This window comes from Capricornis sumatraensis, chromosome 9, assembly GCF_032405125.1.
Source record: "Capricornis sumatraensis isolate serow.1 chromosome 9, serow.2, whole genome shotgun sequence".
Taxonomy (NCBI): domain Eukaryota; kingdom Metazoa; phylum Chordata; class Mammalia; order Artiodactyla; family Bovidae; genus Capricornis; species Capricornis sumatraensis.
In genome coordinates this window covers 46,924,614-46,981,785 of record NC_091077.1, presented here as the reverse complement: position 1 = coordinate 46,981,785, position 57,172 = coordinate 46,924,614, and the positions used below count along the sequence as shown (strand labels likewise).

Genomic DNA, 57,172 nt, shown 5'->3' with positions numbered 1-57,172 from the left:
AATACCAAGATGAAAAAGAAACAATTAACAATATAAAATTATAAGTGACATAATTTAAGGGATCCAAAGCTCAATATTACAAATTTATTTAGCAAGTCAAAATATGCCTTCAAGGAAGGCTGAGGAACTTATCTAGAAACTGATTATCTGGAGAAGGCACCCCACTCCAGTACTCTAGCCTGGAAAATCCCAAGGACAGAGGAGCCTGGTAGGCTGCAGTCTATGGGGTAGCAAAGAGTTGGACACGACTGAGCAACTTCACTTTCACGCATTGGAAAAGGAAACAGCAACCCACTCCAGTGTTCTTGCCTGGAGAATCCCAGGGACAGGGGAGCCTGGTGGGCTGCCGTCAATGGGGTTGCACAGAGTTGGCCGCGACTAAAGCAACATAGCAGCAGCAGCAGCTATCAACTATCTAACCCACCATACAGTGTCTGTGCTCTATTTACGATTTCTGTCTTTTCAAATCTCTCATAGTTTCTCAAATGCTTCTGCTATAATCCATTAAGACAGTTTGTAAACAATACAAGATTTCACCTAACACATTTCAGCAATGCATCTTAAAATTTACATGTGCATAGGCAGAAAGAAGCTAATCTTATAGATTAAAAAAAAAAAGTTAAGAATCTTTGGTTCAGTAGTCAATTACCAGAGAGGCATGACATCAGGAAACCATATTCTTCCCAGGTATCTGGAGACTTCAGTGTGAATTTCATCTAGGCTACAAACATCATCAGGTATCAAAACGTCCTCCATGATGGAGAGGTGGGTTAGCTTTCTCCCACACAGCCTTACAAACTCAATGAATGCAGTGCAGCTAACTTCACATTCACTGAGGCCCAAGGCTGTTAAGTTTTTACAGTGTTCAGCAATACAAATAAGTTCATTATCAATGACCTGAATACCATTAGCACATACAACCAACTCTACTAGTCGGGGACAGTTAAGACCTAGCCGTCCTAGGATCTCTTTGCTTACTGATCGACCAAAATAAAGATGAGTAACAGGGGTTTCTTCTTTGAAGAAGGTCTCCATTTCCTCTTCATATAAAAAGAAGTACATAACAACATTCACTCCAGGGGAGTGTTTAATAAGTGCATCCCAACTTTGTCTTTTAATAGAATGAAATTCAATTTGTCCCGGATTTTCACTCACAACATCTATTCGAAGATGCTCAAGGTTAACATGAGTCTCATTTGAAAGCGCCAGGAGAAGTTCGTCACTTAGCATGTAATAATTCAATGCCAGTTCTCTCAGACCTTGACAATGGTCAGCTACACAAAGGATTCCTGCAGGAAATGGGGAAAAATTTTTAAACACAAAGAGTATGGATACTAACACAACATTTTGTGAATTTAAATTTGTATCAGTTATTCATTATTTCCTAGAATAGACATCTAATGATTTCTGAGGAGATGGATGCTGAGATATATATATATATATATATATATATAATTTGCATGCAAATCTGTATTTGTGTGTGTGTGTGTGTATATATATATATAAATAATTGTGTGCATATGTGTACTTAGTGGTGTCTGACTCTTTTGCAACCCCATGGTCTGCAGACCTCCAGGCTGTGTCTATGGAAATTTCCATACAAGAATTCTGGAGTGGATTGCCATTTCCTTCTCCAGAGGATCTTCCCCATTCAGGGACTGAACTTGCATCTCTTCCGTCTCCTGCATTGGCAGGCAGATTCTTTACCACTGCACCACCCGAAAAGCCCCATATAATTATACATACAATAAAAATATATATATAAGTAAGATACTCTTAGGAGAAGCAATTTAAACTATATTTAGCTTACATCAATACACTGAGTTCTTTTGAAAGAAAGATTGATGAATTACATCTCATAAGCATGTAGTGTTCAACAGGAAATTGTATTACTACTATTACTATAATAAAAACAGCATATGAGCTTAAAAATAAAACCTACCATCAGACGAAACATGAGGACAGCTACTCATTTTTAGGCGTCTTAGAGTATCACTATTATTGGCCACAAGAATGCTCAAAGAAGGATCATCCACTGGCGTGTCTTCAATTTTGATTGACGACAATGATTTTGAGTTAACAAAAAGAACTGTAAGTGCTGACACAAAATGAGACTAGCATGGCAATAAGAAAAAATTACAAAAACATTATTTTAAAATCTACAGCTGCAAGAATTTCATCAAAACTGTTTATTAATATATCAATATATGCTTATAATAGCATAATAAAAGTGATCAACATATTACTGCTTTTCATAGTGCCATTAGCCAGGAGAAATAGCAAAGCATAGTTTTATTACTTTTATCATTGTTAAATGGAATAGTGAGAAAGGAAGAAGTTTCAAAGATTTCATAAACACATCTTCCAATTATTTTCAATCTTAAGGATTTATTTTTCAACATTAAAAGGATATAATCTTATGTATTTCCTAGAATAGAGGTTGGCAAGTCATGGTCCACTGGTCAAGTCCAGTCCACTTTATCATATGGCTCATGAGTTAAGTATGAAAGGTGTTAGTCACTCATTCATGTCTGACTCTTTGGGACCCCATGGACTATAGCCCACCAGGTTCCTCTGATCATGGAATTCTCCAGGCAAGAATACCAGAGTGGGTCACCATTCCCTTCTCCAGGGGATCTTCCGGACCCAGGGATCAAACCCAGGTCTCCCACACTGCAGGCAGATTCTTGATCATCTAAGCCACTGCATGGTTTTTATATTTTCAAATAGTTCAAAGAAAATTTTTTAAGAGGAGTACTTTGTGATATGTAAAAATTAAGTGAAGCTCTTTCAGTGTCAATAATTAAAGTTTGACCATAGAAGAGCAACATGGGACTCATTTATGTACTGCTCTGCTTTCACACTACAATGTGAGAAGTGAGCATAATGATAGGACCCACAAAACCTAAAATTTACTATCTGGACTGAGTCAACACCCTAGTCTAGGATAAATAAACTCTTATCTGTTTTATTCATTCCTGTATTTCTGGCACCTAAAATAGTATCTGGCACATAGTAAAAGTCAATATTTACTGTTGATGAATAAATGATGTCATATTCTTCAAAGACTTTTTTGTTCTAGCAAATTATCTAAACAAAGATACATTTTGAAAACTCTGTTTTGAAGACTGACCAACAAAAGTTTAGTTACAGTTTGACTTCATAATGGGTGGAGTTTCAGAACTTTTAGATCCAGTATTTTTTGACACAGATAGAAAGTCTAGAAAACAAATCTATGCACATTTTTTCCTTTTCAAAATCAACTTGGATTCTATCAAAGGCTCTACTGTCCCTATCAGAATGACCAAACTGGTTACACATCGTAATTCCTTTATAAGAAAACAATGGTTTATACAACTGTAAACTGAGTTACACACATTCTTCAATGGTGGACAGCTAAACCTCTTTACTAAACTTTGCTGTTGTTGCCCAGTCGTGCGTTGACTCTTTGTGACCCCATGTACTGCAGCACACCAGGCCTCCCTGTCCTTCACCATCTCCCAAACTTTGCCCAAGTTTGTGCCCACTGCATCAGTGATGCCATTCAGCCATCTCATTCTCTCTCCTCTTCTTCCTTCTACCCTCAATCCTTCCCAGCATCAGGAACTCCAATGAGTCAGCTGTTCACATCAGCTCAGTTCAGTCGCTCAGTCATGTCCAACTCTTTCCAACCCTATGGACTCTAGCACACCAGACTTCCCTGTCCATCACCAACTCCCAGAGCTTGCTCAAACTCATGTCTGTCAAGTCAGTGATGCCATCCAACCATCTCACCCTCTGTCATCCCCTTCTCTTCCTGCCTTCAATCTTTCCCAGCATCAGGGTCTTTTCCAAGGAGTCAGTTCTTTGCAGCAGGTGGCCAAAATATTGGAGTTTCAGCTTCAGCATGAGTCCTTCCAATGAATATTCAGGACTGATTTCCCTTAGGATTGACTGGTTCCATCTCCTTGCAGTCCAAGGGACTCTCAAGTCTTCTCCAACACCACAGTTCAAAAGCATCAATTCTTTGGAACTCAGCTTTCTTTATAGTCCAACTCTCACACCTATACATGACTACTGGAAAAACCATAGCTTTGACTAGGAGGACATTTGTTGGCAAAGTAATGTCTCTGTTTTTTAATATGCTGTCTAGGTTGATCACAGATTTCCTTCCAAGGAGCAAGCATCTTTTAATTTCACAGCTGGAGTCACCATCTGTAGTGATTTTGGAACCCAAGAAAATAAAGTCTGTCACTGTTTCCACTGTTTTCCCATCTATTTGCCATGAAGTGATGGGACCGGATGCCATGATCTTAATATTTTGAATGTTAAGTTTTAGGCCAGCTTTTTCACTCTCCTCTTTCATCAAAAGGCTCTTTAGTTCCTCTTCATTTTCTGCCATAAGGGTGGTATCATCTGCATATCTGAGGTTATTGATATTTCTCCTGGCAATCTTGATTCCAGCTTGCACTTCATCCAAGCTGGCATTTCTCATGATGTACTCTGCATAAGTTAAATAAGCAAGGTGACAATACACAGCCTTGACATACTCCTTCCCCAATCTGGAACCAGTTTGTTGTTTCATGAACCAGTTCCAGTTCTAACTGCTGCTTCTTGACCTGCAAAACAGATTTCTCCGGAGGCAAGTAAAGTGGTCTAGTATTCCTATCTCTTGAAGAGTTTTCCAGTTTGTTGTGATCTATTGGCATAATCCATAAAGCAGATGTTTTCCTGGAATTCTCTTGCTTTTTCTCCAAAATACTGGAGCTTCAGCTTCAGCATCAGTCCTTCCAATGAATATTCAGGACTGATTTTCCTTAAGATTGACTGGTTTTATCTCATTGTCCAAGGGAGTTTTAGGAATCTTCTCTAGCACCACAGTTTGAAGGCATCATATCTTCGGTGCTCTCCCTTCTTCACGGTCCAGCTCTCACAACCATACATGACCACTGGGAAGACTACTATACAGACCTGTCGGCAGAGTAATGTCTCTGCTTTTCAACACACTGTCTAGGTCTGTCACAGCTTTCCTGCCAAGAAGCAAACATCTTCTGATTTCATGGCTGCAGTCACCATCCACAGTGATTTTAGAGCCCAAAAAGAGGAAATCTGACACGACTCCCACCTTTTCCCCTTCTCTTTGCCATGAAGTAATGGGGCCAGATGCCATGATCTTAGTTTTTTAGTATTTAGTTTTAAGCCAGCTCCTTCACTCTCCTCCTTCACCCTCATATCTAACATTGTTGATGTTTCTCCCTTCTATCTTGATTCCAACTTGTAACTCATCCAGACCAGCATTTCTCATGATATGCTCAGCGTATAGGTTAAACAAACAGGGTGACAGCAGACAATGCTATTGTATTCCTTTCTCAATCCTGAACCAATCAGCTGTTCTATACAGGATTCTAACTGTTGCTTCTTGACTTGCATACAGGTTTCTCAGGAGACAGGTAAGATAGTCTGGTAGTCCCATCTCTTTTAAGAGCTTTCCATAATTTACTATGATCCACATAGTCAAAGGCTTTGGAGTAATAGATGAAACAGAGGTAGGTGTTTTTCTGGAATTCCATGGCTTCTCTATGATCCACTGAATATTGGCAATTTGATCTCTGGTTCCTCTTCCTTTTCTAAACCCAGCTTGGACATCTGGAAGTTCCTGGTTCTCAAAACGCTGAAGCCTAGCTTGCAAGATCTTAGCATGACCTTACTAGCATGGGAGATGAGTGCAATTATCCGATGTTCGGCAAATTCTTTAGTACTACCCTTCTTGGGAATTGGGATGAGGATTGATCTTTTCCAGTCCTGTGGCCACTGCTGGGTCTTCCAGATTTGCTGACATATTGAATGCAACACCTTGATGGCATCGTCCTTTAAGGTTTTGAATAGTTCTAATAATCTTTAAGGTGTCAAAAATTATTAGATGAAAAGAAACAGTTCACTCTTTTTCCTTAAGAAATGTAAGGTTTATTTCACTTTTAATCAACTTCCATAGGACTCTTTCAGTCCTGAAGGACACATTTAAGCATTAGAGTACATATTTCATTACAGTAACAATGTATTAGTGCTTTTTTTTTAAATGCTGACCATTTTCAAAGTCTTTATTCACTTTATTACAATACTGCTTCTGTTCTTATGGTTTTGAGTTTTTGGCCACAAGGCACATGGGATCTCAGCTCCCCAGTCAGGGATTGAATCCACACCCGCTGCACTGGAAGGCAAAGTCTTAACCACTGAACCATAATGGAAGTCTCTAGGTTAGTATTTCTCAGGCAGATCAAAATTCCGTATCCATGTATCACCTTCCCTCAGTCTGCAAATGAAAGAACTGAGGCACAGGGACATCCACAACTTTGCCAGAAGCCACAGAGCTCATTTTGTGTGGAGGCGGGGCTTCGAATGAAGCCTCTGGTGACTGCCTCAGCTAACCCAGAAGCTGGCCCTGGAAGCTGATGTGCAGCAGAGAGACAGCCCAGAATCTAAGAATTTCAGGCTAATCTGCTTCCCTATCTCATAAACAAGGAGGTAACTATTTAGAAGTAGTAAGTTTTCATCTGATTACTTGAATCCCCAAGTGACCCATTTTTTTTTTAGCATACCTCTTAAAAAGATTAACAGGCTAGCAGAAATGCATTCTAAAAGAGAGCCATGACCCAGTTAATGAGAAAGGAGATGCTGCTATTCCTCCATCCTCTCCCATAGGACGGTTTCCATTAGTCAGTTTTACTGACGAGCAGAGTTCAGTGCTTATTATACATGAGGCACTATTCTAATTCTGGGTTTATTATGGAAAATAAGAAGAAGAGAATCCCTGCCCTCAAGAAGCTGATGTCTTCTGTTTGAGGAGAAGAGTACACATTAAATAAATAAGGTGACTTCCAGTTCTGATAAAGGATGTAAAGAAAATAAAACACTGCAGAGAGTAACTAGAGGAGGGGGTGTTGTTTTAGCAAAATGGGTCAAGGAGGACCTCTCCGAGGACATGGCATTCAAGTCAAAGCCTGAATGAAGAGAAGGCAGTCATTAATTTCTGTGGCAGAGACCACTGGTTGCTTCATAAGAACCATCATCCTTTCTTCTTTGGTAATCTGGTTCTAATTTTTAGCTGGGCATACTGCCACCCAGCTAAAAGACTTTCCTTGCTTCCCAGAGATGTGCTGTGGCCACAGAGATAAGCTGCCCAGTAAGACAGACAGAAGCCCTGTGTGGTACTTATGGCTAGTCTTGTACACCTTGAAAGGGCAAGGGCACACTCTTCCCTCATTTATTCCCTCCAGCGGTCTAGAACAAGGACGTGACAGCTGCAGCACAGAAAGCCATCTTGGGAAATGAAAATGGAGAAAACACTGTGGAGAGAAAGGAAGTGCTTCGGCGGAATGTGGGTTCCACAGTCCTAGTGAACAGCCAGTCCACAGCTAGGGACTGCGGCACCTATGGATTTCCTTAGTGTAAGAGAAATAAACCTCAGTCATGTTTTCAAGCCACTGTTACTTTGGAATTTCTACTGCAAGGATGCCAACATTATCCTAATCAGTACAGTACATTTAGTTAAATATTACACTGTTCCACCTCCACTGGAGCAACTATAGAATTACAGGAAAGATATCCACTATTTGCCCTACACACTCTACATTCAATGTCGCTATGTAAACTGGCACTTGGAAATTCTAAATATAACACCTAGATTTTATATTAATGACATCTGCTATGAAACAATTATTACAAAATAGATCTAAAGAATGAAACCACGCATTAGATATCTCATCAAAAATACCTGATGTGTATCTAAGTGCTAGTCAACAAAAACCTGCTTTAAGTAATTATTTGAATGCAAGTTAAGGTTGTGATCTGTTTTTAGGAAGAGAATTATGTTTCACTGAATGCATGCTCAGTCGCTTAGTCGTGTCTGATTCTGCAGCTCCAGGGACTATATCCAGGCTCCTCTGTCCATGGAATTTTTCAGGCAAGAATACTAGAGTGGGTTGCCATTTCTTTTTCCAGGGAATCTTCCCAACCCAGGGACCAAACACATCTCTGTGTCTCCTACACTGGCAGGGAGATTCTTTACCACTAGCACCACCTGGAAAGCCCTATGTTTGTCTAGTTCAGTTGTAGTCGATCTCACAAAAAAAATCATCTTTACCTTTGACATAGTCATAAAACTTGGCTTGGCTGTTGAAATCAAGCCCAAAGTCTGGATAGAACAATTTACCAGCTGAGAAAGTATACCACAGGCAGCTTCTGCTGACTCAGTACTACTATCAACCTACAAAGACAATTTAAAAATCTTAATTTCAAGAATGTAACATTAGAAGGTTATTGGCAATATACTTATTTAACAGAATTCAATATTCAACTACAAAACTGTTCTTATCCCTTCAACCTATAAAATAAATGAGTATTTTTTCTCTACTACACACTATATTCGACAAAAAAGGAAAAGCAGAGATGATGACAAATGAACTTTCTAAGCACTTTATACTTTTGAATCTTGTAAGATTGACTGAATTTTAATAATGGCATCTACATGAAGGAAGCTGAAGTTTATTCAGTTGTAGCTCAAGTACTACATCTTAATCTATGCAAGTAACAACAAAGAAACAGGAAATTGTTTGGGATAAGAATTCTGAAAAATTCATTGACTGTTTCAATATAATGATCTAACACAAATCCTAACAAAACTTCAGTCACTGCTTTTATGTACTGCTTATTTTTCTTACCTTAAAGCTGACATACTGGAGATGGGCAGCATGCTTTCTAATGATCTGCTGAATGAGATCAGGATGAGTGGAGTTAAAATATGAAGTAGCTGACTGGTTCAGCTCAAACTCAAACTTTCTCCAAAGGTCAGGTATGTGGAAAACTTCATTCCATCTCCTACAGACAGAAGATGCCCGGGCTCGATCTATTAAAGGAAGGTACTGGAAAACACATAACACTACGTGGTGGGGCAAACTCCCCCAGTCCAGACGAGCAGCAAGCATGTGAGCCTGGCTGAGAGGAGAACAGCACCCAAGCCTTGGCTGTTTCACTGCAGGTGAGGACCGGATAACTTTATTCATGAAAGATAAACAGTTCCTCTTCATTCTGTAAAAAGTAAACAATGGTAAGTGGTAATTTCCCCCACATTTCCATTCTATATTTTGCTTTAACTGTATGGAATAACAACATCAGAAAATGAGAAACAGCTTAAGACATTTCTGACAGGAATCTTTCACTTTCACGCATTGATAGGCATTACTTAGCACTAGACATACAGACATAAGCAGGAGGGAAAAGTCAAAGTGTTAGTCGCTCAGTCATGTTCGACTTGCTATGACCCCGTGGACTGTAGCCCACCAGGCTCCTCTGTCCACGGGATTCCTCAAGCAAGAATACTGGATTGGATAGTCATTCCCCTCTCCAGGTAGTCTTCCTGACCCTGGTTTCCCACACTGCCGGCAGATTCTTTACCACCTGAGCCACCGGCGAAGCCCCAGATAGGAAGGCGCTTGCTCTCAGAGAGCTATGGTGAGACAGCAAAACACAGTGATGATGCCATCGCTGAACCTGGGACCAGCTGACGGAAGCTTAAGGAAGTGGCATGTTCTGGAGTTTGCATCTGGGAGGGGGTAGTCGGGGTGAGTTTCCAGGAAGAAAGGTCCAAGGGAGCAGTGCACGTGCCAGGCTTATTCCTAGGCAATTACTGTATTCTCACTATCACACTGCAAGTGTGCTGAGAACCCCGGCAGGGTGGGGATCGTTGGGAGATAGAAAACCTAATGAAAAGCATGGATCTGGGTTAAGTCCCAACTCTGTTATTTACCAACCATGTGATTCTGTCTGAGCAAATTAACATAAGCCTCAGCTTCCTCACCTGAAAAGCAGGGAGAAATGCATTACCATTCTCATAAGGTTGTTAGGAGGATTAAAGTAACTCAAGTGCCAGCCCACAGTAAGGGCTCAATAAATGTTGCACTCGCTGTTAAATCATCTAATGCATTTTCCTGAACAAATTTCATTATGTTGCTTAAGCTGGAGCACAGTTTCAGCAAAAAGCCAAATGGCCTGTGACAGTTTTCAGATGACACCCAGGACATGGGAGCTCTAGAGAAGCGGGATATGACAGGGACAGAAGCCGCAGCAGCGTACTGGCTCCTCATTAGCTGATGTAAACATAGTAAAGGAATGAGCATTCTTTCCCAACAGAAAGAAAGGATCACTCCTATTAGCTTGAGACAAAACTAAGTGCAGACAAAATTCAGGTCTAGATATACCCAAGCATATAGGGTTATCTTGTACATATATTTTACATAAGAATTCAAAGTATTTTAAGTATACAATTTAAAATAGTAATAAAGGTAGGTCTGAATTTTATTTAACTTTGGTTGACTCTTTAACCCTCTTCTCATCCTTGAACGCTAGGAATGCATATGTGGAAGATTTGGTATCATAACTGAAACATACCTTCAAATCTAATGAAATATTTATTTAATATGTAAATATCCCTATCTCATGAGTCACTGTCTGATGGGAAATATTTCTTAACCACAACATAGAGATGGATCCCAGAAATAGGAATGACCTATAAAATCCCTGAGCAAAATGAAAGGTCATCTTTAGGGTTTGGGAAAGGGAAGGAGGGGTAGGAAAAAATTGTGTCTCAAGCACCAGGCAAAAGAGCCAGTGCACATCTTAATCTGACTAAACCAGTTCACGTACATAACTGAGCAATACACTGCACAATGTGAACAACTGCTGACATCAATAATTCAGAGCATGTACTATTTTAAAGGGTTAATTCCCTAAAATGAAATACAATGGTCCAAGGAAAGCAAAGGAACGGGTGTTAGATACTCACCTCTGAAGCGGAGCACATTTATTGACATTTTGCTTGTAACTGTTCTATTAGGAAGCCTACAGAGTGGAAAGCTAAAATTTTACTAAGGAGTTACCAAAAAGTTATTCCTAACATAATCCCTCATTAAAAAAGCAGTGAAGCCAAAAATAAAACAAAGACTTCATCCAAATGCCCAGTTAGAAAACCACCTTGTGATTCTAAATAGAGGAACTGTGCTACATATTAAAACCGCATGTAACAGGGATTAAATGCTAAACCTGTGTATCTGTTAAAAATCATTAAGTTCCCAATTCACTGACAGAGTCACCCAAAACAACTAAATGACAGTATGTACCAATAATTCTATCAAAAAATAACATCTTAGTTTTCTTTTTCCTCATGTACATCAACTTTCAGAATAGAAAACCCATCCACAAACCATACATTTTATATGAAATAATTTTTTAGCAATGAGCATCAGGAAAATATGATTGAGTGCAAGACAAAGCGATCTTTATTAGCTTGAAAACCTTGGTATAGAAATTCCAGCCTAAGCATATACAATCATTTTTCAAAACTGATCATTTCTTTTTCAAACTACCAACTTTCTTACCTAAAGAAGGCTCCCAAGTTACAGTTCACGGTGAATGAATGAAATGAAGTAACTGCTGCCATAGGGTACTCACCAATATCTGTTTGATTTCACTTCCTAGCTTGGCAAAACACCACAAAAACACATTCATCAGAATATATAAGTAAAAATTCAGCAATTTTTATGCTTAGGGCATTTATATATCATTATATATGTTGAAAGTTATTATCAGAAATTTACTGATTCCCAAACTATTTTCCACTCAGAAGAAAAGCTGTCCATTAAAGCAAAAACAAAATACCACTAGCCTGATCAATAGAAACAGTGCAACACTTGCCAGGAATTACACATGAAGCTCTGCTCAAATAGAAGACTGTGAATCAGTCAAATGAAGGCTCTAAAAATTCACATTTTAATAAAAACATATAGGGAGTTACTACAAAACAATTAAGGTAGCCCTGATTACATTTGTTAATACGCTATGTAAATCTTTCAGTTCCAGTTTTTAGAAGCACATAACACCACTACTTTTCATACTGTTCATGAGGTTCTCAAGGTAAGAATACTGAAGTAGTTTGCCATTCCCTTCTCCAGTTGACGTTTTTTCAGAACTCTCCACCGTGACCCATCTGTCTTGGATGGCCCTACACAGCATGGCTCATATTTGAGTTAGACAAGGCTGTGGTCCATGTGATCAGATTGGTTAGTTTTCTGTGGTTGTGGTTTTCATTCTGTCTGCCCTCTGAAGGAGAAGGATGAGAGGCTTATGGAAGTGTCCTGATGGGAGAGACTGACTGAGGGGGAAACTGGGTCTTGTTCTGATGGGCAGGGCCATGCTCAGTAAATCTTTAATTCAATTTTCTGTTGATGGGGAGGGCTGTGTTCGCTCCCTGTTGTTTGACCTAAGGCCAAACTATGGTGGAGGTAATGAAGATAATGGCGACTTCCTTCAAAAGGTCCCATGCAGGCACTGCCGCACTCAGAGCCCCCAACCCTGCAGCAGGCCACCGCCGACCCAAGCCTCCACCAGACTCCTGGACACTCACGGGCACGTCTGGGTTAGTCTCTCGTGGGGTCCCTGCTCCTTTTTCCTGGGTCCTGGTACACACAAGGTTTTGTTTGTGCCCTACAAGAGTCTGTTTCCCCAGTCTTGTGTAAGCTCTGGGGGCTCTATGGTGGGGTTAATGGCGACCTCTTCCAAGAGGTGACATGCCATACCCTGGTCTACTGCACCCAGAGCCCCTGCAGCAGTCCATTGCTGACCCATAGCTCCGCAGGAGACAAAGTTCAAACACAGTTCTGGCTCAGTCTGTGCAGGGTCTCTGGGTCCTGGTGCGCACAAGGTTTGTTTGAGCCCTCCAAGAGTCTCTGGCAGGAATGGGGTTTGATTCTAAATGTGATTTTGCCCTGCCTACCATCTTGCTGGGGATTCTCCTTTGCCCTTGAATGTGGGGTGTCTTTTTTTGGTGGGATCCAACATTCTCCTGTTGATAGTTGTTCAGCAGCAAGTTGTAATTTTGGAGTTCTCGCAGAAGATGAGCACACGTCCCTTTACTCCACCATCTTGGAGAAAATCTTGGCTTAAAACTCAAACAATCAGAAAACTAAGATCATGGCATCTGGTTCCATCACTTCATGGCAAATAGATGGGGAAACAAAGGAAACAGTGACAGACTTTATTTTCTTGGGCTCCAAAATCACTGAAGATGGTGACCGCAGCCATGAAATTAAACGATGCTTGCTCCTTGGAAGAAAAGCTATGACAAACCTGGACAGCATATTAAAAAGCAGAGACACTACTTTGCCAACAAAGGTCCATCTAGTCAAGGCTATGGTTTTTCCAGTAGTCTTGTATGCATGTGAGAGTTAGACTATAAAGAAAGCTGAGCTCTGAAGAATTAATGCTTTTGAACTGTGGTGATGGAGAAGACTCTTGGGTGGCCCCTAGACTGCAAGGAGATCAAACCAGTCCATCCTAAAGGAAATCAGTCCTGAATATTCATTGGAAGAACTGATGCTGAAGCTCCAATATTTTGGCCACCTGATGTGAAGAACTGACTCCTTGGAAAAGACCCTGATACTGGGAAAGATTGACGGCAGGAGGAGAAGGGGACAACAGAGGATAAGACGGTTGGATGGCATCACTGACTTGAAGGACATGAGTTTGAGCAAGCTCCGGGAGTTGTTGATGGACAGGGAAGCCTGGTGTGCTGCAGGTCATGGGGTCACAAAGAGTTGGACATGACTGAGCGAATGAACTGAACACCTCTACAGTTATAATAATTAAATAAGCAGACAGAACTTTTATTATTTATCATTCCCATATGAATGTAGTTTGACTAGTCTGCTGTTAACATAAGCTTCTGTGGTTTTTAAATTTTTCACCTGTATTGACAGACATAATTGATTTGTTCATGATTGATTCATATTCTCTTTGAAATTTGATCAATTTCTGTGACTTATCAGAGTTAGGAGCAGTCTGTGGACACAGAAGAAAATAATAACAGGTCTACACCAGGCATGGCAAATAGATGGGGAAGCAATGGAAACAATGACAGAACTTTATTTTCTTGGGCTCTAAGATCACTGTGGACAGTGAGTGCAGCCAGGAAATTAAAAGAAGCTTGCTCCTTGAAAGAAAAGCAATGACAAACTTAACAGCATATTAAAAAGCAGAGACATTACTTGGCCTACAAAGGTCCATATTGTCAAAGCTATGGTTTTTCCAGTAGTCATGTATGGATGTGAGAGCTGGACAATAAAGCAGGCTGAGCACTAAAGAATTGATGCCTTCAAACTGCGGTGCTGGAGAAGACTCTTGAGAGTCCCTTGGACTGCAAGGAGATCAAACCAGTCAATCCTAAAGGAAATCAACCTTGAATATTCACTGGAAGGACTGATGCTGAAGCTGAAGCTCCAACCCTTTGGTCACCTGATACGAAGAGCCAACTCCCTGGAAAAGACTCTGATGCTGGGAAAGATTAAAGACTGGAGGAGAAAGAGATGGCAGAGGATGAGATGGTTGGATGGCATCACTGAGTCAATGGACATGAGCTTGAGCAAACTCTGGCAGACAGTGAAGGACAGAGAAGCCTGGGGTGCTGCAGTCCATGGGGTTGTAAAGAGTCAGACATGACTGAGTGACTGAACAACTACCACAATACTAGGATAAAACTCATTGTCTGGGCATCATGAATAAGTGTCATAAAGTAAAATTAAATCAATGCACTCTGCTCCTTTCTGTAAGCCTAACTCAGTTACACATACCAGGTGGCGGAGACAGCTTATTAATAATACACTAAAAACTTCTCTTCAATCTCTAATGCCCACCATCAGCCAGCTCTCTACTCTCTGAATCCTACTCCTAAAATAGAGCTCTGGAAGACAGACAGGGAGAATGAATTAGAGCTCAATATCCACAATTCGATTTCCAGACGGCCAAGTGTTGCTCTACTATCATACAAACCCTATCTTCCAGATAATGGCAAGGTCAGTTCTCTCTCCTTTATATTCTACTCCAGGAGTAAGCAGATGGGAGCCACCAGGGGCACTTTCAGAGGAATACCACAAAAGAAGAGACAGGTGAGCCAAGTGACTTATACTTTCCTAACCAAAGGACACAGAGTTTTATTTACCGCAGAAACTTTTCTACTGAGTTATCAATATGGCTAATTCCATGTATGCAGGCCATGGTTTATGCTAGAAAACACTGAAGAGATCTGGAAAGGATATACAAATAGGGAGTCTCTACCTAAGACCCAGAAGTAGGCATTGTGAAGGTACCTAACTCAGATCAGCTCACTGGAGTTTCTAAACTCAGATGAATTACTTTCCTGGTGGCTAAAGGCACTTTGACTGCTGTTTTAAGAGTCACCAAATAGTGAGGATTGGTATAAGACAAAACCAGAATTTAGGACCCCATCAGGTGGTAAGCCACAATTTGAAACATGTAGAAATGAGCAAACTTGACAGTGATCACAAGTACAAAACAGGTTTATCAGCACTTGGCAAAAAAACGTAATGATGATTCAAAGTCCACTTGGTGGCTTCACTAACCACCCTAACCCAATTTCCCTTTTTCAAATATATTTATTAATTTGCCAGATAGGTGACCCTGTGATTCAGAGCCTCTAAAAGTATCTAAGAACTCTCCCACAGTATTCTTGAGGGAAAGATAATCAAAGACAGGTTACTAAACATCCAAAGCCCGCCTGGAAGCAGTAATGAAAGCAACTATCTTCTGCACCATCACCAGGTTCTTCCAGATTGATGAAATGAATACAGAGAAGGCACTTCTAAAAACTTCAAGTTTTTATGAGTCACAACAGTAGAAATATTGTGTAAATAACAGATAAAGAATAAAGATTTAAAACTATCTAAAAAATGAGACAAATTTGTTGGAAGCAACAAGATGAAAATGAACAAAAATAATGAGCAAATGTCCTTAAACAACTTTTCTACAGTGGCACACTGAGAAATTAGATTGCTCCCCCCACATGCAGGTGACCTCTGTTAGGAGGTCTGAAATCCTAGTAGTCATCAGTGCAATGACCAGAGAGGTGTGGCCTGGACAGGGGAGCGGAAGATTTATTTCAGTGCTTGGGGCTGGTGCACGGGAATGACCCAGAGAGATGTTATGGGGAGGGAGGTGTGAGGGGGGTTCATGTTTGGGAACGCATGTACACCCGTGGTGGATTCATGTCAATGTATGGCAAAACCAATACAGTATTGTAAAGTAAAATAAAGTAAAAATAAAAATTAAAAAAATATATATATAGTTTTGAAACTTGACTGCTTGACAGAATACTAATAAAAGAGAAAATTGTGCCAAAGAGCAAAATCTTCCCACTGAACATATCCCAGAGGACAAAATATAATTTTTTACAAATGTTATAAAAAATATTTATGTTCTTTGCAACCCACATGACCTCTGAGTTCCATTCTAAATCTAAAATCCACAATTTTTAAAAATATGAAAGTCAAACTACAGTATCATCAAAGTTCCAACAGGACATAAACAACTGGTATGTATTTACGTCTAACAAATCTTTCTTAAAGCACTGATGGCCAACTTTCTACTGTTGTGACTCTTAAAAACTTGAACTGGGCAATGTGTTTAAATCCTTGAAACTGGGATGGGGGAGAGTCTCAGCTGTTCCCCTCCCTTAACTCTCCCCACCTCTCCTCCCAACTCCGAAGAGAAAAGGGAATGAGGACTGCAAGCCAGGCTCTCTACAGGGAAGGCTTCTGAAATGAGGAGAGTCTCTTCTCAGTGTTGGTTACACCAACGGATCTTAACAAGTAATACGAAGCGTTCAAGAAGGCATTTTGCAACATTTTTCTGAGCAAATAATCAGTTTTTCCACTTCATATTTTGGGGTAAATTTCTGGGCACAGGTAACTAAAGACAAAACCAATAACACCTAAAGGGCAGAGATTCTTCCAAATCACAGGGAAAGCTTGTGTCTACTTTTCTCCAGGACATGCCTTTGTAAACATAAACTCTTAACAGGCTCCTCCTGTAAGGGAAAACACTTCAAGTCGTCGTGCAAAAGAGACCGCGTAATCAGTAATCATACAGGTAATGAAAACTAATACGCGTTTAAGAGAGAGGTTAAAATGAATATAATCCGTTCAGAGCTTACTCTACAAAGATGAACAAAATGACTAAATTCAGGAAATCTGGGTCCCGGGCTGGGACCGGCACAAAAACCACCCTGGGAAGAAACGAACAGGAGCCTGTAAAACCTCAGACAGAAGACCCCACCTCAAGGAAAAGCAAACGCGGGGGTGGGGGTTGGCCACGGCAGTCTGGCCTGGGGTCGGGGGCGTCTCTAGCCGGGGGAGCCCCCTCCCGCTCCCGGTCTCAGGGAGCCCGGGCTGAGGACTCCAGGTCGCGTCTCCTCGTTCTGGGAGAAAGCGCGCTAGCCGGGTCCCCAAACAACAACCCGCCCAGGGCAGGACCCGCGCTCCTGCCCGCGGCTTCCTCAAAGCTAGCGGAGGCGCAGCCCCCCGCAGACCTCCGCGCTCCCCGGAAGCAAAGGATACCTGGAGACACACAACCGCGTGTCTTTTCGCGCGCCCGGACCTTCGCCGGCCGGGCTGCCGCGGCGGCACAGGTCCGCCCGGTCCGAGCTCTGCGCGGCTGCCCTGGAACCGGATGCGCTGGTCCCGGGGCGAAGACCCCAGAGCCCGCCGGCGGCCCCCACGCCCTCCCCCGGCCCCGCCCCCGGGCGGCGACGCATGCGCGCAGCTCCAGATGTCTCCGGGCACCTGTGCGTGCCGGCTCCCACCTGCTCAGGGCCGTCTCCTTAAGTGGTGACTGGAAGGTTTTTCTGCCTGGTGGCCTTCAGCTAAATTGATGTGACACCTGCGCGGTGAAATCTTAACGACCAGCCCGTCCGAATGGGAGTGAATTCAGTTCCAGCTTCTAGAACGTAACTTCCCTGGGAAGTAAACCCTTTATTAACACAGAGATACACGAAACTTAAAATACTGAAAGTGTTAACAGTTCAGTGTTAAATATGTGTATGTCAACTCCCTGTCCTGTGCCGCGTCTCACTCCCTGGGGATAACCACTGTTTCTGTGTAAATTACTAGACCTTCCGTACATACACAGAAGTATCCAGTGAGAAGCAAAGATTTTGTTACTCTCATATGTTAAGTTTGAAAGAAACTGTGGGATCAAATTATATATAATGTTTTGGAACTTCTTTTGCTTACTACACCACGGATATATTTCTCTATAAACTTCTCTGTCAACACAGATCCCCCTTGTACTTTTTTTTTTTTTGCAAACAACTCTATTAAGGTCTAATTGACAAAACAAACTGCACATACTTAAAACATACAATTCGATAAGGCTGAACATACACATTGCCTCCAAAAGTTTCCTTATGCCTGTCTATAATCCCTCCGCCAACACTTTCCCCATCTGCTTTCTGACAATACAGATTAGTTCACATTTTCTAGAATTTTACATAAATTGAATCATAGAGTATGTACTCTCTTTATCTGGTTATTTGCACTTAGCATAATTATTTTGAGTGTCATAGTGTTCGTCGCTCAGCCGTGTCTGACTCTTTGCTACCCCGGGGACTGTAGCCCGCCAGGCTCCTCTGTCCGTGCAATTCTCCAGGCAAGAATACTTGAGTGGGTAACCATTCCTTTCTCCAGGGGATCTTCCCTGACCAGGGATTGAAACCAGAGCTTCTGTACTGCAGGTGGATTCTTTACCGTCTGAACCACCAGGGAAACCACCAGGGAAATGAGTATCATAGCTCGTTTGTTTTTATTGCTGCGTAGTATTCCATTTTACAGATATAACACAGTTTATATATACATTCACCTGAAGATGGACATTTGGCTATTACAAATAAAGCTGCTATGAACATTACTGTACACATCTTTGGACATATGCTTCATTTCTCTTCGGTGAACACCCAGTATGGAAGAGCTGGACGGTATAATAGATGACACCACCCTTCTGGAAGAAAGCCAAGAAGAACTGAAGAGCCTTTTGATGAAAGTGAAAGAGGAGTGTAAAAAAGCTGACTTAAAACTTAACATTCAAAAAACTAAGATCATGGCATCTGGTCCCATCACTTTATGGCAAATAGATGAGGAAACAAAGGAAACAGTGACAAACTTTATTTTCTTGGGCTCCAAAATCACTGCAGGTGGTGACTGCAGCCATGAAATTAAAAGATGCTTGCTCCTTGGAAGAAAAGCTATGACCAACCTAGACAGCATATTAAAAAGCAGAGACATTACTTTGCCAACAAAGGTCTGTCTAGTCAAAGCTATGGTTTTTCCAGTAGTCATGTATGGATGTGAGAGTTGGGCTGTAAAGAAAGCTGAGCATCAAAGAACTGATGCTTTTGACCTGTGGTGTTAGAGAAGACTCTTGAGAGTCCCTTGGACAGCAAGGAGATCAAACCAGTCAATCCTAAAGGAAATCAGTTCTGAATATTCATTGGAAGGACTGATGCTGAAGCTGAAGCTCTAATATTGTGGCCACCTGATTCAAAGAGCCAACTCATTGGAAAAGCCCCTGATGTTGGGAAAGATTGAAGGTGGGAGGAAAAGGGGAACACAGAGAATGAGATGGTTGGATGGCATCACCAACTCAATGGACATGAGTTTGAGCAAGCTCCAGGAGTTGGTGATGGACAGGGAAGTCTGGCGTGCTGCAGTCCATGGGGTCGCAAAGAGTTGGACACGACTGAACTAGGCGACTGAGTTGGGTGACTGAACTGAACTAACTTCTGAAGAAGATTGCCAGTCTTTTCCAACAAGGCTATTTTATATTCCCACCAGAAGTGTGTTACAGCCTCATTTCCTCCACATCCTCACCCTCACTTCTTAATCTAATAGGTATCTAGAGGTATCACAATACAGTTTTAATTTACATTTCCCTAGTGAATAATGCTGTTGAACATTTCTTCGTGTGTTTATTTGCCATCTGTACAACTTTTTTGGTTATGTGTCTGTTAAAATCTTGCCTAATTTTAATTGGGTTGTCTGTTTTCTCACTGAATTTTGAGAATTCTTTATACATTCTGCGTACAAATCCCCTATCAGACATATGACTTACAACCTTTTTGTTTTCTAGTCTGTATGTAAGTTGTCTTTCTACTCTCCTTTTGAAGAGAAGAAGTTTTCATTTCGATGAAGTCTGGTTTATCAATTTGACCTTTTGTGGATCATGATGTCCATGTAAGAAATTTTTGCCTAAGCCAAGTTCACAAAGATTTTCTCCTATATGGTTTATAATTTTAGATTTTACATGTAGGTTTATGATTCATTTGAGTTAACTTTTGTGTATGGATCCAAGTTCACTTTTTTGTGTATGCATATCCAGTTACTTCATGTCTAGCTTTTGAAGAGATTGTTGCTTTTCTCCACTGAATTGCCTCTGCGTCTTTGCAGAAGATCAGTTGTTCATGTATATGTGGTCTAAGAGTCTCTATTTTGTTTAATTGATATATTTTCCCATCTTTATGCCAATATCACACTGCCTTGTTTCTGTAACTTTGTAATAATTATTAAAATCAGGTAATTTTAGCCCTCCAACTTGTTCTTTCAAGGCCATATTGGCTATTTTGTTTTATTGGTTTGTTTGTTTTTTAACATTTTATTTTGTATTGGGGTATAGTCAGTTAACAATGTTGTGATAGTTTCAGGTAAACAGTGAAGGGACTCAGCCATACATATACAGGTATCCATTCTCCCCCAAACTTCCCTCCCATCCAGGCTTTATTATGACTATTTGATATTCTTTGCATTTCTATTTGCATTTTAGATTCAGTTTGTCAATATCTACAAAAAATAAAAACAGGTCTTGATGGGATCTTGCTAGAGATTGCCTTGAATCTAGAAATCAGTGTAGGGAGAATTGATAACTTTAAAATATCAAGTCTTCAAACTGATGAACATAATATAGCTTTCATTTATTTAGGTCCTCTTTAATTTCTCTCAGCAATGTTTGAGTTTTTGTACAGGTGTTGCACACTTTTTTTTCCCCCAGAGATACTCTAGAGGAGTCTAGGGGTCTACAGTCCATGGCGTGGCAAAGAGTTGGATACGACTAGGCAACTGAGCATGCACAAATCCTTAGCCTTCTAATCTTTCGGCTTCCCAGGTGATACAGTGGTAAAGAATCCAACTGCCAGTGCAGGAGATGCAAGAGACGTGAGTTTGATCCCTGGGTCAGCAAGATCCCCTGGAGGAGTAAATGGCAACCCACTCCAATATTCTTTCCTGGAAAATTCCACAGGCAGAGGAGCCTAGCATCTACAGTCCATGGGGTCACAAAGAATCAGACATGACTGAGTGAGCGACATACACGCTAGGTATTTATAGTTTTTACAATGCTGCTGTAAACAGTATTTCTTTTTATGTTTTAATTGCTAATCAATGTTGCAAATATATAGAAATATAAGTGACTTTTGTACATTGATCTTGTATCTTGCTGTGCTGTGCTTTGTCGCTTAATCATGGCAGACTCATTGCGACCCCATGGACTGTAGCCCACCAGGCTCCTCTGTCCATGGAATTCTCCAGGCCAGAATGCTGGAGTGGGTAGACATTCCCTTCTCCAGGGGATCTTCCCAACCCAGGGATCACACCCAGGTCTCCTGCAATGCAGGCCGATTCTTTACTGTCTGAGCCACCAGGGAGCAAACTGGCTCAAATCACTTTTAGTTCTAGAAGCCTCCATTGGCATCTAGTACATTCCACTGGATTTTCTACATAGACAATCATGTCATAAAGGCCATTATTGTTTGTCCCAATTGAACGCTAAACCAATGTAATTATGCTCTGAAGATCTATTCTGCCTTTCTTTTAAGAATTTGGTGTTTCAGTCCAGGTTTGATGCATGAGACAGGGTGCTCAGAGCTGGAGCACTGGGATCACCCTGAGGGATGAGATGGGAAGGGAGGTGGGAGAGGGTTTCAGGATGAGGAACACATGTACACCCATGGCTGATTCATGTCAACATATGGCAAAAACCACTGCAATATTGTAAAGTAATTAGCCTCCAATTAAAATAAATTAATTAATTTTTAAAAGAGTTTGGTATTTAATATTTAAAAATATATATAATCTATATTCTAAATAAGTTAGGACATTTTGCTTTTGCTTCATATTCCTTTAAATTAAGCTTTCCCCAAAGGAAATTAGTAAATATAAAATCAGTAAAGCAAAAATTAAGGGTTTTCATTTTAAAGTCAGAAATGCCAGCTAGTGTGTCTCTGAATGTGAAAGAACTTGCTGCTGTTTTCAGTGTTTTCAGACACAGTATGCAGCCCCTGAAAAGACAGGGAATTATGAAATGACCATTTCTAAGTGGGTCAGGGCTAGTCATCCCTGACAATACTGATTCGAAGCCACTATCCTGTTTTGAAAAGTGAATAAAATCAAGGGGATTGTGTGGAGCTCAAGATTCCATAAACACTGTGTTCTGTCTCATGTAAGGTAGCCTTGTTTTGTACCATCTTGTGGATCTGAACTTATCATTTCTTAAAACAGAGAAGAAAAATGATTTTAACCTTTTCCTTTTCACTAATGCTTTTCTAAGTCAAGTTTTTATAGTGCAAAGTCTTTAAAATAAAATGTAACATTGAAGTGTGTGTTCCAAGTGGTTTGAAAAGCTGTAACATAAATTACCTGGTTTTAAAAGCTTAACATAAATTTGTAATTTTTAAAGATAATTTTCTGTAACATTGAATTATCTGTTCCAACTGATTTTAAAAGCTGTAACATAGATTAGCTAGTTTTAAAAGCTGTAACATAAATTTGTAAATGATTCTGCAAATACACTTTCTTTTAAAAGGACACTGATTTATTGCTATGTTTAACTAAACATTTCATAGAAATAGTTAATTTATAGATAATTTTCTGTAGTCATCCATGAAAGGCAAAATGTGTATTATTAATTTGACTGTCCACACAAATCTGGGATTATAGAGAGAAACAGGTCAGTCATTTCAAATCATGTGATAAAAGTAGGTTAGTAGGTCATGTTTTATAGCTGTCCTGGTGATCAGCTATCTTTAAAGGCATTTCAAAAAGTAGTCATTAGCAAGAATGAAAATTTCTTAGCTTTTTAATTAGAGGAAAAATTTAATACTAAAATATTTTCCTTGTAAAAAACAGCAAGTGCTTTCAATGTGTTAAAATTTCCTCTTTATTATGTTTTACTATGGCAATTTAAAATCTTTGAAAAATGCCAAGTCTTAAGATTGGAAATTAAATACACAATAGTTTAATTTGATGTACTGGCTTTATAAAGTAAATGCTCCAAAGTAGGTTTTGTTTTTAATAATTATTATTCATTATCATAAAGGATGCACTGTATTACCAGTTGATTACAACTGTCAGACGAAATGGAAAAGATACTATAATATTTAAGGGAAATAATATTTTAAATATTACAGGATAGCAGTAGACTGGCAGCAAACACACCAATAAGTAAGCAAACAGAAATAGGATAGATCTTTGTTACAAGGTATTGAGGAGACACTGTAAACACAGGCTCAGAGACATCAACAGAGTTTGCCAATCAACAGCAATGGCGACAGAGCAAGAACAAAGTGAGGGGGGCCTCCCTGGTGGTCCAGTGGCTCAGAATCTGCCTGCCAATGCTGGGGACACGGGTTCGATGCCTAGTCTAGGAAGATTCCACATGACGTGGGGCAACTAAACCTGTGTGCCCCACAACTGCACCTCGAGCCCGCGCTCAGCAACAAAGAAGCCACAAGAATAAGAAACCCACACACCACAACAAAGAGTGTCCCCACTCGCCACAGCTGGAGACAGCCTGCACGCAGCAACACAGATCCAGTACAGCCATAAATAAAGGAGTCAGTTCAGTTCAGTCGCTCAGTCGTGTCTGACTCTTGGCGACCCCATGAATTGCAGCACGCCAGTCCTCCCTGTCTATCACCAACTCCCGCAGTTCACTCAAACTCATCAAGTCGGTGATGCCATCCAGCCGTCTCATCCTCTGTCGTCCCCTTCTCCTCCTGCCCCCAATCCCTCCCAGCATCAGAGTCTTTTCCAATGAGTCAACTCTTCGCATGAGGTGGCCAAAGTACTGGAGTTAATAAATGAATAGGTAAAATTAAACAAAAAAACTGAGCCACACAGTCACCTGTGCAACACGGGCCAGTGTCAACCATAATGTCCACTAGTGCTCAACGTCACACACCTACCACCGCGTCTCCTAGACGGTGGTGTTAATGAAAGTATTACCTCAGCAGAAATTAAAACCAAGCACAGCATGTCTGGCTTTTATATTTCCCTGTGTGAACTCCCTGTGTTGAGTAAAATTGCAAAGCTCAACATTTAGAGAGAGTGTTACAGCTTTGAGTCTTTCATATGAGTAGTCTTATTTGAGCTTTATAAACATAGGATGAGGTATGCAAAACATGTTGAATAAGAATCAAAGTGAAAAAAAAATCCAAGTGACACCTCTTTCCGGACCCCATACATACCCAGCACATGGCATGGTGTGGGCTCTCAGTTGGGCTTTGAGGAAGAGTCTTGAGAGTGCATGAAGCTTTTGAGAATGCACAAAGCTTTGGGCTTAGGGGCAATGATTTTCCTCCAGAAGGGGGAAGCAGATCACATGTGTGAGCTGGAGCTATTTTCTTCCTTTAATGATGATTCACAGAGCATGTATTCAGTTTGGGCTGAATCATAGTAAAAAAGTGTATTTTAGATCCCCAAATCCTTACTGAGTATTTTTGCCCTTATGTTTAATAAAAGAAGATTTCTCTTCAGAGAAAATATGGTTACTCACTTTCCTTTATCAACATCAATCACAACTTCTTGCCTTTAGGGAACTTTTCAAACCTTTGAAAGGAAAATCTCTACACCATCTACTATTGAATGAAGGGTGTTTCATTAAGAGCAAATTACTGTTAAGTCATATACTGAAAGTGACTCATTCTTTTTAGCAGAAAACTTCCATGGTCCCTTCAGACAGGGACCAAGTCAAACTCAAGTCAAACCAAGTCAATATATTGATGTATTCCCTTTGGAGCAGAGGTTTCATTTTGAATCCAGAAAAAAATAACTAACATCAAGCTGGTAGCATGCCATACATAGGGTCCCTTTGACAAGTGACAGTCAGGATGTGCAATTATGTCACTGACTCACGTAAAATTTAGCTACATTTCCTTGAATTAACTACCTAGAGAATTACGCTAAAAACATTAATGAACCACAGCATTTCTCCTATGATATTCATGCCATCCCTAGCACTTTTCCTAGCCATTCTCAATATAGAGCTAGAACATTATTCATAAAAGATCATGGATTTGAGTAAAAGTTCCTTTTCACAAACTCAGATTCCCCTATATTCTGGAAGCTGTATAAAATCTATTTTCAAGAAGCCTAAATTTAATTTAGATTCTTTTGGCTAATATTCCATAGAAATATGTTGAGAATTATAATAATTTTACTTCTGAATTATGTCAGGGAAAAAAATATCCCCAAATAGTTTTTATACCAAATGCTTCAAATTTTAAACTTTGATGTACAGCCTCTTGCAAAGTAGGAATAATGATGGGAAGGCATCGGTTTTCTCTGGCCAGAAATCATCACGTTAGCCTGTTCTTTTAGCTTTGGCTTCTTCTACCCTCAACCCAAGTCACAGACACTTTTCTAGATATAGGACAGTAACATATAAAGATTGTTTTTTGAGTACACTATTTTATTTTTACACACTTATACACATCTACTTTTACTTGGAGGGTAAGTGCTTTATAGTGTTGTGTTGGCTTCTTCTGTACAATGTGCATCAGGCCATAAGTATACATACGGCCTCCCCCTCTTGAATCCTCCTGCCCCCAACCCCATCTCACTCCTCCAGGCTCTCCATGTATCACGTTGAACTCCTGTGTTATACAAGAACTTTTCATTAGCTATCTATTTTACACATGGTAATGTATATGTTGGAGAAGGAAATGGCAACCCACTCCAGTATTCTTGCCTGAAGAATCCCATGGACAGAGGAGCCTGGTGGGCTACGGCTCATGGGGTTGCAAAAAGTCAGACACGACTGAGCCACTGAGCACAGTGTATATGTTTCAATTCTTCTCTCTCAGTTCGTCGCACCCTCTCCTTCCCCTGCTGGGTCCAAAGTCGCTTCTCTATGTCTGCATCTCTATTTCTGCCCTGCAAAAAGTTCATCAGTACCATTTTTCTAGATTCCATATATATGCATTAATACAACGTGTTTGTTTTTCTCTTTCTGACTTTCTTCATTCTGTATAACAAGCTCTTTGCTCAGCCACTTCATGAGAACTGACTCAGATGTGTTCCTTTCTATGGCTGAGTAATATTCCACTGTGAATATGTACCACAACTTCTTTATCTATTCCTCTGTTGATGGACATCTAGGTTGCTTCCATGTCCTAGCTATTGTAAATAGTGCTACACTGAACATACATGTTTGAATACACTGTTTAATCATCTCCTATTCCACAACATAGAGTCTGGATGGAGTCTCTGGCTTTCTAAACCTGATTGCTCTGACAACCCCCCTCCTTGGCTGCGCACTCTCCCATTACCTCAACCTCTTAACTGCAGGGGTGCCCTGGCTCGGCTCAGCTCTAGGAGCACTTCTTTCTCTATTTATGCTCATTCTCTTGGTGACATCACTCCTCCTGGTTTTAAGCTCAGTCTGTATGTTATTGATTCCCAAATCTAGACCTTGAGTCCTCCCCTCTCTCTTGAACTCCAGACTTTTATATCCAGTTCTCCCTTTGGCTTCTGCTGGATTTACAATAGTCATCTCAAACTTGCGTCCAAGGTGACTTCTAGATTCTCTTCTTAAAAACATGTTTCTCTTGCTGTTTTCCTATCTCATTAAATAGCAATACCATGCTTTTAGTTTCACAGGCCCCAGTCTTTCACCTTTTATGTAAAATATGTCAGCAAATTTCAGCTCTAACTTCAAAACATGTCCAGAATCTGAATACCTCTCCCCACCCTGACTGTCACAACTCTGGTCCAAGCCGCTACCATCTCACCTGGAGTGTTTGGTGGCCTCCCATTTGCCTCCCTGCCTCCACTCCTGGTCCTACAATGTATTCTAAACGCGGAGGGCCAGAGGACTCCTGTAAGGATGTCAACTCATGTCAGTCCTCTGCTTGAAACTCACCAATGGTGTCCTTCCCCTCAGAGTAAATAGAGTCCTTATAAGGACCTAAGAACCCTCCCTGCAATCTGTCCTCTGCTGCCCCATCCCCTTGACTTCATCTTCGACTTCCTCCTCCCTCCATGCTTCACTCTAGTCTCTGTTCCTCAAATCTTGTAAGAATACTCTTGCCTCAAGCCTTCACTATTCACTTTCCCCTCTACCTGGAATGCTCTTTCCATAGATATCTACAAGGCTTACTCCCTCTTCTCCTTCAGAAAATGAAAATGTTAGTTGCTCAGTCATGTCAAACTCTTTGTGACCCCATGGTCTGTAGCCTGCCAGGCTCATCTGTCCATGGAATTCTCCAGGCAAGAATACTGGAGAGGGTTGCCATGCCCTTCTCCAGGGGATCTCCCCAATCCAGGGATTGAACCCAGGTCTCCCAAAAGCAGAGACATTACTTTGTCAACAAAGGTCCGTCTAGTTAAGGCTATGGTTTTTCCTGTGGTCATGTATGGATGTGAGAGTTGGACTATAAAGAAAACTGAGCACCAAAGAACTGATGCTTTTGAACTGTGGTGTTGGAGAAGACTCTTGAGAGTCCCTTGGACTGCAAGGAGATCCAACCAGTCCATCCTAAAGGAGATCAGTCCCAGGTGTTCATTGGAAGGACTGATGTTGAAGCTGAAATTCCAACACTTTGGGCACCTGATGTGAAGAGCTGACTCTTTTGAAAAGACCCTCATGCTGGGAGAGATTGAGGGCAGGAAGAGAAGGGGACCACAGAGGATGAGATGACTGGATGGCATCACCGACTCAATGGACATAGGTTTGGGTGAACTCCAGGAGTTGGTGATGGACAGGGAGGCCTGGCGTGCTGTGGTTCATAGGGTCACAAAGAGTCGGACACGACTGAGTGACTGAACTGAACTGAACTCCCACGTTGCAGGCAGATTCTTTACCATTTGAGCTACTAGGAAAGCCCAGGGCTTTACTCAAATGTCATTTGCTTCATTTTCTCCTTAGTACTAACCACTATATCATATACTACAGAGTGTGGCAGAGGATGAGATAGTTAGATATCATCACTGACTCAATGGACATGAATTTGAGCAAACTCTAGGAGATAGTGCAGTATTGCAGGAAGAGGGCCACCTCCCAGGGCTCAAGAGTGGGCTCTTGTCTGGCACTGGGAAATGAATTGTCTGAGGAGACACATGTGCTGATGAAACAAGAGACTTTATTGGGAAAGGTGCCCAGGAAGAGAGCCATAGGGTAAAGGAACCAGGAGGACTGCTCTACTACGTGGCTTGGGGTCTCAGGTTTTATGGTGATGGGATTAGTTTCTGGGTTGTCTTTAGCCAATCATTCTGACTCAGAGTCCTTTCTGGCGGTGCACGCATTGCTCAGCCAAGATGGATGCCAGTGAGAAGGATTCTGGGAGCTGGTCGGACATGCGGTGTGTCCTTTTGAGCTTTCTTGAACTCTTTTGGTTGGTGATGGCTTGTTAGTTCAGCATTCCTTCCTAGGACCTCCTGTCATAAAATAACTCACACAAATGGTTACTAGGGTGCCTGGCCAGGGTGGGTGGTTTCAGTCAGTGTGTTTCCCCTAACAGAAGGACAGGGAAGCCTGGCGTGCTGCAGTCCATGCGGTTGCAAAGAGCTGGACACAACTTAGCCACTGAACAATAACAACAACCACCAATACGTTTTTCTTATCTATTGTTCCCACTAGAATGTAAGCTCTAGGCAGGCAGGATTTCTGTCTGTTTCATTCACTGCTGTATCCTCACTACTCAGAATAGGGCCTGGCAGGTAGCAAGTACTCAATGAGCAATTGTAAAGGGGGTGAGTAAATGAATGTCTTGTCATCTCACAAAATCATTCCAATAGATAGAAAATGGATGGGTTAATGGATGGATGGACAGAGAAAGCCTATATAGAGATAGGCTGGTACAACTTGGCACTACCACTCCCCCACTCCTGCTCCAGGAAAAGCAGGACGAATACCACTACAGAATTACAGACAGAACTTCTCATTCTAGCCTTAGGATAGCATATAATCATTATACATTTTATATCTCTTAGAAATTAAGTGTTAAGTAATACCTTTCATTGTAACAGCTTAAAATGTGTTTTTTAAAAAAAGAGTACCATAATTACATGTACTTATACATCACTTTAAAAATCAGGCAGCAGAGGAAGGCTTAATGGATTCAAGATCTCACTGCTTTTGACACCTTTGTAATGGAACAAAAAATGCAAGAAAAGCCCCAGCAGCAGTCTGACATTTACAATATGTCATTTAAGCCTTAGAAAGTCTATTGTTGCCTTGCTCATTAGCATAAGAAAAAAGTGAACTGACACTTAGACTATCAATAGAGTGTCGTGCTAACCTTGGGCCAGCCAGTGACCTCAGCTGATTTTCCTTGGTTCTTCCTGTCTACTCAGCACATCACAGTTGAGCAGATTGCTGAGAGAAGGCTCTGAAAAGGAAGTGGGGTTCACTCTTGGCACTTTTTTCTTAGCCAAAAGTGCTTTTCTGAGGTCAAAGTGTGAGTGACACATACGCTGTGTGTTGACCACACTTACAACGTAAAGACAAGTGTTCTTTATGAGACTGAGCCCCTACAAAGCTGCCGAATGTTTAGAATGTGGCTTTGGCACCCTGGTTTCCTAAGAGCATGCTTCTAGCACCTTAAATGCCCTTTTCTGATACCCAGAACACTCACTCTTCTTGCTTTCAAACTAGCACACAGGAAAGCCTCCGACTACAGCTTAAACAAGTTGCCTCTTCCAAAGTTATTATACGTCCTTTTGGAGAGATCAAAGCCAGAAACCAAGTGAATAAAGTGCCAGTGGTGAAGTTTCAGGAATCAACGAGCCAGATCTCTGTGTTGGGGGGTCAGGGCTTTGACTGACAGTGCCCTGGAGATAGAGTCTAGTAGGCTGGACACCCACAACCCCTACACCCCAAGCATCTCCAGCAGGTAGCTGCTCTAAACTTTAAAAAAACTCTGCCACATGGGTCTGAAGTCTGAAAGAAACTCCTGCAGCTTTAAATCATATATGCACAGATTTCTGGAGGACCTTAGAAGTCATGTGGGCCTCTCAGTGCACATTTCATGCCTCGATTTATGTGTGCTTGTATATGACTTGCAAAACCTCCCATAATTCAACACAGTCATTCTGGACATCTTCTTAGTCAAAATGCTACTTGATTGAGCTTGACAGCCAGGATGCTCCAAAAATGCCTGTTTTCTAGGAATACAAGTCATAAAAGCTAATACAATTTTCAAGTTGGGCCTAGAAGGAACTATCTGTCATCTGCCTCCAAACTAGAGAAGCCCAGGACCCCAGCCACCACGAGGTAAATTAATATGAGCAAAGAAGCATGGTGGTATGAAGTGGGCACTGGATGGGAGAAGGCGGGTATGAGTTTTAGCCTAGATTTCATCGCAGTCTAGTCATTTCACTTTGGGCTGGTGGCTCATATGGTAAGGAATCTGCCTGCAAAGCAGGAGACCTGGGTTTGATCCCTCAGTTGGGAAGATCCCCTGGAGAAGGAAATGGCTACCCACTCCAGTATTCTTGCCTGGATAATTCCATGGATAGAGGAACCAAGCAGGCTATAGCCCATGGGGTCACAAAGAGTCGGACATGACTGAGTGACTTTCACTTCACTCATCTCTTTGGGCAATAGAAACCCTCCTAGTAAGCAATCAAACTTGCTATCGTCCACGAGGGCAGGATGGAGAGATGTGCAAAGTAAATGGGCAATAGTTTTACTTTAAAGGTGAAAAGGTTTTACTTTAAAGGCTCTCTGGTTCGGTGTCTCCTAATCTAGCAAAGACAAGACTTGGAGAAACAGGTTGCCTGGAAAGGCTGAGTGCAGAGCACACACTAGTGCTATCCCTCGTCTTTCCAGTTATTTTCTGGGGCCAGAAAACAGACATCAGGGTGGCAGCCAAGAAGATCCCACACCAAGCCAATTTCAATGGTAGACATGGTATCTACACACGGAAGATGATAATAGCTACTCCCTCAGCAACAGAAATAGGGCCAAAGGATAGCCACAGGACTAAAGCAGACCCAGTCTCCAGTTTCCTCAGATTGGGATACAGGTCTTGGGAAACGTGTCCTTTCCTCTAGAGTGAGTAAGCTGGGATGGCACAAGCCTGAGGTTACAGTGGCCCCTTCCCTTGAGTCCACAGTGGAAGTCCACCTGCGGGACGAGAGGTGAGGCTAATACAGAGACAAGCAGAGCAGAGAGGAAGACAGGGTTCCAGTGATGCCGTGTGGTTCCTGGACTCAGCCGTGCCTGAAGATGTTTGACTTGGAAGTTTCTTTTTTTCGCCTGAATTAGCTTTATCTGGATTTCTGTCACTTTTGATTAAAAGAGTCCTGAGTAATAAATCTTCTAATTTTTTCAGATGGGGAAAGTGAGGTTTACACAAGAGGGAGTGATTCCCTAAAGGTTACAGAGGACACTGGGGACAAAATTTAGACTTGAAATCGGATCCATTGATTTCCATTCCAACACATTTTCTACTGCTCTGTGCTTTATATGCTCTGTCTTGTGAGTTATTCAGCACTTCCTAAATGATAGTTCAGGTCTTTATGCATACCATACCAAATCATGGCAAAATTCATTTATTTAAGCGAAGTATGGAGGACCGTTTACCAAAGATTCTGTGATAGGATACGCGAGTATAGACTAATTGATTTCTGTCCAGGTTAAGACCAAATAAAAGATTCAGTAACATCAGGATCAAAAGCAAAAACCATGTACTTGATTCTATTCTTTTGCCTATGGAATATCTTCCGTGCTCCAGGCACAGAATAGGGTATTTTATGAATGTGTTCATGTGGAGTTGCCTCACACCGGGCTTAACGCATGGCAGACATATGGAAGAAGGAAGGAAAGCAGGCAATAAGGAGGAGAAAGAGGAAAGAAGAAGAAAAGGAGAGTGGGTCTCAAGCACAAGTTAATTGTTTTTTATACTGTTCAACTGAGTATGTATTAATGACTAGTATCACACCGTAATCTCAATAAACACCATGAAACCTAGCCTGTTATGCAACTGTGGTGTTTCCTACATTGAACAGAAGAAGTTGTGAGTCAAGTCAGGACTCAGGCCACAGCTCATCTGTGGAGAATTGAACCTTAGGAGCAAATGAGGTAACAGAAGATGCTGATTCTTGATAAATGCCGTAACTGTAGTAGTTCCATGAACTGATTACAACATAAGTAGTAAGGAGTAATATTCATTTACAAGGACTGTAAACTGTGTGAAAGTGGTCAGTTCCTGGATTTAGTAACACAATGAATAATGTTTTAGAAAACTTGAACACTTGATGATGAATAGATGTTAAGATTACTCTATTTGAATTATTGTTTAGTATATGTTATATCATTCTTTGTGATCAAACTTTTTAAACCACAAACAGGATGAAGACAAATAACGAAAAAAAAAAAAAGTTTCAGAGTCAGAAAATAAGATGATCACCAGGAGAATATGTTTTGCATGACATTGTAAAAGTACCCAGATACTTTAAAACTTGCTTTTCTCTAGTTTTAAATTCAGTAATGAAAGACAATACCCACCAAGATTTCTTAGTATCATAAGCACAGAACTAAGGGCATCTTTTACCATGTTATATAGACATTTAAAAGGAAGGGGGGAGAGATTTCATTCTCACCCTCATCAAATTAGCAAAATAGAATATAATATATGAATTGTTTGTTCAAATAAATTTTTCTTTAGGTAAGAAAGCTTTCCCTTAACTCATATGGTAATCTAGACAACAAAAGTTTTCATCAAAGGTTTTATATTCCAAGCAGAGTACATTATTATAATTATTCCTATAACTTTTAAAACACTGATAAAACTTTACTTAAGTATGACTTTTGTTAAGATTCACCATTGGTGGGACATCCCCAATAATCCAGTGATTAAGAATCCGCCTGCCAATGCAGGGGACATGGGTTCGATCCCTGCTCCAGGAATATTCCACATGCAGAGGGGCAACTATGCCCATGAGCCACAACTACTGAAACTCTTATACGCTAGAGCTGGGGGGCCACAGCTACTGAGTCAGCACCCTAGAGCCTGCGCTCTGAAACAAGAGAGACCACCACAGTGAGAAGTCCGTGTACCACAGTGTAGAGGAACCCCCACCCTCCGCAACTAGAGAAAGCCTGCACACAGCAACAAAAGACAGCACAGCCAATAAATAAATACATTAAAAAAAAAAAAGATTCAACAATGTCACTGATATCAATTTGCCATATTACTGGGAAATTTATAACATGAGTGCATGGTTCACTGTCCAGCAAACCACTCACTGATTTCTTGTCTTATTCTTCCATTTGTATGTGCGTAGGGCCACATCACTGTCTCCCAGAGAAACACTAAAGACTTGGCTTTGCCGATCAAAAGTGCAGTCTTTTTATGAAACATCTACAATAGCGCTACATGCATCTTCACCATTCATTCTTTAAGTGTTCATTCAACAAATACGTGCAATTCATTGTTCAAGACTGAAAATGAAGGGAGACCAGACAAAAATGGTTCCTGCTTTCAGAACCTTTATTCCTGAGAGACAGAGAGAGGGGACACAAATGAAAACATTAAAAAGATGATTTTTCAGTTCAGTTCAGTTCAGTCGCTCAGTCGTGTCTAACTCTTTGCGACCCCATGAATTGCAGCACGCCAGGCCTCCCTGTCCATCACCATCTCCCGGAGTTCACTCAGACTCACGTCTATCGAGTCAGTGATGCCATCCAGCCATCTCATCCTCTGTCGTCCCCTTCTCCTCCTGCCCCCAATCCCTCCCAGCATCAGAGTCTTTTCCAATGAGTCAACTCTTTGCATGAGGTGGCCAAAGTACTGGAGTTTCAGCTTTAGCATCATTCCTTCCAAAGAAATCCCAGGGCTGATCTCCTTCAGAATGGACTGACTGGATCTCCTTGCAGTCCAAGGGACTCTCAAGAGTCTTCTCTAACACCACAGTTCAAAAGCATTAATTCTTCGGCGCTCAGCTTTCTTCACAGTCCAACTCTCACATCCATTCATGACTACTGGAAAAACCATAGCCTTGACTAGACGGACCTTTGTTGGCAAAGTAATGTCTCTGCTTTTGAATATGCTATCTAGGTTGGTCATAACTTTCCTTCAAAGGCATAGGCATCTTTTAATTTCATGGCTGCAGTCACCATCTGCAGTGATTTTGGAGCCCCAAAAAATTAAGTCTGACACTGTTTCCGCTGTTTCCCCATCTATTTCCCATGAAGTGATGGGACCAGATGTTGGTAAATCCTCTCAAGAAAACAAAACAGGTAATATGATAGAGGGTGTGGGAGGAGGGTGGTGTAAATAGGGGCATTTAGAGAAATTCTTACTGAGGAGGTGACATTTGAGTTTGAACCTGGATGACAAACAGGAGCCAGGCTGCATTTTCCAGGGTGAGGGGGAACAGCAGGAGCACAGAGAACGCTCGGGCATCGTGCTGGACGGAAAAGAGAGAGTGACTCCAAAAAAAAAAAAAGAGAGAGTGACTCCGAGGGAGTATGATGAAGCTGGAGAGGGAAGCAGGGGTCCCAGCACACAGGACACTGTAGGTCAAGAGGTGACAGGGGTGGGAAGCTGAAGTTCTGTGCTAAGGGCTTGGGTAAGACATGGAGGGTATTCCAGAGCAGTGATATCTGATTCATGTTTTTTAAAGATCACTCTGGCTGCTGGTGGGTATGGATGATGGGGAGAAGTTCAGGAGTGAGAAGAGCTGCTGGTTCTGTTCATGTAGGTTGGATCCTATGCAAGGAAGGCAGGCAGAGTAGCTGGGTGGGGTTGAAATCCAGCTTTTGCACCATTCACTAAGCCTTGTGTCCAGCTTGGGGCTACATTCACTTGGAGAAAGGGGTATCTTTTTCTATCACACACAATGCATCATATGGGCAGGAAGCACCTTCAGGAATGAGAACAGAGGGGAAGACATTGAAATAACCTTTGCAGAGATAATAATTATGGTGGAAAAGAAAAAAAAATGGGTTTAGGATATGCCTGGATGAAGAGATGGCAGGGCTTACTGATGGATTAGATGTGAGGGGCCAGGGGAAAGGAGAAATCAATGGTGATCCTTAAACTCATGGCGGTATGTTACTGTCACTGATGGAGCTAGGGACACTGGGGAGTGGGCCAGGTTATTTTTAGACAGGGGTCAAGAATTAAATTTAGGCAACGTTAGCCTAAGATACGTGTTTGATGTCTAACAGTCAGACTTAAGAGTTGAGGACATTTTTCATTCCATTAAATATAACTCACAAGTGCAAAGAAATCATAGCCTCTTACATCTTCCTCGAGATTCCTCACTCACTGTGGGATGGGGACAGGCTGAGGAACAGAACTAGGGTCAGCCTGGTTCTGGTCTTCTTCGACTGAGGGAAGAATTTAAACAGATTCAATCTCTCATCTTTCTACCCCAACACTGCTCTCTCCCCCAAGGTGGTGGGTACCCACGGTGCACATTCAGCTGTGTCTAGGAGGAGTCTTTGCACCTTGTGGTGTCTTCTGCCACCTCTGGACTCCACAACAGGGGACCTTGTTTGTATGGCCCTAGTCACTGCTTGCCCTGCTGGCGTTCACTGCTGACACTGGTTGGCCAGGGGCTGGTGAGAGCTCAGTAAAGGCTCTGGGACTCCCTGGCTGATTCAGCCTCTGGTCAGCTGGCTCTGTAAGGCCCTCTGGGTACCTGCCTAGCTCCTGACCCAAACGCACACTGTGGCCCTATGGATGGATGGTGTTCAGTCGCTAAGTCGTGTCCAACTCTGAGACTCCATGAACTGCAGCATGCCAGGCTCCTCTGTCCTCCACTGCCTCCCAGAGTTTGCTCAAACTCATGTCCATTGAGTCAGTGATGCTATCTAACCTTTTCACCCTGTGTTGCCTCCTTCTCCTCTTGTCCCCAATCTTTCCCAGCAGCAGGGACTTTTCCAGTGAGTCATCTCTTCACATCAGATAGCCAAAGTATTGGAGCTTCAGCTTCAGCATCAGTTCTTCCAATGAATATTCAGGATTTATTTCCTTTTAGGATTGACTGGTTTGATCTCCTTGTAGTCCAAGGGACTCTCAAGAGTCTTCTCTAGCACCACAATTTGAAAGCATCAATTCTTCAGCATTCCGCTTTCTTTATGGTCTAACTCTTACATCCATACATGACTACTGGAAAAACCGTAGCTTTGACTAGATGGACCGTGTTTACTAGCTCTCTACCCAGCCATAATCCATGGACACTTTGGTAACATGTGGGCATTTCTGAGTCCCATTCTCATCACATGGGAACTGAGGGTAGCTATAGAGAGCTACCTCCCACCCTGTCTCTGCCTGGCTATGCCACAGCACTGATTTTACTCTGATATGCTTGTCCACCACCTGCTTCCCATCAGCCAGTTTGGCATAAGGACCAGATGGGTGATAATCTCCTCTCTCAGCCTCCAAAGTAGGCTGAATAAAACCTTTCATCATCTGCCTCTTCTGCCCCACCTTCTTTCCCCAACAAGCCCTTCATCCCAGAAGAAATGGGATTCCAAGTTTCACTCATCCTGGTCCACTCTTTCCTTGCCCTTGGAAACAAGCATCACAGCCCAGATAGCAGAGATGGGGTAGGGGAAATGAAATCTTCTTCCTATATGCAGAATTCTAATATGTTGAAGGATATAAAAATTCTTTCCAGTCACATTGGTATGGCCAAGAGATTGTGGGAAATGGTGATATAATTATTCAGAGGGAAACACAATCTAGACATCTTTAAATATATTACACTTAAAACACAAGTGTATGGCTCACTGAAGCTGTCAGTGCTGGAGATACAATTGAGAGTAACCAGCAGTGTGGATGGGATAAAGCTAGGCCTGAGGGAGAGCAGCTAAGTCACGTAGAAAAGAGCTGAGAGCCCAGAACTGAGAGGCTGGACAGGCTGCAGGAGCCAGTGAAGGACACTGAGGACTCATGCAGGAAATAGGAGACAGTTACGAGCATGTGCTGTCACTGGGCCCGCAAGAGGAGCAAGCCTTCAGAAAAAGGGAGTGTTCAACTGAATCAAACATTCCCAGGGGAGCAAGCCTAAGAAAGGACCCTCTCCACACTCTGATCCCGACCCTATCTCAGACCCCAACTTCTTCCTTAGAAGGATAATAAGAATGAGTTGGAATGAATAAAACAATGCCTTATCTAAAAGGACCATTAGTTAGTAGCAAAACTTCATAATATCGTGTAACCCTTTTTAACTAAGATGATACTCTATTCAGCAGTTTCTGCAGTCTTTGAGCCAAAGTGAAACCCCGTGGGAATGACTGAACTGGTGATCACTGGCTATTAGAGATCCGCACTGTCACTGAGAACTTTTAAAGGTCCTTCACTGGATCTCCAGTCTACCTCTCAGGCAGCATCATGAGCAGCAAGGCAACTCTTTGTTTCTTTGCTTTGGGTCCAGAAGATTTCCCCGAGGAGGGCACGGCAACCCACTCCAGTATTCTTGCCTGGAGAATCCCAAGGACAGAGGAGCCTGGCAGGCTGCAGTCCGTGGGGTTGCCAAGAGTCGGACACGACTGCAGTGACTGAGCGTGCACACAGACTATGGAGAGAACAATACAAACAGTGCTGGAGTTTGAACTATCCGTTTACTTTAATGGTCAGCCTGAGAAACGGAATGGGATGGCACAAAGAGTGTGGGCTGAAGCCTGGCTCTGCCTCTCACTAGCTGAGTGACCCAGGAGGTCTAACTAACCTGGCAGGTTATGGAGTAGATAGTGAGAAACCAGCCCTCTGAGTGAGCCGAGCTTCTGAACCTGTCAGGAGTCATGGAGGAGGAGCAGGGCTTGCCGTGACCGTAAGGGGGCTGAGTCAGGAACTGAGACTGTCATCTTGATGCATTCCATCATCAGGGAGCCAGATAGAGAGGTGGAAGCTGAAACGGAGGCAATCGTTGACATATGAGGCCAATTAGACAGAGTCAACAGATGGGAGGGGTGCACAGGAAGTGGACTCGACTGCAATCCGAAAGTGTTACTACACAGAGCCCTGTTCCCTTGGAGAAGAGGCAGCCAGCCCTGGGGCTAGCAGGGAGCTGCTTAGGGTGTCAGGATGCTCAGACATTGGGAACTTACCACCATTCCCTATTTCTCAACTTTCTGAAGCCCACGTTCCACTTAGCAATGCCTTCCTCAAACAACTGGTGTGATGTTTTAAGAGAGTATATACAGAATATTGAACTTAACAGCTGGCTTATAGGAAATGTTCAAAGAATTACTATTAAGCAAACAACAGGGTGGCCATTTTCACCAGAAGCTCTTTCCATAACCTCAAACTCAGCACTAAAAAAGCGAGCTCATGGAGTCCAGGACGAAGACAATGTTTTATGCCCACTTGTCTTATGTGTGTTCTTTCCTAGCATCCCACAGAATCAACCCGACTATACCAGAGAAAAAATTATGTAACCCAACTGGAGACTGGAGGAGGGCCCCATCCTTACATGTGATAGGCCAGCTTCTAAGATAGCCCGAAGGATCCCCATCTCCTGGTATTCATGTTCTTGTGTAACCCCTTCCCCTTGAGTAGGGGCTGGACCTAGTGAGGGTATCATTTCTGTGATTAGGTTATAACAGATTGTGACTCCTGATAGCAGATGCTCTCTATAGGCCACTTTGGTGACAATGGGTCTTATATTAGGGAGACCCTTGTGACAAGGAACTGACAGCCTTCACCAAGAGAGGAATCGAAGTACTCAGTCCAGCTACCCCTGAGGAATTGATTCCTGCCCAAACCATGTGGGCTTGAAAGCAGGTCCTTCCCCGCCAAAACTGAGCTTTTGGATGAGGCCACACAGACTTTGTTGACACTTGACTGCAATCTTGTGAGAGATCTTGAAGTAGGGGACCCGGCTAAGCCATTCCTGATTCCTGGCAGAAACTATGAGATAATAAACATGTGTATTTTTAAGCTGGTAAGTTTTGGAGTAATTTGTTATACAGCAGTCAGTCTGGTTTTGGGTGTGAGAGTTGGACCATAAAGAAGGCTAAGCATCGAAGAACTGATGCTTTTGACCTGTGGTGTTGGAGAAGACTCTTGAGACTCTGCTGGACTGCAAGGAGATCAAACCATTCCATCCTAAAGGAAATCAGTCCTGAATATTCATTGGAAGGACTGATGCTGAAACTGAAGCTCCAATACTTTGGCCATTTGATGCGAAGAACTGATTCATTGGAAAAGACCCTGATGCTTGGAAGGATTGAAGGCAGGAGGAGAAGGAGATGAAAGAGGATGAGATGGTTGGATGGCATCACTGACTCAATGGACATGAGTTTGAGCAAACTGCGGGAGATCGTGAAGGACAGGGAAGCCCCATGGACACGCTGCAGTCCATGGTGTCACAAAGAGTAGGACACGACTGAGTGACTGAACAACAAGCAGTTAGTAACTAATATACCAACCTTGTGGTTTTATCAGTTTTCAGTTGGAATGGTCCAGGTAGGATTGGAGTAAGGGAAAGCTGGTCAGGCATCCCGCCATGAGAGGATGTTCACCTGGGGTAAGTGAAAGGATTCCCATCATACCCTCTCACGGAGCTTGAGGTAGAGCAGGTTACTGAAAAGGAGTGAGAAGGGATAAAGTTCATTTTTTTTTTTTTTTAGTATTTTTACCTAAAGTACCCAGAGCAGGTGCTAGAGACCAAGGGGAGTAGAATCTAGTAACCTCGCTTAAAATCTGCATCCTTAAGGCTGCTGAGGACAAGGGCTTGTCCTCTGGGTGGAGGGAGACTCTGTGAGGTCACTGATGGCAGAGATGTCACCTAGAGGGAGGCTCTGTGTCAGGTAATGTCCAACTTCCAAGACAAGAAGGAGACTTTGCTCTTGAGCTAAGATGAAATTTCACCCAGGCAGCTCAGCTCACAACACCATTCCTGTCCTGAACAAACCATTCAGTCGCTAAGCCACTAAAGAAAAAGTATACATCTACAGCTGTCTTCTATTTTTGTTAAGGACAGAAAGAAATGACATTGGCTTACATAGTGCCTGTTGGGACCCATCTCAGCTACCCATCCTGATTATCTTTCTGAATAGCTGATGCATACAACATATGCATCAGCAGAGCAAAAAATTACCAGATATATTAAAACACTCAGTGGTTTAAATGAAACAATCAGAGCAAATAACCCTGAATGAAAAGCACTTCATAAGAGAACTTTTCCCTCCTCTGTTTCCTGTGTATGCATTTTTAATAATTCTTATCGATAAAGTAAGACCAGGCTCTTAGGGGAAGGAAACAATATATAACAATTCTTATAGATAAAAATATAACTGCATGATGGAAAAGAAAAAAAAAAACCCAGCAGCAATGAACACAGCTAGTTTGCTTCAATCTTGCTTTCTAATGCCATCCCCCAATAAAAGGTATCAACTCTCTTTGGAGAAATGGCTGACTCTAGGATTGAGGAAACAAATAGATAATATAAGCTTGGAATATCTTATAGTGCCAGAAAGTAATACAGTAATCAAAAATACAAACCAAAACAAAAACACAATGATGCCGTCCAAAGGGACACAGAGGACAATTTAAACAGCTCCTGGGACTTCCCTGGTGGTCCAGTGGTTAAGACTTCACACTTCCAGTACAGGGGCAATGGGTTTGATTCCCTGGTCAGGGAAGATTCTGCATGCCATGTGGTATGACCAAGAAAAGAAACAGCTCCCAAGTGGCTCAAGCTGAAATAATCTGAGCAACAAAATAAAGTCATATTGGATTGTAACCCAAAGTGTAAAATTAATTTCATGAGTTTGTACTAATATAAATAAATGAGGAGACAAATCTCCCATGCAGTTCAGTTCAGTTGCTCAGTTGTGTCTGACTCTGTGACACCATGGACTGCAGCACACCAGGCTTCCCTGACAATCACCAACTCCCAGAGCTTGCTCAAACTCATGTCCATTGAGTCAGTGATGCCATCCAACCACCTCATCTTCTATCGTCCCCTTCTCCTCCTGCCATCACTCTTTCCAAGCATCAGGGTCTTTTCCAATGAATCAATTCTTTGCATCAAGTGGCCAAAGTATTAGAGCTTCAGCTTCAGCATAATCCTTCCAATGAATACTCAGGACTGATTTCCTTTAGGATGGACTGGTTTGATCTCCTTGCAGTCCAGCGGACTCTCAAGTCTTCTCCAATGCCACAGGTCAAAAGCATTAATTCTTCGATGCTCAGCTTTCTTCACAGTCCAACTCTCACATCCATACATGACTACTGGAAAAACCATAGCTTTGACTAGATGGACCCTTGTTGGCAAAGCAATGTCTCTGCTTTTTTATATGCTGTCTAGGTTGTTCATAGATTTTCTTCCAAGGAGCAAGCATCTTTTCATTTCATGGCTACAGTCACCATCTGCAATGATTTTGGAGCCCAAGAAAATAGTCTCTCAGTTTCCATTGTTTTCCCATCTATTTTCCATGAAGTGATGGGACTAGATGTCATGACCTTCATTTTTTGAATGTTGAATTTTAAGCCAGGTTTTTCACTTCTCTTTCACTTTCATCAAGAGGCTCTTCAGCTCTTCTTCACTTTCTGCCGTAAGGGTGGTGCATCTCTGAGGTTATTGGTATTTCTCCTGGCAATCTTGATTCCAGCTTGTGCTTCATCCAGCCCAGCATTTCTCATGATGTACTCTGCATGTAAGTTAAATAAGCAGGGTGACAATATACAGCCTTGATGTACCCCTTTCCCAATTTGGAACCACTCTGTTGTTCCACGTTCAGTTCTGTTGCTTCTTGACTTGCATACAGATTTCTCAGGAGGCAGGTAAGGTGGTCTGGTATTCTCATCTCTTGAAGAATTTTCCACAGTTTGTTGTGATCCACACAGTCAAAAGCTTTGGGATAATCATAAAGCAAAAGTAGATAATCTCCCAAGCAGGAGAACCCCAAATAACTTATGTAAATACTCAGCCCTCAAGGAAATGGCACATAGCTCCCTGTTCCTTATGTGTAGACTATGTATGGTGACTTCCTTCCCAAGAGTACAGTATGGGGAAAGGAGAAAAGAATAATCAATACTAGGAACCTGAAAAATGCTACCTCAACCAGATGATCAGGTCAACATCACAGGGACAAGCCATACTGATGCATGTACTTTCATGTGATGCGACAGAAATAACACTTCTGTGGTCTTCCTCCCAAACACAGCTTCAGTTTAATCATGAGAAAAACATCAGGCTAATCTTACCTAATGGACATTCTACAAAATACCTGATCAGTTCTCTGACACATACACACTACATGCTGCTGCTGCTAAGTCACTTCAGGCGTGTCCAACTCTGTGCGACCCCGTAGACAGCAGCCCACCAGGCTCCCCCGTCCCTGGGATTCTCCAGGCACGAGCACTAGAGTGGGTTGCCATTTCCTTCTCCAATGCATGGAAGTGAAAAGTGAAAGCGAAGTCGCCCGGTCGTGTCCGACTCTTAGCGACCCCATGGACTGCAGCCCAACAGGCTCCTCTGTCCATGGGGTTCTCCAGGCAAGAGTACTGGAGTGGGGTGCCACTGCCTTCTCCGACACACACACTGCTATAAACAGATATAAAACAGATAACTAATAAGGACCTACTGTATAGCACAGGGAATTCTACTCAATACTCTGTAATGGCCTGTATGGGGAAACAATCTTAAAAAGAGTGGATATGTTTATATGTTTAACAAATTCGCTTTGATGTACATCTGAAACTAATACAACATTGTAAATCAATTATACCCCAATTAAGAAAAAAAAAAAGAATGATACAAAAAAACTGTCAAAGTCGTCGAAAACAAGGAAAGTCTGAGAAACTGTCACAGCCAAAGAGAGCCTAAAGAGACATTAACGACTAAATGTAATGTGATGTCCTGGGTAGGATCAGAACAAGGACATGAAGGGAAAACTAAGAAAATGTGAATGAGGTGGGGACTTCAGTTACTAATGATGTGTCAGTATTGGCTCATCAATCATAACAAATGTGCCATGTCCATATGTAAGGTGTTGGTAGCCAGGGAAACCTGTTACAGGGTATATGAAAACTTTCTGTGCTATATTCACAATTGTGTCGTAAATGTTACACTGCCTAAGATTAAAAAATTTACTGAAGATTAAAAAATTTACTGAAGATTAAAAAAGAAGATGGAAAGATGCTGAAGTAAGGTATGGGGGAACCTGAACCAAAAATCTGTTTTAGGGTTTGGCAATGTGTGTCAGATTTTGGAGGAAGAGAAGTTGGATGGCTGTATCCAGGGCAGAAGAACTTTAAAGGAAATGAACATTTGGCTGGAATTTTTAATTAAGCATTTTTATAAAAATGGTGCATAAGGAGCTTCATGAGCTTATTATATACTTTTTGAAATGCACATTGAAAATGTTAAATTAAGATACTCACTGGTAAGGAAAAAAGCCCTCAATAAAGGCAGCTAAACAACAGATTGGATTCTGCAGATATTTGAATTGAGAATTAAAGTATCAATCCAAAAGGTCCCCCCAGAAACCAGGAGTAAAAGCAATGACGAGAAAGTTAAGGGGAAAACAAAGGCGTGAAAAGTAAGTTTAAGACATTTCAAAATATGTACAATAGGAATTATAGGAGGAGAAAAAGATTGGGGATCAAAAAAAATAGAAAAGATATTAACTGGAAGAAAGATTATGATCTAAAGGTCAAATGGAGTATGTACCAGTCAGGAATAAAAAATAGCCAGAACTAGACAAATTCTGGTGAAATTTATGAGTTCCAAGGATGAAGATCACATAGATAAGAAGAAACAAAAAGGTTTCATACAGAGGAAAAACCAGTAGAAACTTCATCAAGGAAGAAACCAAAACTGCAATTGTAAACTATTAAGAAATTAATGAGAATGAGCAACCTATACCCCCAAGTCTACAAAGGCTGCTCAGACTGTGTTCAAAAGAGTGGCTTCTTATCTAGTGACAGTTATGGGATCCTGGCAAGTTAACTTCCTAAAGCTTCAATTCCTCATTATTTGAAGATAATAAGATCAGCTACTTCCACAATGAAAATGACGTGTCAGGCATTGTCCTAGGGGCTTTATGTGTACACATTTAGTTCTCTCCCATAACAGGCCTATAATGCAGACTAGGTAATTTTCCTATTTCACAGATGAAGAAATAGGAGCATAGAGAAGTCATGTCACAAGTTATACACGGCAGCAGCTGTAGCTCAAGTCCACACTTATAACCACTATGCTAAAGACTTAGGAGGCCTTGTGAAGACTTAGGAGGCCTTACAGGTGTTATGAGGATTCAGCGAGATAATGAAGTAAAACATGGGGCCTGTGTCTTCCATACGGGTGTATTTAATAATCAGAGCTATTCATTGTTTAAGACATGAAGCAAACGTGTTACTCAAGGAGCTTGAAGAGGAACGATAAAATAAATCTAAATCATGTGAGGAGAAGGAATTAGTCAAGGCAGTAATAACTTACAAAGAAGCAAAAAAGCGAAATTAGAACCATAAGAAAAATCATACACAGTATTGATAAATAAAAGCATAACTTGATTCTCTGAAAATAAGCAACTATACAAATTTCTTACACGTTTCCTCAGAGAGAAAATGTGGGCAAAATGCACAGTATCACTACTTTGTTAGCGCAAACCTCGGATCATCTTCTAGGAAAATGCACCATTAAAAAAAAAAAAATCAAGCTGTGAAAAACCTAATAGAGCACTAAGAAGCTAAAAAACAGAAAATGCCAAAGTGTAAACCTCCAAAAGTCATCAGAACCAGATTTTATGGACAAGTTCTTATGACAATTTAATTCATTCAGCAATTTTTTAAAAAAGAAATGGTTTGTTTTCCATCAAACTTATTTGCATTTTCTGTTTGAGAATCTATGGAAGAAGAGCTTAAGATGTCCCTACCAACTGGCTGCAGTGTGGTCCTGGGAGGTGGGCCGGCTCCTCCTCAGCAGGGAATCGCGAAATACAGCAGAGGATGCCTGAGGCTGCAGCACAGCTTGCTGCTTCTGGTTCAGGGGCCATAAATTCAGGAGCCGAAACAGTCGGCTCACCCTGAAGTTTCTCCTTGGTCACAGCTTTTGCAACTGTAGCTTACTCCTCCTGTGCCATCTCTTCAAGGTCTCCGTAGAAGTAGAGCAGGTGTGACCTTTGGCGGGTGCTGAGGAGAGATGAGGCCACGCAGGCGCAGACCTTCCTAAGCCGGCATCCACTACAGCAGAGCCATGGAGTGAATGCCCTTGCCCACGTGCTGCATGGACACATCCACAGGGCTCAGAGTCTGCTCTATCCACAGCAACGTTGGGCAGGTTAAATCAGACGGCCCTGGGATCAGCAGTCACCAGAATCTGCAATTTGCAGAAGGCTCTGGATCTGGTTAGTGAAGATCCAGGAGAGAAGCAGCCGGCAATAGGAGTGGTTCCCCGTGGCTGCAGCAAACTTCAGCACAGCCTGCTGGCCAGTCATCCTGGAGGATATGGCATGACCTCAGCAGGACTTTCAAAGGCAGCAATGGCACGAGCTGCCAGCAGAAGCTTCTCCCAGGTTCTCCTCAAATTGGAAGTCAAGGTTGGTGCCACCTAAGTGGGCTCCTCCTGCAAGAAATTTGAAGACATTCTCCTTCTTCATTTGTAGGACATGAAGGGCTCTGGACACTGTGAAAGTTTCCGATTAAGTTAGGACAGCAACCTAGAAGAATGCTGTGGACCCCTCTCTGAGTAGTATGGAAAGGACAGCAAATAGTCTAATTGCTGTGTCCTACGCAATGCTGTTGGGCTTCCCAGGTAGTTAGTGGTAAAGAACCTGCCTGCCAATGCAGGAAATGCAGGAGAATCAGGTTTGATTCCTGGGTCTGGAAGATCCCCTGGAGAAGGACATAGCAACCCACTCCAGTATTCTTACCTGGAGAATTTCATGGACAGAGGAGCCTGGTAGGCTACAGTCCATAGGGTCTCAAAGAGTCAGACAGGGCTGAAGCGACTTAGCATGCATGCAGGCAGGCACTGTTGCCACTAGGTTTTTGGAAATGAACAAGAAAAATCCCCTGCTTTCCATGAGGCATGATGGAACACTCAAAATTCTCATACTAGTTAAACTCTTTGAAAGTATAGAGAAAGATGGAAAGCTTCCCAATGCACTTTATGAGGATAGTATGCGTGTGTTAGTCGCTTGGCTGTGACCGACTCTTTGCGACCCCCATGGATTGTAGCCCACCAGGCTCCTCTGGCCGTGGAATTTCCCAGGCAAGAATACTGGAGTGGGTTGCCATTTCCTTCTCCCGGGGAATCTCTCCAGCCCGGGGACTGAACCCGCATTTATTGGATCTCCTGCACTGGCAGGTGGATTCTTTGCCACTGCGCCCCCTGGGAAGCTGAGGATAGCATGAAAGTGAAAGTGAAGTCTCTCAGTCATGTCCCACTCTTTGCGACCCCATGAACTGTAACCTATCAGGCTCCTCTGTCCATGGGATTTTCCAGGCAATAGTACTGGAGTGGATTGCCATTTCCTTCTCCAGCGGATCTTCCCGACCCAGGGATCGATCCCAGGTCTCCCGCATTGTACACAGACGCTTTACTGTCTGAGCCACCAGAGGATAGCATAACCCTGACCAAAACCTGAAAAAGAAAGCACAAAAAAAGGAAACATTAAGAATTTGCTGATGGATGTGGTAATGTAGGTAATGTATTAACACAACCATTTTCCCCTATGGAAAGAGAATTTGGCCTTTCCATTAACTTTGTAGTTCTATTTCCCTGAACCCTAGATGAAGGTAAAATATCAACTGGGTGTATGGATGGGGAGGACTACCAACAAACTATAAATTCCTCCTGGGACATCACAGCCTTGGCGTCCCCTGAATGCAGGGGGCTTGGAAACTCCCCCAGGGATCTCTTCCAAGAGATATTGGCTTCTATGGGGGGTACAAAGACTTTAAGCCACTCTTATCCTATCCCCTCCCCTTGGGAATTTTGCTTCTTCACATCTGAACTATCTCATATGGAAGGCTAAAGGAACAACTCCTGGATGACAGCTCCCACTGAGAACAGTGACTAATGCTGCCCTCCTGCAAATTATGTCCACCTTCTACCCTTCAGAGAAGTTAGGTACTAAGTGTGAGCTAGGATAGGCTTGTGAGTCTGAATGTTTAGTTGAGCCTACATTTAGCTGGATGTTTGAGCCTAGGAAAACCTCCCAGTGTGCATTACAAATTAAAAATTCAAAAAAAGGGATAGCAAATTGGCCAGCAATGTATTAAAAGCTAATGTAGTATGACCAAATAGAATTCACTCAAGGACTGTAAGAATGACTCAACATTTGGTAATCTATTAAAATAATTTAGCACATGAATAAAAGATAAGAAATAAAATTTGTGATCTGGATAGGAACTTAAAAAATGCACTGGATAAAACTGAGTGATCATTTCTTTTTTTTCTTTTTCTATGATTTCATTTTTAAAAATTTATTTATTTTTAATTGAAAAAATAATTGCTTTACAATATTGTGTTGGTTTCTGCCAGATATCAACATGAATCAGCCACAGCTATACATATATCCCTTCCTTCTTGAGCCTCCCTCCCACCTTCCACCTTATCCCGCCCCTCTAGGTTGTCACAGAGCCCTGGTCTGAGTTCCCTGAGTCATACAGCAAATCCCGCTGGCTCTCTATTTTACATATGGTAGTGTATATGCTTCCATGCTCCTCTCTCCATTCGTCCCACCCTCTCCTTTCCACCCCATGTCCACAAGTTTTTTCTCTATGTTTGTATCTCCATTGCTACCCTACAAATAGGTTCATCAGTACCATCTTTCTAGATTCCATATTTCTGTGTTAAAATATGATATTTGCTTTTCTCTTTCTGACTTACCTTACCTTGTAAAATGGGCTCTAGGTTCATCCGTCTCATTAGCACTGACTCAAATGCATTCCTGAGTGATCATTTCTAATAAAAACTTATAAACTAGAAATTCAAATTCTTTATGAAGAAATCAATAGCTAATATGATATTTAAATAAAAAACACTGAAAGCATTACCAGTAAAGTGAATGCCTGCAAGACTTGCTATGATCACAATGGCATTTCCTTAATCCTAGCTATAAAATAACAACAAGAAGAAATCAGACATAGTATTCTAAAGAAATTGATTAGAGCAGCAGGGGTCAGCAAATGAGCTCATCACTTGTTTATTTTTAAATAAATTTTTATTAGGACAAAGCCACAACTGTTAATATAAATATGTAATGTCTCTATTTTCCTGCTATAGGCAACAGAGTTGAAGAGCTGGGATAGAGACCAGATGGCTTGCAAAGTTTGAAATATTTACTAACTGGATATTTAAGAAAAATTTGCTATCCCTGGACAAAAGGATTATTATTTTCAAATGAAAACATCGATTAAGGGAAAAAAAAACCAAGAGAATACACTGAAAATCATTCAAACTAACAAGAGGATTTGGTAGTTGGTGGGTGCAAGATAAAAATACAAACGTTGATTGTTTTTCTCTTGTGTTGGATTGCATCATTTGGCCTAGGTCCTCCCTGCTCCCCATATCCACCCTCTTTGCCAGTAACTGCAACATGTCCTCTCACTATGGACTAGGTGTCCTGCTTTGCTCATTGATCAGCCATATGACTTGCTTTGGCACTGGCATATAGGCAGAAGTGATGCAAACAGAGGCTTAGAAGAAAGTAAGCATTGGGCTTATTCCGGCACATCTTCCACTACTATGAGAAGACCATTCCTATGGGGCTATCCCAATCGTCTCAGGTATGTGGAAGCTGGGCCCAATCTAGATTAACCTACTACTGCAAACCTGCAGATGTATAAGTGAGCCCAAAGATCAGCAGAGCTGTTCAGGCAAGCTCACATGAACCCCGTAAATGTAGATGAAATTAATGATTATTTTTGCATGCCACTAAGGTGGTATGCTGGGAGGGATTGGGGGCAGGAGGAGAAGGGGACGACAGAGGATGAGATGGCTGGATGGCATCACTGACTCGATGGACGTGAGCCTGAGCGAACTCCGGGAGTTGGTGATGGACAGGGAGGCCTGGAGTGCTGTGATTCACAGGGTCACAAAGAGTCAGCCACGACTGAGCGACTGAACTGCACTGAACTGAATGACTTTTCTCCTTCTCTCTCATTATTTAGCCAGTGACCAGCACAATCTACTCCCTCTATTTAAAAAATACATCCAAATTCTGATATATCTACCACTATTAATATCACTTTGGTCAATAGCAGCCTTGCAGACCTAACTCTAAAGGGCAATCAAGTCTTCCACTCTTGGTCCCAGCTATTCTCCAGGCAGCAGTTATTCTTCACGGTCTAAAATATAGGTAAAAGCACGTTATCCCTCTGCTCAAAGCTCTCCAATAGTGCCAACTTTATTTCTAGTAAACTCTTAAGTCCTCCTTGCGGCCAATCAAGCTGTTTGTGATTTGCCTTCTGGCCCTCTCTCTGACCCCATTTCCGTTTTTCCATCAATCATTCTGCTATAGAAACACTAGCCTCTATGCTGTCCCTCCTGCATGGTAGACACACGCTATCCTCAGGACCTGCGAACTTTCTATTCTCACTCACCCACTTTCTTTGGGCCTCTACTCTAATCACTGTATCAGAGATTTGATACGAAATCATTCTCCACCTTAAAGAACACAGCTCCCTACGCAGACAGAGAGAATGGACTTGTGGGCACAGGGCAGGAAGGAGAGGATGGGGTGAATTGAGAGCGCAGCGCTGACGTATGTATGTACACTACCATGTGTAAAACTCATAGCCAGCGGGGTGCAGCTGCAGAGTACAGAGGGCTCAGCTCGCTGCCCCGTGACGACCGAGAGGGCTGGGATGGGAGGCGGCGGGAGCAAAGCTCAAGAGGGAGGCGAAGTGTGCATACATACTGATTCGTGCTGTTGTATAGCAGAAACTAACACAACATAGTAAATCAATTATATTCCAATTTTAAATTTAAAAACATAGCTCCAACTCCCTGCCACTCATTGTTTCCTCACCTGCTTTTGATGTTCAAGGTAGTCAAGACCACCTGACTATTACCAAGCTATTCGTTTGTTGTCTTTCTCTGCTTTCTAGAATGTAGGCTTCCCAAAATCATGCACTTTGTTTTGCTCACCGCTTTATCCCTAAGGCCTACAACAATGTCCAGGATATAATATGTTTTCAATAAATGATCTTTACCACTAAGCCACGTGAGAAGCCCATAAATAGGTAAACCTAGGAATAAACTTCACAAAACTCTGCAAGAAAGACCTGTATGAAAAAAAGAACTTTAAAATTGAATTGAGGGAAATAAAAAAGGTTTGACCATATAAAGAGACATATCATCATCCTGGGTGGAGAAAGTCAATAGTTTAAAGATAGCAATTTTTCCCAAATTCAATTTATATTGAACACAATCTCAATTAAAATTCTAATATGATTTTTTGGAGGAAACTTACCAAAAGAATTCTAAAACCTTCTAGAGCTATAAATGTCTGAATAAAGCCTTTGACTGTGTGGATCACAAGAAACTGTAGAAAATTCTTAAAGAGATGGGGATACCAGACTAACTTACCTGCCTCCTGAGAAACCTGTACACAGGTCAAGAAGCAAAAGTTAGAACAGGACATGGAACAACAGACTGGTTCAAAATTGGGAAAAGAGTACATCAAGCCTGCATATTGTCACCCTGCTTATTTAACTTATAATAAGAGTCTATCATGCGAAATGCCAGGCTGGATGAATCACAAGCTGGAATCAGGACTGCCGGGAGAAATATCAAAAACTTCAGATATGCAGATGACACCACCCTTATGGCAGAAAGCGAAGAGGAACTAAAGAGCCTCTTGATGAGGATGAAAGAAGAGAGCGAAAAAGCTGGCTTAAAACTCAACATTCATAAAGCTAAGATCATGGCATCTGGTCCCATCACTTCATGGTAAATCAATGGGGAAAAAATGCAAACAGTGACAGACTTTATTTTCTCAGGTTCTAAAATTACTTAGGATGGTGACATCAGCCGTGAAATTTAAAAGATGCTTGCTCCTTGGAAGAAAAGCTATGACAAACCTAGACAGTGTGTTAAAAAGCAGAGATCACTTTTCTCTTAAAGGTCCATATAGTCAAAGCTACGGTTTTTCCAGTAGTCACGTACCGATGTGAGAGTTGGACCATAAAGAAGACTGAGTACCGAAGAACTGATGCCTTCGAGTTGTGGTGCTGGAGAAGACTCTTGAGAGTACCGTGGGTAGCAAGGAGATCAAACCAGCCAATCTTAAAGGAAATTAGTCCCGAATATTCATTGGAAGGACTGATGCTGAAGCTCCAATACTTTGGCTACCTGATGTGAATAGCTGACTCATGGGAAAAGACCCTGATGCTGGCAATGATTGAGGGCAGGAGAAGAAGGAGATGAGACAGTGGATGAGATGGCTGGATGGCATCATCAGCTCAATGGACATGAGTCTGAGCAAACTCTGGGAGACAGTGAAGGACGGGGAAGCCTGGGGTGCTGAAGTTCATGGGGTCGCAAAGAGTTGGACATGACTAAGCGACTGAACAACAACAAAGGCACTTTTGAAAATGGCAAGTAATAAGAAGCAGGCAGGTACACTCAACCATATATTTAGACATATAGAGGAGCCACAGAAACTAAAGGTCATGGTACAATAGCACCAGTATAAGTGGACCAGTCACTAGGGCAAACCAGAGAGTGCAGAAGCACAGCTAAGCAGATCAGTGCAGTTCAAGTTGACAGCTGCGTCACTAAAGTGACCCTCAGCCTCTCTGAACTTCACATTCCACATCTATAAAATGGGGCTAATAAGGACTGTCGCGAGGCCTGTCAGATAACATACATGAAGTGCTTAGCATGCCACTTGTACACAGTAAGCAAATTCAACAAATTCTAGTGCCTTCCGCAGTAGGATCCAGAACAGGAGCTCTTATCCTTTCTTAATTAGATGGACACTAATAAACTGGCCAGAGCAAAGGGGTCCCACAGTCTCTAATTAATGTAGGGGCAGGTTTCAGGTAATGATGGGCTAGGTGGATGGGCGGATGTAAAAACTTCATTGATAAAGATAGCTTGGGAGATTTCCCTGATGGTTCAGTGGCTAAGACTCCACACCCCTAATGCAGGGGGCCTGAATTCAACCCCTGCATGCCACAACTAAGAGACCCCACGTACTGCAACCAAAGATCCTGCGTGCCGCAACTAAGACCTGGTGCAGCCAAATAAGTAAATAAATAAAAACAGAAGGCAGCCTGCACTGTTATTCACCATCAGTGAGGCGGAGGAGAAGCAGGGAGGGGAAGGAAGCGAGGATGCTGGTCTTGGAGCCCTGGAAGCCACATGGGAGCCAGCCTGGGAGCAGCAGCTTCTATGCCCAGGGGACCCAGAATCTCCTTAGGAGGGATGGGTGGGAAGAAAGGGGTGCTGGGCACCCAGCCTGAAACCACCTCCTTGTGGGAGAAGCCTCTAGAGGGGTGACAGCACGTCCAGCGGGATTTGCCCCATCACACTCGACTGGGAAATACCAACCTAGAAATAACTATTTGATTAAGAAATTAGTGCTTGCGGAGTCTCATACCTAGTTATCTCTTGGTTGTTTAGAGAAAAAGGTAGAATGGGTTTTACTTAGAAACTGAGTGCCTTTTGGGAGGGGTGTATCAGTTTGCACTGTGGCTTCCTAGAACAAATAACCATTTTGTTTTATTCCCAGAGAAATAATCCATGACACATGGGTTTTTAATCACAGAATAAAAATGTCAAACTTTATCTTTAGAACAAAATAAATGTTTGAGTATAGTCTTTTGTCATTTATTGTAAAAATATGTTATCTATGCTACATCTTGGTAAGCATCTTACTCTCCAACCTTCTTGATAAAATAGGTGAGTAATGAATTTCTGAGCTTGGTGCATTTCCTCTGTAAGAGATCATTTGCATACTTACATTTTCATACTGAAAGAAATCCTAGAAGCTAAACTACAAAAGTTGTAGACTTTGCGTAGATAAACATCTGCTGTTTAATGGTGTTTTGAATCACAAAGCTACCACTTAAATATTATTAATTCTTTTCTTCTTTATAACTGAGTGGGTGGGGATATGGGAAAGAATTGTAAAGAACAGTCACCTCTCTCTCTCTCTCTGTTTCATCCTCTACAGAGCTGAAGTTTCCACACCTGACATGCCTTCCTTGTGTAGTTCAATGAGAATTGAAAGGGAGAAGATTTAAAAGTACTTCAAATTTCTCAAGAGACTACCTAACAGGAGGGTTTGTTTTGTTCATTGATGAAATCACTCTTCAAAGTCTTTCCTGGCTCAGGTTTTTAAAGTGTTATATTCACTCTTTCTTGTTACTGATCCATGGAGAATATGCATTGGTCATTTCATAAATAATATAAATGTTAAGTTTTAACAAGATGGAATATATTCATCATTCATTCATTTAACCAGTAATTCCTGAGCACTTAACATAGACTGCACCCTAGAGATACAAAGATGAACAAAACTCAGTCATCATATCGGCTCTCATGGAACTTACAGTCCACCAGGAGGAATAGACCCTAAGACAGAATCGTACAGATTGCAAGGGTTACTGCAGTCAGGGAGGGCTTCTGGGAGGAGGTGGCTTTTGAGCTGAAACCTGAAGAATGAGAATGGGCCATACATGGAAGAGCTTAAGAAGAATATTCTGGGCAGAGGTCAGCAAGAGCAACAGCCTGGAGACTGGATATGGAAAGAAGCCAGCGTGACTGGAGGGTGGTAGGTGGGAGTAGCAGAGCATGAGCAGAGTCTGTATCAGATCAGACCAAACCTCCAAATGTAAACACGGCTTGTTCCTGAAGAAGCATTCCAGATGGAACACTCCTATCCTTCCACGAGGTGGGCCTAGGTGACCTACCCAGACTCCTATGCAGGTGAGCGTGGGCGGTACTGATGCTTGGAAAGACTAAATGACCTGCCCAAGAAGCACCAGTGTCCACGGATCCCCTTTCCCTGGCACCAGCTCTTAGAGGGCAGGGGGAGGGTGGGTGACCCAAGGCTCACTCGCTGGTCAGGCCAGGATTAGGCCCAGGGGGAGAAAAGAAGGTAAGTTCACCCACTTCTTTTGACTTCATTATGTAAAGCTCTATCCCGTAAACCAGGCCCTACCTGAGACTCCTTGGTGGGTCACGGCTACACCAAGAGAAGACGCTTTGCTTGTGGGACCACCAAGCTCACGCCATGGACAGCCGCAGGAAGTGCTACACTTGGGCCTTCTGCATTTCAGAGAATCTGGCCGCCAAAGATTCCAAGGCCCCCAGTCCCTTTCCATCTGTATGGAGGGCTGACCTGAATAAGCAGAAGGACGATGGGAGAAGAGACGCAGGGCCACCAGCTTCTAGCTGTGCCCTTCTCAGGAGAGGGAGACAGCCGGCCGTATCTTCTGAAAATAAGGAATGCCGTATGTCAACTAGGCCAGGGACAGGCAACTTTTTCCTATAAAGGGTCAGAGGCTCAATATTTTAGACATCACAGGCTACATACGTTCTCTGTCATGAATTCTTCTTTTATCTATTAATTATAATTTTTACTGGGGTATAGTTGCTTTACAATTTTGTGTTAGTTTCTGCTGCACCACAAAGCGAGTCAGCTGTATGTATATATATTAATATATCCCTTCCCTTTGGCCCTCCCTCCCAGCCTCCCATCCTGCAACTACCACCCCACCCCTCTAGGTCATGACAGAGCACTGAGTTGAGTTCCCTGCTCTACACAGCAGCTTCCCACAGCTATCTATTCTACACATGGCAGTGGACATACCTCATTCCCAATCTTCCAATTTATTCCCTGCCCAACCTGTGGCCACACGTCCATTCCCTACATCTGCATCTCTATTCCTGCCCTGCCAATAGTTTCATCTGTACATTTTAACAAACCTTTGAAAGGATTAAAAACTATTGTTAGCTTGCAGAGCTTACACTGAATCTGGCAAAAAAAGTTATAGCTTGTTGACTCCTAACCTAGACTGCGTTGTCCTGTCAAATTCAACCTAAGGCTACTTAATCTACATTACCTGCTGCATAAATATTTCTCTTAATTTTTATAAGAATCCTCTGAGATAGGCTTTATATATGACAACCCCATCCCCAGTTCATCCTGTTTTATGGTCAAGAGATGGAAGCTTGGAGAGGTCAAGACACCTACCCAAGGCCATGTGTTTAACGAATGGTAGCAGTATGATCTGAACCCAGGCAGCCTGTTCTCAGGGTTCCTGGTCTTAATCATGACACCATACAATCCCCTCAGTAGCTGACTTTGGACGAGTCCATATTTCTTTCTGGGCACACCCCCATCTGCAGTGAGTGGAGACTTCCTCGCGTGAGAGGTATACCTGGTGTCATGGCAAGTGGTTCCCGTGGTTTATACACACAGCATTAAATAATGTTGATTCAAACAGTGAGATGACTGGCCTTTCAAGTCTCTTAAAACTTCCAGTGATGTCAGGGAAAAAGGTTCAGTCTGACCCTCACATGTCTTTAACATCTCTCCAGCATGTGCTGGTTTCCGATTATATTAAGAGCTTCCCATTTTTACTGAGTTTCAAGGTTCGGGGTCTTCAGTAGGCAGTGAAACCTAGCTAGAATTTAGGACCACTCTTCTGTTCTTATCATTACTTTCTCTTGTTGCTTCACAGTTTCATTGTTATTGTTTTTATGATTATTTTCTGTTTATGTAAAGTGTTAGTGTTGCTATTGTTGCAATTCTCTTATTCTGTCCTTCATGATTATAAGATTGCTGCTGAAGCTCCTGCCATCACATCCATGCCCAAACTGGTAAGGACAGGTTTCAGCTACTCTTTTCTCCTTCTACCAAGAAAGCAAAAGAATTATACAGACATCACATTGAACAGAACATGTCACATTGGCCTGCAGCAGCAAGAGAGCCTTAAAAAGTGAATGTTTGGCTGGGCACTTGCCACCTGGAACTAATCAGGGTCCTACCTTCAGGGAAAGGGAATAGACACCAGGCTTGGTAATAAGTGTTTACCATAGGCTAGGGGGCCTTTGAACCTTCTTCTTCATGCCTGTAGAGCATAGGCTTGGAAGTCAGAGAGGTGGGAGGATTTGAGGAATTAAGCAGAAAGCCAATTTCTTTTTATCTTGTTTGCCACCAAGATACTCCTTTTCTCTAGTGCAGCCACACACCAATGATCCATCGTCACTCCTAAGAAACAACAGGCACTGAGAAAATCAAAAACGTCACAGAGTCTTACAGAAGGAGGAGGAGTGGTGAGAAATCTTATGGACTTGCTCCTGTGGCCACTATGGCACGGAGTGCCCAGCAGAGTGCCTTTTCAGTCTCTGTTGCATAGAAGATGCACTTCCGTCATATCCGACTCTGTGCGGCCCCATAGATGGCAGCCCACCAGGCTTCCCCATCCCTGGGATTCTCCAGCAAGAACACTGGAGTGGGTTGCCATTGCCTTCTCCAATACATGAAAGTGAAAAGGGAAAGTGAAGTTGCTCAGTCGTGCCCGACTCTTAGCGACCCCATGGCCTGCAGCCCACCAGGCTCCTCCGTCCATGGGATTTTCCAGGCAAGAGTACTGGAGTGGGGTGCGGTTGCCTTCTCTTTCTTAAGTGCACACACCTCCCAATATGTACCCTAGATCTAAAAATCTTATAAAATCTCAGTTTATGTTCACCTACCTTACTATTTCGAAAAATTTTCATATTAGTGATTTGACCCAGAAACATCTAGTAATGGCCCATTGTTCCCCAGGCACTTTCCCAAGTGCTGAGGACACAGGGGTGAGCTATATCCCCAAGCGGCACATATCCTGATGGAAAAGGCAGACAAATACACACACACACACACACACACACACACACACACACACACACACACACACACACACACACGGAAGCAGGAGAGTCAAAATATGAAGGTCTGGACCTGGAAGTCAGACTTCTGGGTTTGAAGACAAAATTTGTTGCTTTCTGGCTGTGTGCTTTTGGGCAAATTTGGTTTTGGGCAAATTGCCTCTCTGTGACTAGTTTCCCCATCTATAAAATAAAATAATGAAGATAATTATACTACGTACTTCTTA

At 42.2% G+C, this 57,172-nt stretch overlaps 1 protein-coding gene and 1 pseudogene across 1 annotated transcript; both read right to left on the bottom strand.

The window, feature by feature from the left end:
* Positions 1 to 573: 573 nt before the first annotated feature.
* Positions 574 to 9,062, bottom strand: LOC138086412 (F-box/LRR-repeat protein 21). The gene is made up of 4 exons (XM_068981202.1): positions 8,697 to 9,062; positions 8,120 to 8,242; positions 1,943 to 2,114; positions 574 to 1,289 (listed from the first exon to the last, which is right to left on the bottom strand). The coding sequence occupies exons 1-4, from the start codon at positions 9,060 to 9,062 to the stop codon at positions 646 to 648; spliced, it is 1,305 nt and encodes a 434-aa protein (XP_068837303.1). The 3' UTR covers positions 574 to 645.
* A 35,908-nt stretch (positions 9,063 to 44,970) lies between these two features.
* On the bottom strand, positions 44,971 to 47,975 carry LOC138086291 (small ribosomal subunit protein uS2-like; annotated as a pseudogene).
* Between the last annotated feature and the right edge of the window lie 9,197 nt (positions 47,976 to 57,172).

Coding starts and splice junctions, on each gene's coding strand:
- LOC138086412 (XM_068981202.1), bottom strand. CDS start 9,062: ATGAAGAGGAACTGTTTATCTTTCATGAATAAAGTTATCCGGTCCTCA. Junction 8,243..8,696: donor TCCAGTATGTCAGCTTTAAG/GTAAGAAAAATA, acceptor TTGTCTTTGTAG/GTTGATAGTAGTACTGAGTC. Junction 1,290..1,942: donor TCCTCATGTTTCGTCTGATG/GTAGGTTTTATT, acceptor CATTTCCTGCAG/GAATCCTTTGTGTAGCTGAC.